This window comes from Saccostrea cucullata, unplaced genomic scaffold (genome assembly GCF_032062105.1).
Source record: "Saccostrea cucullata isolate Sc308-1 unplaced genomic scaffold, CSIRO_AGI_Scuc_v1 ctg1141, whole genome shotgun sequence".
NCBI lineage: Eukaryota > Metazoa > Mollusca > Bivalvia > Ostreida > Ostreidae > Saccostrea > Saccostrea cuccullata.
Window position 1 is genome coordinate 98,299 of NW_026920017.1, and position 67,018 is coordinate 165,316.

A 67,018-nucleotide genomic window follows, 5' to 3' on the forward strand; every position below is an offset into this window, starting at 1 on the left:
GATCTTACTAATCCTGTTAGTCTTTGGAAAGAAAATGTCTTGAGCTTCTTACAACAAATGATTCCATTCTCTCATCTCAACCGTCGACCTTTCAATTAGTTTACATAGCAGATACCCGAGTTTCTTTATCTTGTTTCTATATATCCTTACAACTTTAAGCACTGTGTCACTTTTCCAGGTCAAGGAATACTAAAGTTATCCTTGTACGTACAGTGTATTTGATCTTAATGCTGTGAGAAACTCGAAAATCATTGCACACATCATGACATGCTGGAATAATAACAGTATACGCATGATCCCCTCCTACCCGCAAGATAAAATCGACAAAGTACGGCTCAGCAATACTAAAATTTCATTTATTTATTATAATCCTCTGTAATATCATTATTGTTGAAAAAATTGTTTCAAAAATTGTAAGCTAAATGGGACATCCAGTGGGTAAGCACTTGTCAACACAGTATTATTCCTTAAATCTAAATCCTTACTTCTGTCCCCAGGGTATATTGGTAGTAACTAATTTTATAAAATGCACTTTTATTATCAACATTCTCTAAGTCTACTTACTGAGTTAACACATGGTTCATGATTTGGAAATTGTCCTAGAAGCCAAAAGCAAATTTTCAACTAAAACAAAGATTATCGGACCTGTATTATTTAATCCCATACATGAATCCCTGTGCTATTTTATTAATTTGCTTCAGAGATATGTCCACTAAACATGGCATGATCTAGACCCCACTTAAATTTATACACATTTTCATGAATGAGCATGGTCTCCTCAAAATAAACCCCCTCAAAATTAAATGCATGCTATCTGTTTACCCCAGAATTCCTTTATTAATGATCTACTTTCAACCCAAACTATATACATGCCATACGCCCCCCCCCCCCAGTTCTGTATATATCTATACGGCTGAAATAAATTTGCATAGAAGTCACCATAAAAGTTTAGAATTACCTAAAGGACCTACCGGCCCCAGCAAGTTCAGCTTGCATGTATTTCAGTAACTGATGATTAAATGTGTGAAAAGGGGGGGGGGGCGTATATAGGCATCCTTCCATTTTTATTGTTGTGATTCTTAGACGGTGCACTGTTACTTACCACTATAGTTTACTGTTGATCAAGGCTTCAAAACAGAAGCCCTGTCTAGAACACATGAATCAAACCTTTGCTAAATGAAAGAGTGCATAATTAAATTGTTCTGATCAAAATACAAACATTCTGTATAAATCAAACTGAAGAAAGTGATATGGAAAACAAACAACTCTTCTATAGCATTACATTGTTTACTTCCTAGAAAGTGTTAATTAATTTATTTCTTTACTCCAAATGAAATGGAAAATTGGTGCCAGGAAATGTTGATTTTGACACTGTGCTGTCTCAGTACTTTGATTTTATGTTTTAGTGTTCAATCTTTATCTTAGGTTTGCTTAGCATTTGGCGATCATTACCCAATATTGAAAAATCGCTCACTGGCTGAGTATTAGATATTTGATTTATTTTAGTGTTTATTGCTCAAGCAATCAATATATTTCCCTTCAACGAACGTCTTGTTTACATAATGGCCCAATGTTAATTGAATTTAGTGGTGTCCCGTCCTATGACATATTTTACTTTTACCTGTTGACTGGTTGGAATTTTAGGTCCCCATACCGGCGCTTATTTCCTGTTTCCTTCCGTTGCAGATCGATTCCTTCCCCGGAGCAAACCTGATACTGTGCCTCTCTTCCGACATGTCTTTTTATATATTCTCTCACTCCATTTTGTCCTTATAAGTGACATGCTTATACCGTTTGTTTAAAAATTAAGGTTGTCATTTAAGATAAAGTATAAATACACAACTGAATGTTAGTACCGTCACATATGTTAACCTTTAGAGCATGCTGCATTTTGTCACCAAATAATCTCCGAAAATCCAAAAATTATGAAGCCATCGAAAGCGTTCCAGGTTTCAAATGTCTTCTAAAGCGTTTCATATTACTGATAATTCAAACAAACTCACATTTTGTCCTTTACTTAACCATAATTTTAAACAATTTTAGCTCTGAATTTCTAAACCGTCTGCTGTTTATCGGCATGGTTAGAAAAAGGAAGTGTGGATATTGTAAGATCAGAGTGCAATACGGTTTGTTTATAAAATTCCGGACAAAATTTCCGGATTTCACAACTGACTGATACACAGTTATCCATTATAAATATACCATTCTTTCAAATCAACAACATACACATAATATCATCATCAATATTAGCTTAAAACTATATTATGACAAAGAGAGCTTTGATAACGGCATATATTTACAGACAAGCTGAAATATATGCAAATATTCTGTATGCTTCCTTATCACCCGCCCCGTGGGGATCCGGGTTAGAATAGGTCCTCAGTACCCCTTTGTTTGTCGTAAAAGGCGACTAAATGGGGCGGTCCTTCGGATGAGACCGTATAAACCGAGGCCCCGTGTCACAGCAGGTGTGACACGATAAAGATCCTTCCCTGCTCAAAGGCCTTAAGTGCCGAGCATAGGCCTAAATTTGCAGCCCTTCACCGGCAATGGTGACGTCTCCATATCAGTGAAATATTCTGGAGAGGGACGTTAAATAGTACACAATCAATCAATACTTATCACCCCTCCGTGTATAATTACGCAGTTGTTTCACGTTTAGTTGACTGTATGTGCGAGTCGACTTCTGTAGTTTGTATACGCATTGACTCCTTATTATCAAATAGGTTTTTGTACGAATTAGCTGCAAGTCTGCGTAATATCAGGAATTAAACGTCGTGCCCATCAACAAAATTTCGTTGAAATAACTATTTGGTAACCATGTATATTTTATTTTTGAACATTGAAACTACCTCACTTTCATTATTTTGTCTCTTAATAAATCGCCTCTAGGGTCTCTGCGACTTTACACAGTTTTTCGCCTATAGCCAAGAGCTGCAAAAATAGCCTGTGGCTATAAATAACCACCGTTTAAAGGGTTAATAATACACGTAGAGGTGAGATGAGTATAATGATCGCGATTTTTTTCACAAAGAAACTTAAGAGGATTTTTATTTCGTATATTTCTATGTCCTTCAGCAACCTTTTTGTAAAATTTTCAAATAAAATACAGATAGGATTGACAATTTTTCAAGTTTATCAAATAAACGTAGAAATGATAAATATTAAATTGATAAAAGGTCATCAATGTATCACAATGTTAAACTAAAGGCCCAAACAAGAATAGGTGTGCGGTAAAAGTTAGCTTCATATTAACACAACAGTTTGCCTTACGAAGGTACTTTAATTACACGTAAGAGCTGTCGATGATGCTAATTTAACACGGGTAATTTTTTTCATACTAATTGTTAGTCCATTATTTTTACACTGAATTGACGACGGATTTTTCCGTACTTTCCCGATCATGACAAGGAGCACACGGCCGGTATGACCGGTCGGCAGAGGATGCTCACTCCTCCATGCACCTGATCCCAGTCCTCTGATGTTTTGGATGCCTGTTTTCGCTCTGCTCATGTTTTGTATTGTTTTACAGACTTTTGATCTTAAATACTGTCCGTTATCTCCACATGTTCCATGATGTTAATTACAATTTAACTTTGATTAAATTTGATGATTTTAATTTAGAGTTCCTCGGAATCTTAGGGAAAAAACATCTTTTTTCCAATTTTATAAAGTGCATTCGTAAGTAATCGATTGCTGTCAATATTTATTGAAAAGAGAAACAAGGGGATTATTAAATTATGAGTTAATACCATTATACAACCCTTTTTGTTAGGAATTTCATACAGTTTATAAATTTTGAAACGGGGGTTTAAATTTTATCACATAGGGACCAAAGTTCTGATAATGCGTGAAAAGGATTTATCTTTTCAGAAAAATAAGTCAATATAGTTTTATAGGGGTTATTCAAACCTTTGTCAACTAAAGTTTTGGATATGTACTTTGGTTAATTGCATGTCCTGATCGAAGATATTTATCATTGGTCTTTTTTGTTTTAGTAAATCTTAAATCTGTCATGAAAAGATAAAAAGACAAAGCATATGACAAAACTTTAAAGAACATCAAATGGATAATGATTACTTTGAACTCTGTCCCTATTTTGATCGCACAAATGTTTCTTTTCAACGAATATTGCAATAATAGCTGACTGGGCCCCATGGACGAATATAAGATAATTTTAAGTACATTTTATCAAGCAATATGTTACATTTTTGCGATTGTGCAAAATATTTGCGACGTTGCAAATAGTTAATTTTAAAAATCCAGAATTAGTGCAGACAAAATATGACAATTCAGTGCAAAGAAAATGATAGTTTAAGAGTTTCAAACAAATCATACATGCATCTTTACATAAACTAAACATTAATTCTTTTGATTAAAATAATGATGAATAAGCAAATCTCCATGAATCATTTCAACATTGTGTAGAAGATTGCATACAATATGTACAATTTCCTTTTACCATCCGATTGAAAGAATATCAAGGGTGTAGTACTAGTAATACGTAAGCACCGATTGACAACGAAATGTCATTTTTTTTTCTTCACACATATCCTATGCCTGCTAATTATTAGCTTAGGCAATCCTATAGTCAAGTTGTCTTACAAGAAGACAAAGCACATGATGATATTAACACTGATAAATGTAGGATGAATTAACGGTATATAATATGATAAAATAAAAATGTAACTGCTTCATTTGCCTATCAGAGATATTTTCAAAAAAAATGTTCGTTTTACTATACGATAAAATCAATTATGTTTTTACACTTCAAGAGAGCATTTCGAAATTTTGGAAAGGACACCTTTGCTCATCATTATCATCATTACATGTATCATCGTCATTATCATCATCCATGCGTTTGCCGAAGAGAAGATTATCTTTTTTTCTCGCATTCTCATATTTTTGAAAAACAAACCTAGCCCTAATTCACCAATTTTTGAACTGAATTTTTATTAAATGATTAATAAAGCCCACACATTATCAGAACCTACGGACCAAGGTCTTGCATTGCACACTTATGTTTTTAAAAGGTTAAATGCCATTTTAACTTCAGTATGTCAGGTTCCATGTTAGCACCGTCTTTGAAATTCAAAACTCTTTTCTTTTTTGCCCATACATATTGTTAACATGTATATAAAATTTTAGAGGTCCATAGGCCACATCGCTCACCTGAGTAACTTCGTATATATTTCAATGTTTAAGTGCAAATATTTACATTCGCTGTGTTTTTCTACTAAGCCAACAGTGAAATTGATTTGAAAACCATCTTCGTGTACACTCACGCGTAGAAATATACACGGAGAAACGTGCGTTAACGTGACGTCGCAATAAGGCTACAGCGACGTTAGGAAAAGTATAACAATAGAGGACAGCGAGAATTGATTGATTGTATACTGTTTAACGTCCCTCTCCAGAATATTTCACTGATATGGAGACGTCACCATTGCCGGTGAAGGGCTGCAAATTTAGGCCTATGCTCTGCACTCAGGGCCTTTGAGCAGGGAGGGATCTTTATCGTGCCACACCTGCTGTGACACGGGGCCTTGGTTTATACGGTCTCATCCGAAGGACCGCCCCATTTAGTCGCCTTTTACGACAAGCAAGGGGGTACTGAGGACCTATTCTAACCCGGATCCCCACGGGACGGACAGCGAGAAATTCAAATATTGAGTATACTTTTAGTGCTTTTAGAAATTGAAAATGTAAATATAAGAATTTTTTTTAAGTTTAGTGTGAATTATTGGTGTGTGAATCACACAGACTTGCACATAGGCATATATTTCATGAAGCCCTTAAATACTTATTTTAGCTCCACCCTACCTCCAAAAGTCATGATGTGAACAATTTACATACTACACTACCGCAGGATGGCTTCAGATAAGTTTTGGCTCTTCTACCCTAGTGGTTCTTAATGAATCTAACCAACTTTTGGTCTTTTCTTACTTATCTCACATTTTTAAGGGTTAGCTAAACAGATGTTCAGACAGACGGACAGCGGGAAGCTCACTTGAGTCTCCACTTCAGATGAGCTAAAAATGCTAAATGTGAACAGGACAAAGCACAGACCTTTGGAAAACAGTTTATAGTTTAAAATGGGGGAAATGTGGTACATGAACATCAGAAAAGGATAGGTTTATTAATGTCTCAATTAAAGAATATCCTCAAGAACAAGTAATAGGATTCTACAGACACTGGAAAAAGTTCTGCGAATGCATTAAATCAATAATTTACTCTTGCAAATTCTTAAGCTTGAATGTTATTTATCACACAGAATTTTTTCAATTAATTTGAGTTTATACCTAAAAAAAACATTTTGGATAAATAAAGTTCTATTATGTATAATGAATTTTTTAGATAATGCAATTTCACATTTCTAATCATTTAAGAGTTCAAGTTGTACTTGCAGCAAATCCCTAATCCGAGCTTTCTAGTACCATGCTGATTTTAATTCTAAGAACTGGGACAAATAAACGTGCTAGCCTACTACGTGCTCCTCTTAACGCGTTCTACTCTTTAAACCCTGTTTGTGCACAAGAAACAAAATCAAGTGATATTTTATTTATGCCTTGATCTTTCCCACCACAAGAAAGTACAGAAATTTGCTTTTCATTTACCTACACAAACAATTTTGAAATTTATTTCGCAAAAATTTTACATACATGTAAATACATTGCTACATAGATATTTAAAACATGTCATATAACTATACTCACATCTGAGTTTCGTTTGAAAAAAAAGCACTCAAATCTATAGCTACATTTAATTCAAGTTAATCTCATCTCATGTAGTATACAGTGTATGTGGTTTTTTAAAGAATGTATGCATCCATTACGCCCAAATTCAATTATTGCTCAAACAACATGGTTACTTATTACTGACAAATGATATCTGCACCAATCATAATATTATATGCATTTAATATGTTCATAAGATACCCACCAGACCTCTGAGCAATGCATCGCTCTCAGCATTTCTAAACAGGCAGCTATGCATTCCTGTCGGGGAAATTTTTTGAATATCTATATAGAATTTTAATTCATGAAAATATTTTCTGAGTAAAAAAAAACGGCTTATGTTCCATTATATCAAATTAAACAAAAGTGTAAATATTTCTCATCAGATGAAATCCAGTCCATAATTTTTTGGTCATAATCAGTTCTTAAATAATCGTTGCGTCAATGTGATGTTACAATTTATGAAAATTATTTTATACTGTGAAATCAATTTTCATAGGGTTAAATTTTAGCTATTTTTGAGGCATGATGAGGTACCGTTTCGGATTTATTGTGCTCTGCATATTCAGTGTTTTCAAGAAGCAAAAAAAACTGGGGTTAAATGGATAAAGTAAATGAATGTGGTTTAATATGAAAGAAAATTACATGGAGGACAACCATTTTAGAAAAATGACGTCAATAATGTGGTGCATTTAAGCACTGAATTATCATTTTCAAAAGATATAGTCTCATAACTACAAGGTTGAGTGAAAACGAACTAGGTAAAGTGAGTTTGTGCACTTCGTTGCAATTACGAGAATAAAATATGATTCAATGCTTTTACAAATATCTATATTTTCAAAACTCCTTAACTTCATTGAAAATGTAATTTATATATAAAAATCTCTGTATTATCTGAAAGAACATTAAATGAAGAAAACTTGCAACAGGTTTTGAGCGTGAATTTTTATTTCCGCTTATAACGGCACACTTTCGCGGAATTCAACGTTCAGGACATCATATCAGTATGCATACTTAAACCTTTTGACACCCTGTTCAATGTGAAGTCGCAGTATGTAAATACCGTTCCAAGTCTTACCGTCTGCACTACATTTGATAACAAGAAAAAAATGAAATGTGCTTTTAACCGAGTGAATGAATTTGATGAGTTGAAAAGCTCGAAAATCTTGTGACAAAGACTTCGCTGACATAGGTTCTAACTTAATGAATGCGTACACACCGTTTTACACCGGAAAATTAATGCAAATACACGAAAATGTGTTTTTGTCAATAGGTATATCTCACTGGCCTAATTGATGAGTATTTATTCAGTTGAAATGATGACAGCCTACGTAATTTCCGAATGACTTCGTCTGTTTCCGAAACTGCAACTGCTATGTCATTGTTTAAGCATGACATAGAGGTTTCAGTTTCGATCATGTGGGTAAACATTGATATCATTATCGAAAAGAGCTAGACAGGACAACGAATAGGTAGAATTCGCTGAACAATCAGACATTAAAATCCCTATATCATAAGGTTTGATTGTTTATAAGTATCCAATTTCAACTGAATAAATACTAATCAAAAGTATTTATGTGTAGTCATGGGCATCGGTCTTTAATCTCGAAGTCTCTCGATGTGGCAGGTCATTTCTTTATAAAACATTTTCTCACCTAGATTATTTCTCTCTCCTAACATTTCACAGTAGGTCATTTCTCTTACCTACGTAGATCATTCATCCCATTTTTAACATTCTTTAACTTTTAGATCATGGGCTGTGCTCAAACATTAATTCTTTGCCGAATGTAATTAAAAATGCATGTGTTTTGCACAATTCAAGAGCAATGCACTTTCTTAAACCTGTTTTTCAATACTTGGATTCTCAAATAGGCATTTAATTATAGGAAATGAAAGCACTCAGTCTCTACTTTATATTGATATATGAAATGGGAAAGAAGGTAGTAGTTTATAATTGATATAAGGACAGGACCATTATATGCATAAAGTGAACCTAGCTCTTAAATATTTAATATAACAATAAATTGATGACGTTGTCTAGCTCTTGCCATGTGAAGGCCTCCTCGTTTAGGGTCATAATTTTGAGAGAAAATTGAAACTCATCTCATTTTTACACGCTCTTTATCTGTTACTCTGGAGATCGTAAATTGTAAGTACAAAAAAAAAAAATTCCAACTGTTACACAAACTTGAACTCGCTTGTTGAAAAGACAAAGACTTATGGCTCTCGTGTTAGCTAGATCTTTAGACTATTCAATGCTTCTGTTTTATCATTAGGGATCCATTCATGAGAAGGCTGTTAATTGTATGCACATACACATGTACATATATGCGCAATAAAAATATGCAGAAAAATGTTTATAACATTCAGGACATTTAAAGTTAAAAATACATGCATCAGTACATTGATTGATTTTGTGTTCTAAAAATAAACGTGTGAAAGGGAGAAGGTACACTGTTGATCAAAGAAAGCATGTGTTATAATAAAAAAAAATAAGCTTCAAAAGTAAGTTAAAACTTACATGTACCTGACTGTGACAATGCATGCATTTAAGATTAGGCGTCTTGCCTACAAAATGTGATCGCTACTAGGAAGTATAAAAGTGAAATGTAAATGATATTTTTATTTAATATAATAAAAAGTAGGGGGAGATATTATTTATATAAAGATCTGGTTGAACACATCTTTGAAATAATTGATATTTTCTGTCTAAAATCTAAAGGATATATTGTGGTGTCAATGTGTGAAATCAACAATTTACGGAAAAACATATGTACACAGCATAATGATAAAAAAACATGTTGGGTACCATAAAACAACAAGACAGCAATTACGAATTCTAACAATTATATATTTTTTCCTGATAAGGACCATCAACGAAAGATGACAGGACAATAAACAAATTACTTGAAGTATACTTGATAATGAATTTAATTGTTAAAGAAGGAAAATTAAAATAAACAATAGATATGTTAGCCAATGCTCACTAGTAATACCCTGCTCTGATGTAAATAAGCACTATCATGTTAATACACACAAGTTCAATTACAGGCAGATGCACAGAAAAATATGAAGTTGACTTCAGATTCATATCAAAATTAATCCCATCATGTGGCATGCCTCAACAAAGAGTGTACTAAAATTTCAAGCATCTGCTATGAATAGTTAATGAGAAAACTGCGCCGTAGATTTGTTATATATGAAACGGACAGACGCACAGACAAACAGGAAGTTGATATCTGATTTAAACAAAAATGTATCCCAGAGTATGGCATGCCCGAGAGAAGATTGTCTTAAAATTTCAAGCATCTGCGATGAGTAGTTGCTGAGAAAACTGCGACAAAATTTGTTATGGACAGACACACGGACACACAGACAGACAATTCGGAGCGGGGCTATAAATATTTCTATTATCACATTTAAAGTTCTTTCACTTTCCATTAGTAAGAAAGAAATAAAGCAAGTCTTGGAATGAATAAAATAAGCAAATAAATGATATCTCTCTTCTTTGAGACATTTAAATAGTCTTCTTGAAAAGGTAAAGAAAGGCCAAAATTTTGATTTTTGAAACCAGAATATAGGCTTGAATCAGTGATAACGAATATTGAATTTGATATGTTTTTTTAAACCCCCACGTTTAACTGAAGAAAACGCAGCTAAAACAATTTCCTTTTGTTCGCTTTGCCAATAAAAGAACTGAAGCGTTTAATATAAGTTATTTTCTAACTCACAAAAGGATCCAGTTCTGTATTCCACCATGACCTGGATGTCAAGTATCTGAAACATAATACTACATTGTTCTTCTTTACCCTTTAACTATAGACATGTTGGACATGTTATTAGTCCCCTACCGGTGAAACCGAGTGGGAACTATAGGTTTCCTCTGCGTCTGTCCGTCTGTCTAGCTGTCGGTCTGTCAGTTTGTCCAACTTGGATTTCCGAATTTTTTTCTTAGTGCTTGCAGATATTGAGTTGATATTTGGTATGTGAGCGTATCTTGTTGAGTTACAGATAAATTTGAATTTTCTTTTGCTTCATTTATTTTTATGGGAATTATGACATTTTTAATTTTTTCAAAATATGGGGTTTAAGATCGGGTGTAGACCAATCCTTCAACTGGCGTCGGAATTTCATAAATATTAAGGATTCTTCTGAAGATTACACCAGATTATTTGCCAAATAGTTTAATGTATTTAATGTATCAGATCCATGTTAAAATCGCGTGTTAATAGATTGAGGGGCAATAGGCAATATGAAAACTATCTATCCTTCTGGATTCAATAATCCAGAAGTGAAAAAGAATTAGATAGTTTACATGATCAGTATGTACTGGTCTCTGATGACAAAGCAGATAACAATATTGTTACGGTTTCAAATGGAGTCTGAAAAGGAGGAGGAGACAAATCAATACAAATGTTGTTTAATGGTTCCGACTCTTGAATACCAAAACTATAATACATACTCTTGAACACATTAATTTCATATATGTCTAGAGACTGATACATGTAATAATCAAATAACAATACAGATACGTCTATGTGAAAAGTCAACAGTTAAATTGTAATTTCAATGTAAACAAAAATATTGACTAGACATGTGACTTAATCTTTTGTAATCCTAAGACTTTAACTAGTGAAACTATATTGTCACAATATGACTGACAAAATAATATTGACATCTTACGACACAAAGTATCACAACCACAGAGTAGCTACCTTAAACTTATTATCAACTGAATTACTATTAATAGTTACTGTGATCTGATGCACTGATAAAAATAGCTCTTCAATAACAGTAAGATATCATACAACATAAACTTGACCTATACATTGCTATAATTATACTGATGGTAATGTAAACAATAACATGTGTATGGACGCAGCCATCTTGGAAATACCTGGATGTAGAAAGTGCGGGAATCTTGACATTTCACTTTTACATCAACTACAACCTAACTCAACTTAAAATTATGCTACTAATAATATTACTTATATGACTTCCACAAATCATAAAACTAAGCATGAACTGACATAAATGTACGCATTTTATCTATACACTGTATAACACTTTATCACGTGACCTAAAACACATGGTTTTGCACTGATCGCTTCGAAGACTAAATATGCATGATAAACCTCAAATGAATCAGAAATAAACATGTACGCAATTAGAGAAGCATCTAAAATATCATCCTGTGCAACATCAATCACATCTAACATAAAATAATCTGTTAATTACCTGAAAAGGAGGAGGAGACAGATCAATACCAATGCTGTTTAATGGCTCCGACTCTTGAATACAAAAATTAAGTCGTACCAGGAATCGTCGACAACCATTCAACCGTTCTATATTGTTAAAGTGGTATATATTAAAAATAATTGTACCCCCTTATTATCTACAGTATCACACTCTCCCCTTACAAATTAAATGTCGTCTCGACATTTTACAAATACCAAAAAAAAATACAATTGATAAAAAAATTGATTACAGATCCTGTTTTAGTACATTTCTCAAAAATCCTTACTTTTAATCTTAAATCAAACATCTGATCATCATTAGGAAACTTGAACTATATATTCTAATATATACTTCATACAATACTACAAATATATGCACACTGCAATTATGATCTATATCTGACATATCATAATCATTCATTGACATGGTTCCACTTGTATTAGCATCAAAATCAGAAATTTTAGTTGATAACCATTAGTTGAACACTAATATTTTCTTTAAAATGTGTACATATCAGTTGGCCACATGACATGAATACAGAATAAACATTCTGAAAAATATCAACCCATGAAAAAAAATCATTCTTGCTGACCATAATACAAAATACAAGTTCATGTATCAACTGAAGGTATAATGACCCTAATGGTCCACCATAGTAACCCTACATATACAGTTTTAATTCAATGTTAATATCTCATATGAAGATCACTCTAGACCATTATTTCCTGTCCGCATAAGATAACATTGGTCCAGGGATAGGAGCAGGGTTTTCCCATCTGATCGTACGTCAACCGTGAAGGCGGCCTTGACACTCGCTGTCCCCTCCGTCTACGAGTACCATTACCGTCACTACTGTTATCACTGTTAGCCTCTTCAGTACACCCTACATCTTCCGGTGAATCCTGCGAGTCCTCTTCACCAATTGACTCAGCACTGATAAATTCGAGTCAAGTCCAAGACACGATGTAGGTACGATATCGACACTTTACTTTTTTTTATAGTTTACTATAATATTTCTCTATCCTTGTGTATTTATTACAATACTCTCTGTTTTAAGAAGTCTTCCTTACTGTCAATATCAACGATATCGTGCCGATATCGAATCATGATTGTTCAAAGAATTATGGTTTCCATCTACAATACTACCATTGTATCAACATGTGTTATTTGAAATTTATTTTATCTTTTACAAAACTTTCCTGTAGTGTCGATATCGTCGATATCGACGATATCGCTTCGATATCGAATCATGTTTGCTCATATCTTTGTAAATACTGTCCCCGTTACATTGTATGTGTATTTATGTTTGATAACTTTACTTTTACGAATATTGTACCTGCCATCGATATCGTCGATATCGACGATATCGTATCGATATCGAATCATAACCGTTAAAATATATTACTTAACTAACCTTCACCCTAATACAAAATCTTTATTTTTAACATATCCCATGACAATATGTTCTGTTTCTTCATGCAACACTTATTTACTTTCTGATTAATTAGTTTACCCTACTGTCGATATCGTCGATATCGACGATATCGTATCGATATCGAATCATGTTTGTTAAAACATATTTAACAATTTTCACCCTCACCCAACATCTTACTCTAAACCTAATCTTAAACAATAACAACCACTAACCCTTTCCTTATTATAATTTAATTTCACATTCATGCTAATAATGAATGAATTTGACATCACTTGTGACTTTGTAACATTATGTTATACCTCATTGTGAAAATAAATCCCACAAATAGGATCGATATCGATACGATATCGTCATGTTGTTGTCGATATCGACGACATCGACATAGCACAAAATCTCAAATATGGTAGAAAATGTAGAAAATCAATAGTGCTCACCATGATCGATATCGATACGATATCGACAAAATATTGTCGACATCGTCGATATCGACATAGAATTCGTTCTTGGATGAAGATCTTGATCTACTTGATGCTTCGGAGTCCTGTATAGTAACATGTCCTGGGTCAGTCACGTCCATGATAATTGGTTCAGTGTCTTCATCATTCGTTGACCCTCCAGATGTTGGTGGTGCATCACTAAGTAAACTTGGAATGAATGTCTGTGCATGTGGATTCAATTCACTATTAATGACAATGTACTCACTATTGCTACTCGAATCTGACATCGGATCCTTGTGGTCTTGTGACTGTTTTGTTCTTGACTGTGCAATGTTTTGTGATGGTTTCTTAGACTTTCTGTTCTTCTCTTGCTTCTGCTTGGACTCGGTGATCCTCTTAGCACTCATTATTGAAAGTAAATCATTGCACTGAAGAAGTAGGTTTCTGTGAAGGCGACGAATAGTTCCCCTTCCGTCTTCAGATTGGATTTCGTAAACAGGGGATGTGCTGTTCATCCGACCAATAACTACTTGCACTGTGTCCTCCCAGTAGGATCACAACTTCCCTGGGCCTCCCCTCTCTTTGAAGTTTCTGACAAGGACTCGGTCTCCTGGAGCTAGTGCTGCACTGGTAGCTCTTTTATCATACTGCTGTTTCCCCTTTTGTTCAGCATTCCCAGCCCTCTGACACACAACGTTGTATGTTTTCTCCATTTCTGAAATCCAATTGATGACATACTCTGTATGTGACTTAGCCTTCAGGCTTTGGTTCCCATGTGCTTCCTGAAAAATGACATCAATAGCTAGTCTAGGCTTTTCTCCAAATAACAGTTAGAAAGGCGAGAATCCTGATGAAGTTTATGAGGGAATCCAAACCTCATGATGAAATCCTGAAATATTTTGTCTGCAGCTGTTTTCCCAGATTTGTTACGAGTTGGATATGCCTGAGAAAACCTGGTAAAGTGGTCCATCACAACCAGTATATACTCATAACCCCCTTTGCTTTTCTCCAAATGTAGAAAGTCAATAGAGATAAGTTCAAATGGAAAGGTTGTTGTAATGGACTGCATTGGCGCTAACTTCCGACGAGTAGGTGGTTTATCCTTGATATAAGAGCACACTCTGGTAATGAAATGTTCAATTTCAGCTGCCATACCAGGCCAGGAGAGGCGTTCACGGATTAATGCAGTTACTCTGTCAGTACCTAAATGTCCCATCTTAGAGTGTTACTTCTCTAACACCATTCCATGGAACTGTTCTGGAAGTACAATCTGGAATCTTTGCTCTTATCTGGTCCTCGAACCACTCTCTTTAGTCGAACCACTCTCTTTAGTATACCAGTTGAGTCTATCTGCAGTTTGTTCTTCTCAAGTAGTAGTTTCCTTGACCCTTCTGGAAGACTAGGAATCACTTTCCTTGAGATACTTGTCTTATCCTTTATCAGGTCTATCACTGGGCTGATATCTGTATCTGTGTATCTGTCCTCTGTGCTTTTACCAGTTCATCAAGTGGTATCGACTTAACATCCTCTTCACCTGACTTTATCAGCTGAAACACATCTGCTGTACAAGAGAGTGATGCAACTAATGGCCAGTCCCCATTGCCCTTGAACGTAGCACAATTAACAATGGAGTGGATTGTCCCTGGAGACAGTTCCTCTGTATAGTCCAGGATATGGTCCTCAACTAAAGGCATTCGGCTAAGACAAGCTGCATCGTTGTTATTCTAGCGAATCTCAAACTTATATTCAGCGAGTTCTGATACCCATCGCAGACGAGTAGCGTCGAGCTTTGCTGTGGTCATCACGTACTGTAACGGATTATTGTCACTATACACAGTGAAGAATGGTGCATAAGACAGGTAGTCACGGAACCGCTCTGATACTGCCCACTTCATGGCTAAGAATTCAAGCTTACTAGAATGGTAGTTCTTCTCAGCTGGGGTCAATGTTCTCGATGCATAAGCAAGTCTGTCGTTCTCTTGTTTCTGGTACAGAATTGCTCCAAGGCCCTTTCCTGATGCATAAACATGCAGGGTAAAAGGTTCCGCAAAGTTCGGATATGCCATGACTCTCAATTCCAATAGAATCTCAATGAGACTATCTAAAGTATATTGGTGTTGTCCAGTCCAAGTAATATGTTGACTTGATAGCGCCTGTCCACTCTTCTGGGGTGATTTCTTCTGTTTTCCGCTTGATTGTTTAGACTCTGAACATTGTAGTAAGTCATATAGTGTTTTGGCACGACGTGAGAAGTTATGTACTTCCGGTAGTAGCAAATCAAGCCAAGTATTTGCCGTAATTCACCAATAGTCTTTGGACTTTTGTCTTTCAGCTTCAGTACAGCATTCTTATCCTTAGGATCCATCATGTAACCTTCCTCTGTAACCAAGCACCCAAGGTATCTGACAGACTTACGAAATAACTCGCACTTCTTTGGTTTCAACTTAATACCCTTATCCTTCAGTCTCCTCAAAATTGCTCTGAGATGTTCCAAATGCTGTTTAAAGGTTTGGCTGCAGATAATGATGTCATCTAGATATGGAATACAGAATCTATCACGATAGTCATAAAGGATTTCATTCATGTATCTCTGGAAAGTTCCAGGGGCCCCAGTAAGACCGAACGGTATGCAATTCCATTCATATAATCCCAATGGAGTCACAAAAGCTGTCACTGGCTTGCTTAATTCAGACATGTTTTCTTGGTGATAGGCTTTTCCTTGGTCCAGGACTGTAAACCATCGACTTCCTGCCAGCTGGTTTAACGTATCTTGTATTCTTGGAATTGGTTCTGCCTGTTTCACTGTCTTGTTATTTACCTTCCGATAGTCGATACACAGGCGAAGGCTACCATCACGCTTGCGCACACATACCATTGAACTCGAATATGGTGAATTTGACTTGCGTATGAAATGCATGCCAATAAGATCAGTTAAATAGTCCTTCACTTCCTGGTAAAGTGGGCTTGGGATCGAATTATATGAGGCCTGTACTGGCGTAGTATCTTTCAAGGGAATGTTAAGTTCCAGGTCAGCAGCATGGCCAATGTCGTCGTCTCCCCTAGAGAAGGCATCACATTCCTCCCTAAGCACCTGACGGATCTTGCCTTCTTCTTCTGTGCTAAGGCCTAGTCCTTCTAAGCTAACAGGTTGATCCCAGTTCTCCTGTGACTGGTGTGTAACTTTAGGTACATGGGATGATACCGCAAGTTCCATGATTGAACTAACACTATTTACAGTTCCCACCACTGTTCGCTTCGGTATCGAAAGTTCATTGTTAGTCTCGATATAAAACATTAGCTTTACGCCCTTTTCCATTTTGACAAGACACTCACATAGATGAAGTCCTTCAGGTAAGTTTTCTACAAACGGTTCTAAATGTCCAACGGCTTGATCACTGTTATTACTGGTTCTCACTTGGAAACGCACTTGTTTCCATCTCCTTGCAGGAATTGTCACAATTCTGTTTTTCGTTTTAACAGAAATCCTCTCTCCACTCAGGGTTTGTTTGATGGTCTGTACTAAGGTGACAGATGCTGTAGATGGTAGTGAAGGAAACGCCCTGCGGAGATCAGTATCTACGTTAGAGTCACTATCACGGATGTATTCCTCAATCACATTGTAACCAATAATGGGATAATCCTTTGCCGCAGCTGATGTAACCAAAAACTATTACTTTGTTTTCGAACACAGGGAGTACTCTGGGACTTTTCATCTTGTTTTACTGCCCGTCCCGTTGCAGCAAACCGAGTCCGTTTTCCGAAGTTGGTTGGTCCTGACGACAGGATCTTATCCTATTTAGGCATCCTCTGGAAAAATGTTCACTGCTGCCACAATGCCAACAATGGTTATAGGTAGGGGCATTGTTGTCTGAACATGTCCTACACTTCCTAGCCTGTGACTTTCGTGACATTTGTTGGGGTGACTTGGTGATTGCTTCCCTTAGCTCATGGATCTGTGTTCTCAACTCCTTGACTTCTAATGACAATTTTCCTTCTTTAAAGTCTTTTTTCTTTTGCAGCTCAGGTGTTTCGCTTTCTTGCATGCAGGCGATCTGACACCCTTTTTCATTACCAGTTTGGCAGATCTTTCTTCTTCCTTCATCATAACCTTGCTCATGAACTGGATGAGTTCTTCTTCTTCAAGGTTGTGCATGCCTTCTAAGAATCCAGCCACTTCCTGTCTAATGACTTCATTTGTTAGTCCGGTGTCCAGAGTACGATAAAACACCTTGTCCACTAAGTTTTGTTCATATTTCACTTCAGTCTTTTCTTCCTTTGATGCGAAGAGAATTTTCTGTCTCAAATTCAAGGCACGCAACAAAAAGTCATTCGATGATTCCTGATGATGTTGAGAAAGCTGACACAGTTCTGAAGATAATTCTGTAGCGGATTTTTCTTTATAGTGTGCCCTTAAAGAGGCTGGGGGTGGCAGTCATTTTCAGACTATTTCGATCGCCTTTAAAAGAAGAGCTTCATTTAAAGATAAACAGAAATGATCAAATTTTAAAACTAAAATGTATTAATTTTTTCTATGTCAAATGATATTTGACAGCTGAAGATACCATATCTAAAAAAAATAAGTTAAATCTGGTGGTTAATTTATGGTTTTTTTGTTGACCCCCAGCCTCCTTAAAATCTGTCGCAGCGATGGTAGGGTTAGATCTGACTTGCCCTCCAGGTAGCAACTCATCCCAGTGCCAACAGGAACAGCTCTGATGCCAGCATCTGTTATCTCCACTGTTGAAAAACCCTTCTGTAATCCTGTCTCTATTTGTCGCACTAGAGAAACGAAAGATAGTCCCTTATGTAAATCTATCTGGCCATGAATCTTAAACTTCTTTCTAAAACAAACAAGTAAACATTGATGTAACTATCAATTGTCGCCCGGGAAATATATAAAGTAAGCAATAGAAATGAGTCTTGATCATCAAATCGCTTTGGAATGTGAGAAAAGGCATGCGTCTAATTGATGGCGACGATAGTCGCGAATATTTTGAAAACTTACAGTCGGATAAAAAATCAAGCAAAAATGATACCATTTTAAACTTGATCAATTCCTCATGTAAATGTTGGCTGCATAAAAAATAAATTGAAGTTAGACACATGTATCACCTATATTCAAAAATGTATTAATTTTCAATTTTAGAATATAAAACATGAACTACGCAGAGTGCGTTTTTATGCGAGAAGTAAAATTCGATATTCTAAAAAAAAGGGATCTGTCGTTTTGTCGATAGTATATGATAAGCAACTTTATATATTAAACATGAAAACCATATTTATTTTTACATATTCACTTTATGGAAGTAAATATATTATGTATCTCGTAATTTAGAAAAGGAAAGAAAATTCTGATTAACAATCTTTTCAATGTTTAGAAAACCTTTAATTCTGAATAACTTCTCCCACCCCAATCACCATACACCAACACTTAAACTTATATGTATAGAGCAGCCCGGTCCTCCGGGCTGCAATAACTGCAGACACTGTTGGTTTCACATCTGTTTTCAGAAAAAGATTTGGAATGTCTTTTGGTTCCGATTTTTCCGCTTAAACCGTAATCTTTCCCGATTTTACTTCTTCTGCAAACACTTCCAGAGCCAGAAGGGCAACTTGTCCCTTGGTCTTATCTTTGAACTCCTCTTCTACAGTTCTCCACTGCCTTGATGGCCTTGCTCCTTGTGTCTAGACCTTCCTTCTTAATGCCGACATCTTCACAAAACCGTACGATTGCCTCAAGGGTTGCTAAACACAGCACATACCTCCCCTGCAGCAGACGATCTTCAAACTCTGGTGTCTCCATCCCGGACGAGCCCCCCAAAAGTGTTACCGCTTTCAAATGGAGTCTGAAAAGGAGGAGGAGACAGATCAATACAAATGTTGTTTAATGGTTTCGACTCTTTATATATAATTAGACTATTCAATGCTTCTGTTTTATCATTAGAGAGCCATTCATGAGGCTATTAATTGTATGCACATACACATGTACATATATGCGCAATAAAAATATGCAGAAAAATGTTTATAACAATCAGGACATTTAAAGTTAAGAATACATGCATCAGTACATTGATTTATTTTGTGTTCTAATAATAAATGTGTTAAAGCGAGAAAGTACACTGTTGATCAAAGACAGCATGTGTAATAATAAAAAAAATAAGCTTCAAAAGTAAGTTAAAACTTACATGTACTTGACTGTGACAATGCATGCATTTAAGATTAGGCGTCTTGCCTACAAAATGTGATCGCTACCAGGAGGTATAAAAGTGAAATATAAATGATATTTTTATTAAATATAATAAAAAGTGGGTGGGGGATCTTATTTATATAAAGATCTGGCTGAACACATCTTTGAACTAATTGATATTTTCTGTCTAAAGTCTAAAAGATATATTGTGGTGTCAATGTGTGAAATCGACAATATACGGAAAAAACATATGCACACAGCATAATGATAAAAAAAAACATGTTGGGTACCATAAAACAACAAGACAGCAATTACGAATTCTAACAATTATAAATTTTTTCCTGATAAGGACCATCAACGAAAGATGACAGGACAATAAACAAAGAACTATATGCGGTATATTGCATATGTTTGCCCCCACAAAAGTCAAAGTTTGAAAACTTCCTGAAATGTGCTGAATTCAATAAATTGTACGAGAAATATAAGTTTAACAGAAAATATTATAGTTCCAGAGCAGTGTATTCACAATTTCTGTTTTTATGACGTCACAAACTAGTCCGATTTTATATCCTTTTTCAGAAAGAGGACAAAATGGACAAAATTTCAACAATTTAAGCTTTAAAATTTATAGAGCGCATGTGTGTTCAGGAACAAAATTGACATATTTCATTGATATTATCATTCTACACATTATATCAAAATATTTATCCTGAACACACATGCGCTCGGTGACTTTTATTTAAAATATCGACGAAATATGTACATTTTTCTGCAAAATTCATAAAAAACTGAAATAACGTCATATTTGTGACGTCATTACGTACATATGACGTCATTACTTATGAAATTATTCAGTGCTTTGAAGTCAGCATATACTCCCCTGTTTAAGGACTTAATTAAATATTACTCAATCAAAGTTTGATTTTCGGGGGCAAATGTTGGTTAATACCGCATATAGTTCTTACTTGAAGTATACTTGATAATGAATTTAATTGTTAAAGAAGGAAAATTAAAATAAACAAGAAATCTGTGATCCAATGCTCACTAGTAATATCCCCGCTCTGATGTAAATAAGCACTATCATGTTAATATACACAAGTTCAATTACAGGCAGATGCACAGAAAAATATTAAGTTGACATCAAATTCCATAAATAATCCCATCATGTGGCATGCCTTAACAAAGAGTGAACTAATATTTCAAGCATCTGCTATGAATAGTTAATTAGAAAACTGCGCCGTAGATTTGTTCTATATGAAACGGACAGACGCACGGACAAACAGGAAGTTGACATCTGACTTAAACAAAAATGTGTCCCAGAGTATGGCATGCCCGAGAGAAGATTGTCTTAAAATTTCAAGCATCTGCGATGAGTAGTTGCTGAGATAACTGCGACAAAAATTTGTTATGGACAGACACACTTGCAGAATTAAATCTCGGTTCCTCTAAAATATAATTTAAATAATGAGTCCTACAAACAAAGAAAAGTTATTATTTCAAAACTCCTACGAATAGGAAAAATGATTACAATTCATTTTCAAGATCATAATTTAAATGTAGTTAACATATTCATATCAAACTGTTTGTCCATAGTAACAAATACGAACTAAGATAGAGTCTTAAAAATATAATCATTTTTTCTGTTTCTCGAGTTATTCATATACACGCATCTCCAATTTAATAGGAACCATTTGACAATTTGGTCTATTAGTATGTTTCTGAATACTACAAGTATAAAGCCACTTATCATTCTTTGATATTTACCTTTTGTCGAAGAAATAAAATTGATAGGAATGCTAATAACGCTTCAAACTGTTTCTTACCATAAATGTTGTCAAACTTTTCGAATTCTGTGTACCTTATCTTCGACATCTGTGCCAGTCGCTTAAATGTATATCAGTCTAAAAAACTATCAGCAATTTGTGAAAGAGGTACTTTTTTTAGCATTTCTTTTTTCAAACCATTGATATATTTTAGCATCTTTTCTATTTAGACACATTTATGATTATATCTAAATATGTATCCTACAAAAAACCTGAATTTTCAGATAACAGAGTTAAGAGAGAAACTACAAGTAATTTTATTTTTCCTTTGTTTGGTCCTGACTATACCGAAGCTTTGAGTTTGTGATAGTCCTCTTAACTTCAGTTGTCGATCCCCAAATGAATTTATTGATGCAATAGTATCATTCCATAACAATTATTATGAAGACAGAAGATACGAACTCCATTGTGGTACAGCTCTAAAACATAAGTGAGATGTAAATTGTAATTGGACAGGTAAAAGTCTTTACTTTATTTCGAAGTTAAATTCCTGAAACTAGCTTTCGATACATTTTACAGTAGAAGTGAAATTATTTTTATCCAAGAATACCTTAATAGGTATTTTCATTTAAAACAGTTACAGTAACTACAGAACATTTTCGTGAAAAAAATCAAGTAATTGACTGTGTAGAACATTGAATCATTTTCGTATAACCATAATAAGAAACTGTTAATCAAATCATTATTGAGGTTATCAATCTTTTCCAGATAAGAAACATTATTACAAACAAAACAAAAATAAAATACACAGTATGATAGACATTAAAATTATGAAATTTCTTTATTATGTATCAATATACAATTATCAATAGAATTCATTTATTGTAATTATGTCCCAATGATTTAATTATCAAAATGATTTAACAATCAATTTTGAAGCTGGGACTTTCTCAGGTATCTCCAAGAGTCCCTGTTTTGTTCATTACATTTATTGTTTACAATATTTATGAGACTGATCATTTTCAACTTCATCTTTTCTCGTTTTTGCAACTTTAAGAATACGTCATCGACTTTGATCATGCAGTCCACTACCGGTGTCCAGGTGCATGATACATCAACGGGTATGGCAAGCTACATGCATCACTACAATGCTTATTAAGATAGACGCCATAGTTTTCGTTGTTGCGGCCCTAAAGGTTTAAGTACGTTTAATACCCAGATAATGAATCACACTGAACTAGAAGTAAACACAATTCTTTAATACATTGCAAGTCATATTTTCACACATGATTTGTCTTCCCATACTATTTGCTAGTACGACTGAATAATTGTTCTTTAAGTTTTGTATATTTTTTTTTGTTTTTAACCCTACATTTCCAAACTGGTTAATTGTGTTGTGTCTACAGTTACCCGATATGTTGGTACATTTTACGATTTGTTCTATACATAACCCTTGCTTCTTTATTGCAGATTATCAATACAAACAGTGTCGTTGGACAGGAAAGGTGAATTATTATGACCAACCAGTGGTATATTTTGTACGAAAAGGTTATGTTCTGCATGGAGTCAATAGTATCCATCACAACCATTATGAGTGAGTGTAAACTAATTATGAGTAGGGAATTTCCGCCGAAAGTCCGCCTTTATACACTGCGAAAACCATCAAACCATTCCTTTCCCAGCAATACATCTATCAATCTATTCAATTCCTTAAATGACACCAGCTTCTGAACAAAGTTTATTGAAAGATAGACATAATATGGGCAATGAAAGCGTGGGCTTAGTCCCCAAAACTTTGTAATGGCTTTAGCAGTCCCACTCTTTTTTTTTACCATTTTCTTCCGTCGCTTATGCATGATAATCTATTAGTTTTTTCTGTATGATTTATTAAGAATAGAATGTACCTAAACCATATACATATTTAAGCTGTATTTTATACAGAACGTTTCTTTTCAGGGATCAACGATTCCAGTTTGAGGTTTGTAAATTGGTGAAAAAGTAACACACATCTATAAAAAAAAAATAAAATATAAATTGATAATCATCTCTGGTTTTGTTGTTGTTGTTGTTTATTTGTTTGTTTGTTTTGTTTCTGTTTTTGTTTTGTTGTTGTTGTTGTTGTTTTTTTTTTTTTGGTTGTTTTTGTAAACGTATGAAGTATGCAACTGAACAATTCGAGCCTCTTATTTCGCCAGTTTTGCGCTGATAATTCAGTGTCAATTCCACTTCTAATTAAACTCTGTATTTTAAACAAAGAGAATGTATACAAATCTAGGTTGTCACAGTTTTAAACATTTCTGACATATAATAAAAATAAAGTTGTAAATATTTATGGAAAAAAGAATTAATACTGACTTTAGCTGGTTTAGATAATTAAATATCCACAGTTTCCAATATTCATATTTTTAATCATAAAATTAAATAAGATTTAAAAGATAAGACTTTTCTCTGTTTATTTACATTGAGCCCAATCTCCACTATTGAGCAGACTTAAGTTTGTACAACCCCATTATTCCTACACAGACTTTAATTTTAACAACCAAGACTTATGATAAACGTGATTTTCAATCGTCACTTTAATTAATTATGTAACAAAATACCCTCACAAATACTTCTTATATTATAAATAATTTAATGGAACCTCGATATATGCAGTATTGTTTAATATCATTTTTTGGCAGGTTTTATGTTGATCATTGATCTTATCAGCAAAGAAACACGCTGAATTACTACGAATTTGTGTCCATTTTCCCGATAATGAAATATGAAGTCCTATCTCTTGTCATTCAAACGTTTTGACTACGTTTAAAGTGTTTTGGCACAGAAAGACGGACAGACGAATGTAATTCTGCAAAAGCAGGAGATAATATGAAAGCTAGTGAAAAGTTAAGGTCATCTCATTTACTATGGTTTTGTTGTGAGCTGGCTTTTATAGTCTATGGTCATGGATAAGAAAAGGATATTTCATTCATATTTACTTATACTTACCTTTTTGATGAGAAGCATTATGGGTTTTCGAAAACACGTTTTAAAAAAAATCTAATTCAATATAATTGAACATTTCAAAATGAAAAATAATCATTGAGAAACGGGACGTTATTTCAATATTTTAATTTTTGGTAATAATGTTAATTTGTAGGTTCATTGATCGCAAGCAACCAAACTTTTCATAATTTGGCATTATCTTGGTATTTGTGTGTATAATGTTATGCATAATGTTACATATATGATACATTTTATAAATTATTAAGATATCGAGCAATGAGTATTCTTAAAGGTTAAATAATACAAAAAAAAATAGCAGAACCAAACACAAAACAGATGTGGAAATAGATGTCATATGTTTTTATGAAAGGAAAATATGCATACTATGAATGAAATAACAATTACACTTGTTTTAAAGAAGATATGCTTGCAGTCTAAGTTTCAAAAATTGATATGCATCTACTAGTACTAATGAATTTTACTAGTGTTTATCATTACTGCCAATAAAACTTTTAATAACATGTATACTCAACAAAAAAGAAACGCATATTCAAATCACACATGATAATCTAATTATAAGTTTTCAATTGAAGCTTCATTTTTAAAAGTTATTTTAGATCATGTTGTAATAAAAATCAAACATGCCATATGTTGCGAATTAAAAGTTTAGTTAATGTCATTGTTTTCATCTCTGTCCTAATAATGGATTGACATTGTGCAGACGTCGTGCACGACTACTGCTTCTTTCAGTCTCTTGTAAATTTGTGTACTTTTATTCTGATTTATTCATCAAGCAGTTGTAGAGCATTTTGTACAGCAGTTGTTGATCAATTGTGCAGGAGCTTAAGAGGGATCTGACGGTCCTGTCCGGGTTACCTACGGTCGGCCAGTTCTTGATCAGTCATTCGTTTTCCTAGCTGGTGGAGACGTACGTTTAAGCGCTGCAAAGCCGATTGAAGTATACACCAAATGCAGTTGCAATTTGCTGTTGCGTAGCTCCGGCTAGTATCATCGTATGCCCGGTTGTATTCATCTTTGTTAGGCGTGTCATCGAAGCCTCAACATTGCAATCAAATATTAAATATAGGCTTAATAGGAGATTAATTGTTTCTCCGAAATATCGATGTAGATAGCTATAGACCCCTGATTTACAAGTCTTAGTGTTACACATGCTGAATGTTGTGTACTTTATGTGCATGACGTTTTATACCTGTTCTTAAACTCCTTTAATAATATATAAATGAATTATTTTGTGTGCCGTAGATGTCATGAAAATGATATCACGAAATTATATTGTTTATATGTTCACTTGTATTTATTGTTTACTATACGTTTATATTACATCCCGAATTTCCTCGATTAAACTAACCTGTTCACAAAGGCCCATCCTATAAACAAAGAATACCCTAAAAGTAGACTAACCTAAATGTTACCCAGGCATCTTTCTTTAACTCCATTACAGCATATGATGTATGCAACACCTTATTATTACCTAAGCGCCACTTTTGTTAACTTTGTGTACTGTGTCTAAAAAAACGGCGCCAACCCGTACGGTACCTTTCGTATATGTTGTGCGTGACAAGGATCGCACTTACCGACAAAAACCCATACAAGCTAATTCAGAGAATGTGTATCCCCCGCTTAGGGAAAAGGTAAACCATGCGCAGTTCGGGGGAGGGGGGGTCAGATCCCCAAGACTGAAATTGTAGAATTATTAAATGTATACATGTATACTGAAGTAAATAAAATATGTTAGTATGAATATAACGATTTGACTGCTTATAATAGTTATATAATTATAATATAATGCGGAAACGAAAGTGTTATAACAGACAGAATTTGCGAATTTATGACTTTGACCTTCAACCTTTTGACCTCAAAATCAATAGAGTTCTTCTTTAGTCCATAGGAAGTTGCTATGCAAAATTTCATTGCGAAAGCTGAAGGGTTCTTGAGATATCGTGTGGAAACGAAGCGTTACAGACAGACAGAATGACGGACGGACGGACAGACCCAAATTAATATCCCCCACTTTTCAAGCGAGGGACAATAATAATGGCCCAGATTGAAAATCGTCAGTGGTGTCAGCACTGCTAACGGGTATGGAGCAAGCAGCGCCAAATAGAATGGTAATAATCTCACCTTAATTTGTACATTTTGTGCTTGGGTGAATCTGATGCCATTTTATACCCAGTGTTTTAGGTCCCTCGATTTTCCTTACATTAGGTGAAGTCTACCCATTTTCAGAGTAAAACACCCATTTCCCCAGTTTTTGCCACTTTTGTTGATTTTGCCCAAATTATAGTAAATTCCTGACTTTTTAGCTGTTTTAAGCTGTTGTTATTGATTTTTAATAAATTTGTAGAAAATTACACTTTTTCGTTTTATTGGGTAAATTTCAGAAATAAGAGACCCACATTCAATTTTTGTAACAGGGTAACCCATAAAGTGGTAAAAGAATACACTGTATTCAAAAACCACCACTACACTAAGAAACGTTACACAAGAAAACATGTAAAACACTATTTTCATAAAAATAAAAAAAATCTTTAAATAGGTCACATGTATCCAATAATAAAAAGAGACAGCTGTTCCATATATTTTTTCAAAATTTCTTTAATAAGTAAAACAATATGCATTTCTTTTCTTATTTCTTTTGTTAAGTATGAAAAAATTCTTTCACTCATCAAAAAAATGCATTCTAACTTAGTATTAAATCTGAACCCTAAAAAGGGAATGGTAATCAAGGAATCAAGAGGGCACTTTGTGTCGCGACAGGGCCTCAAGAGGGCACTTTTAAAACAAATGTTTTACATACTTTCACACGTTTAATTATTTTTAGTATCCTTTCATATTGAATCTTTATTTAACAAGTAATTAAAAGATACCGGTAAATTCATAAATCTGTATTCCATTCTTCTTTTTTTAATACCAACACAATTAGCACACGTGGACTGACATGCCAATTATTGAAACAAAAAGAATAAAAAGATGGATTTACATCCAATTTCTTTAGTAAGGTTAGGCACTAGAGAAAGTATTGGTATTAATCTAGTTGAAACATTGTGCAAACATTTTTAAGGTTTCAAGGTATGATTTTTTTTACCTGCTTGGACTATGTTACTAGTGTGCTAGTACAGTCAATATAAACATTAAACAAAAATTATTAAAGTCTCGTTTCTTGGTCCCCATTATGATCGTAAGCTCCGTATTATATATATTCTTTTCATACAGTCATGTTAATATTGAATCTCTGTTCGTATAAGCCATTAAGGGCATTTAAATTTCCATTTCTTTACAGGCATGTACACTGCAATGCTTTATTTTCCGAAGCAATTATCGATTTTTTTCGTACGTAAAGATTTCTTTCTTTTTTACGCTAAGAAAAACAATAAGTGCAGAAACTGACAAACAAACCAAAAATGTAATTAAAGAAGGAACGAGAACATAAAGAATTAAATCCAGGATAAATACAAAATGTTTACAAATTTGTTGCTGAGTTTAATATTTGTTTTCCGGAATGCATAAATAAACCTGTAGTTTAAAAAAAACCTTTGAGTTCAGTCTGAGTTATATGGCAACGCATTTTGAAAAAATAACGCACTTTGAAATTTTATTTTCAAAGTGTGTTGAAATTGGGACAAAATCAACGCACTTGGAAAATTTTTTCCAAGTGCATCAAATTTGGGACAACATTAACGTATTTTGTATTTTTTTTTCAAAGTACGTTAAAAGTGTACATCAACATTTTTTTACCATGGAGGCACTTAACGTACCTGAAAAAAATATATTTCAAATAAAAATTCCAGATTTAGATTTAAATAATAGACAGCATTTCTTCCTTATATTTCTTTCGGAAACCAGATAAATTGATTTATCCTCATCGAGAAAGAGGAAATGACAGATAGAACGACCCTCGACCAATTTCTTTATCATTCTTAACCAAATATATGTATTTATAATTCTCTCCATCAATTTAAATTAACATAAAATTATTGTAAAAAAAATTAATAAGGTTTTCTTTTAAGTAATAATCAAAGCTCACCCTCTTGTTCTATAGACAAGGGGATCAGGCGCTACTAGTATCTCGTTGATTGAAACAACCATAGCCAACTGACTAAACTTTGGCCAAAGTAATAACATATTCTAATACAAATCAAAAATATAAATATGAAATGCATAAACATTTTTTTCATACAACTTAACCTTTATCTATCAGAAAAACTGTAAAATAAAGGCCATCATCTTGCACAAGTATAAAATAAATTTTATACTTCTAAAAACTGACAAGACCGTAATGATTTGATTTTATATTCATAATTCTTTTTCCACAGTCATGTTTAAGATACAAGGTCATTTTAGTGTTAGAGTCTTATTCGCTATTACTTATCAGGACGTGACTGGAAGGTGACAGTTCAATTGCACGTAATAGTTATATAACCTGCCTTCTAATGATAAAATGTAACAGTCTTCCTGTTAATTCAGTATGATTTCCTTTTTCAGAAATTGTTGTTCTCCTAATGCCGTTGGTGCCTCCGTTGACAGTTTGATGGGGACGGAGCCAACTGTTTCTCTCGGGTGTGATCGTTGTGGAGATAAACTTAGAGCAATGTCTGTACTAGTGCACACACCCACGAACCCTGTAACAGAGCTATTCCTAGATGACCATTAAACAGTTGATCATTCAAGGGATAAGAAATTTAAAAAATTTTAAATGTCCCCAGATGAAGAATCTTTTAATATTCAAGATGAAAAAGGTTTATATAAATCAATTTTAAAAACTTTAAAAACTGAAAATAAATGACAACTGTTTGATTTTCATACATGCTTTTCTTTAGTGACATTTAGAGAAAACGATAATTTTCTTCTGTCTTCAATCTCTTATAACAAAACAGAAGTAGTAATAGGATTTCGAAGTCATTTTAATCGTACAGTCTTATTCGAAAAACCTTATCAAGACGATCCGTTACAGGTATTGTTCAATAACGTGGAACACTTAATAATTTGAGACAATGTTAACAGTATGAAGCAAGTCATTCAAAGGCAGTTTTTTTAATTATTGATTTTTTTGTTTCTTTATCACATATGACCATACATTTCTCTCTCTGATTTGCTAAGAAGATTAAACGATTTAGAGCAAAGACTGCAAGTGCAAGAAAGAATTAACGAAGATCAAAAGACAACTATAAAACAATTGATCGTTGAAAATAGGAAGTTTAAAAAGTACAGAATGCCAGAGACTGAACAATCTGTTTATATTAAGATGCAACACGAGAATAGAAAATTAAACAAAACTGACACTGTGGAAAAAATCATATCACCATATAAGGTGCCCTTTTCAAATTCAAATTTTAAAATTAAGCATTTTTAAAAAATCTTAACACCTGAAAATTGTTGCCAGGAAAAATGAAACTCATGTGGAAGAAAAACCTACAAGGTAGTGTAGATTCAAGTTTGTTCAAAATCATATACTAAATTAAATAAGGATTATTAACACAGAGTCTGACATTTCTGTTTCATACTTGGATGTTTTACTTGAAAAATACATTAAAGGTTATCTAACAACCAAGCACTATGATGATTGTGATGACTTTAACTTTTCTATCGTCAATTTCCATTACTTATGCAATAATATACCTTCATCACCTGCATACGGGGTTTATATGTCTCAGTTGATTCGATACGCAAGAGCATGTTCAATGTATGAATAATTTCTAAAACGAAGAAAATTACTGAAAAACATGTCGATGAAACAATCAGCATTCTCGATTTAAGTTTGTTCAAGTTCTATGGTCGATACAATGACCTTGTCAGCAAATACAATTTATCATAGGAATATATGGAAAAATCTTTAAAAACTTCTTCTCATACTACTGTGTTAGTCTATTATTATACATTGAATTGACCACGGATTTTCCCGTTATTTCCTGATAATGACATGGAACACACGGCGGGTGTGACATGTTGGCAGGGGTAGCTCACTCCTCCATGGCACCTGATCCCACTTCTGATGACTAAGAGGTCCTTGTTTACTCTGCTTCTGTTTTGCATAGTTTTATGAACTTTTGGTCTTGGATGCTGTTCGATATCTCCATTTGTTTCATTTATGCAGGCAAATAAGTAAACAAAATTGCGAGCATATCATTCAAAAACAGTTTATTATTATTGATTTTTATTTTTGCTTATGTTTCTTATATATTCATACAGGTGGTGTTGCTTTTTATTCTTATTTGTCACATGATGAAGACAGCCTAGGACACCACCAAACAAGCATATTTGACAACATTATTACAAACGTCGGAGGAAACTACAATCGCCACACGGGAATCTTTTCTTGCCCATTGGACGGAGTGTACACATTTTCCTGGACTTTATTTTGCTCTTCTGATGGATATTTTATTTCCGAAATTGTTGTTAATTCTAATGTCGTCGGAGCTGTGTATTGTAATGCCCAGGGAGCGACAAATTTGAGACACACAACGGGTGTCGTCGTTGTTGAGATCAATCAAGGGGATGCAGTTTATATCCGCACCTATTCTACCCACAGTATTTCCGGAATACTTTTAAGTTCTTCTTACGACCGATCCTCATTTAGCGGATGGAAACTTTTTTAAAGAAATGTAAACATTTTTTGATATATTTCTATATCAATAAATATACTCTGAGTTTAAATCAATCTGAAGAGAATCATCTTACAATATAAAGATATGGTTTTGTTTGTTTCACAATTGTTTGTTAAATGTCTTTCCGAGAATAATTAACTCAAAGTGACCTTCTGTCAAAGGTATTTATGTCTGAGTTGTAACTCAAATTGCATATTTTGCAAACAGGACCTGCGCTCTGTTTTCATATTTACGTTTCACCAGGTGCGTTCAATTTGATAAACAGTAAACACTGCACGCATAAATTAACACAGACTATACTAGTGAGTTAGTTTTGCTTTCTTACAGTTCTACTCTGAATTTTCTTGATTATAGTTTTAATATCTTTCATTGATACACAACAATATTTCACCTTTCCAAAGTATTGTGTATTAAGTTTACTTTTTGAAAGTGCGGGGATGTTTAGTTCAAACGCGTAGCGAAATTCGTACTTAGAAAAGTTACCTGATAAATAAGTTTTTTATTTATTTTTATGTGAAATGCTATGACAATAAAATCTTGACCGATGGATATATTTCTTTAAAACTATACGAAGGTCGTTCAAAAATTACGCGGACTTGTTGCATATAGACAGGCAGAATGTCAAACAAAATTTAAAATAATCTAAACTTATGAGATATAGTGTGATATTGGTGACTCTTGATCACGTTCTTTACAGTACGGATAAAGTTTTTGTTGATAATCTTCTTCCCGTCCTCCGTTATAGCCTTTTTACAGAGGTATAACGGTCTAAAATTTCAATTTGCTATTTCTGGACGAATGTCATGAAAACCTTAGTTTACTAATTGTTTTAAAATGCATATTTTGGGTCTATGTTGGCGATATCTGGAGAATCACATAATTTAACAAAAGTGTTATGCGCCGTCAAATCAGGAGACGTCATTTTCACAGTAATTTTCACGGGAAATCATTATATTTCTGTTAGAACTTAAAATATCACGTCTAGAAACCTTAATACATAGTAATAGAACAATTTAAAGATACGTCTGAGAAAATTGTCGAAAAATATCGTGAATTATAGAAAAAACATAACTACTTCTTCCACTCTGCAATGTGCAGCAAAAAAGGCATATGGATGGATTCCGTTATTAAAACTAAATAGAATATTGAAAAGGTCCCTTGTTTTTTTTCATCAAATTTAGTACTGATCGATTAAAGTTTTTTTCATTTATACTGAAGTGGACGAAATTACTGGTATATGTATATGCAGCCCTCAAGATCATTTAGAGTCTTCCTTTCTCGAATATGCAAAAGAATAAAATTAAGGAGATTATCATTATAATTAATCTAACATGAGCTATTCTGAAATACAAAATATTCTTAAAGATGCTAACTCACTCTACACCAAGTAGCGGAAAATTTGTAGTAAGTAACAAAGGACAAAGTGATAACAAACACCTGTAGCAACTACAGCCATCATAGAGGAATATTTCAATCCCTGACTATAGCATATAAACATTCTCCGGGATATTGATGTAGTGTAGATTCCTTAAAACCTTATTTTTTTCATTTAAGGATATGAAAAATTAAGCGCAGGATGGTTTAATGAATTGAAGCTTTTTTAATTCCAATTGAACAAACTAACGATATTGTATCATTCAAAGAATGCAAGCGATTTTTAACATTTATTTTAATTTACATGTATCTCATACGTGTGACGAATACTGGTCACAAGATAAATTTTTGTCACAGGTATGCTTAATCAAAAGCTTTCCTATTTTGTTTCAAGATATTGATTCCTGGGTTATAATTTCACTGGAAAGCGCATAAATGTTCAGAAAATAATAATCAAGAATCACCATTTTTTGCTGAAATTTCAAATTTTATCAATGTATATCTTGCATGATGTTTAAAATCCAAAAGCTCAATTGGTCCTATTACATGTAGCAACCTTGCATTTCCGAACATCTAAGTTGTTGCTGTAAAATTCATTTGACCATGAAAGAAAGAAAAGTTGCTTAACTCACCTTCAAAATTGCTTTTTCATGTTGATTATATATCACCTTTAGGCTCCACGAGGACATTGAGTAGTATATATTTCTTTATGTAGCGAAGCTTGACGTAGATAATCTCAATTCCCAGAATATACTCCGGTGGGCTTGAGATAAAGGATACCACAGAGTCTGACATATCGTTTTCATATTTGGATATTTTACTTGAAAATGACGTCAATGCTAACAGCAACCAAGCTCTATGGTAAAGTGACATTTTATTTTACAATCGTCAACTGTTCATGCTTATGCAGCAATATAGCTTCATCACCTGCATACGAATTTTCATCTCTGATGTGTTGGAGGTCTTTGTATCCTCTGCTCAAAGTTTGTATTGTTTTATTGATTTTTAAACTTTATACTATATTTCATGTCAAGACTTTGAAAGTAGAGTGTCTTATGAGTACACTAAGGCACCAACCAAAATATATATGGCTGTCAACATGTGGCTATTATTATTAACATGGATTCAGAAAACCCACAAATACTTTTTTGAAAAAATAGACGATATTCTATCAAATATGGCGGGCATATAACATCCTTTTGATCCTCAAGCTCATTGCATAGAATACCTTTCATCATTCAAATTCCGAATGGTACGAAATTTACATACTTTGTCGGAAATGCTTTGACAAGAAAATACAGTTCATGATAATTCAAATTTAGCTGAACAACTTGACTGTACTTTGCTTTTTATATATCTGTGTTTTTATACATCGTGTTTCTTTACGTAACATAACCGTACGGTGACAGGTCAAAAACAATCTAAATGTATTTAATCTGCCGTCTATGCATATTTAGTAAAACGGCACTCTGATTTAAGGAGCATCATTTTCTTATCCAGTCTCTTGTTCTTGGTGTCTTCAGCCGTCAGTATCAATCCATTGGACCATTCAACTGATTCTCTTTCTGATTAAGTAAAGCAATACAATGATTTAGAAAAATGGCTGGAAGTACAAGAAAAGATAATGCTGAGCAAGAAAAAGTCATAGAAATATTGAAAAGTAAAAATAAAAAACAAAACAAAAAGCTGTTGAGAATCTTATTACTGCCAAGGAAAAGAAGCAAAAGAACGATTACAGATTGAACTTTGATCTTGGAAGTAAAACGACCAGGAAAAACAAAACATCAACAGAATTTGGAATGAATTCCTTTAAATGGGATCAAAGCCAATCGATATCTCATCCGCCTTCCAGTCAAATTAATTTTTGTGAAAAACCGTTGTTGAGCTTACAGTACAAAACACATAAGGGAAGATTTGTTACAGTTATGCTTCAAGATGAAAGAACTTCCAAAGATTATTTTGCATGCAAGTATTGTATTTCTTTTTAAGAGAAAGTACTTTATTGATAAACTTTGAGACTACTGTCTTTTTTATTCATGAAGGTGGAGTGCATTCCACTCGTACTTGTCACACAATGAATACAATCCAGGCAGTCTCCAAACCATAACTTATGACAACGTTATTTTAAATATTTGTGGAGAATACATGTATAATCAACACTGGGGATGGAGACTCATTTGTCCAGAGAAAGGGGTTAATACATTTTCATGGTTATTATTTTGCTATCGTGGTGGATATATCTAATCCCAAATTGTTGTGAATTCGAATTCGGACAGATCCTTGTTTTGAAGTGGACAAGGAGCAGACGAGATAAGAGCAACAACGGGCGTGGTTGTTGTAGATATCAACCAGGGAGATGTCGTGTATATCAGAACACTATCCTACTAATTCCATTGTCGGAACACTTTATAGCCAGCCTACTTTCGGATCATAATTCAGTAGATGGATACTGTTTTAAGATAAAATGGAATGTTATCGTGCAATAGGTAAATGTACTGGTATTCTTTACAATGGAAAAAAATCTCCAAGACATAGAAAGAAAAGAAGACAAAAATAATTTCTTTAACTGTACATTGTTGTATCTCTTTTAGTGTTAACATGACGTTAAGCGTTTATGTTTACACATGAATTAAATGTCTTTTTAAAATATTTTGAAGGAAAATGGGTTTGTTAGACATATGTTAGATGCTAAAATTAAGTCATACAAAATATAACTGGGATAACGAGTCGACTACTGAATCAGAGTAATAATTTGAAACGGTTTAGAGTTATTTCCCTTTGGTTAATTGCTGTTATCAGGAAATCATTGTAAATAATGTAATTAATGAGTTATTTGATAAAATGATTTTAATGCAAACAATGTTATATTAAACACAGATCAACTAAAAACAAAAATTTGGTTAAGACGATCAAAGTATGCTCGAAAATTATCAGAAATATATTGTCTGTAAAGCCGTTTAAATTTATTGATGTATAGATTCCATATGACCATTTGGTACTGCGTTTGTGTGACTTAGGTATCCAGTTTGTTAAAAACGAATTACAGAGGTACGTTGGTGCTATTGAGAAGTGTTTGAATAATAGATTAAGGAAGCAATTGCCTAAATCTAGCGAAATCATAAGCAAAAGCACAACATAATAACAAAGTGGCGTCTTATTAGCCGAGTTTATGATATTATGGTTACATCATACACTAGACATTTGTCTCCCTATTTTTATAGATTGCTTTTGATCTCTAGATTCTGCATTAATTTTCATTATTCTCATACAACTTGGACATTTACCAAGCAGGCGCCCATGGAGATTGATCGGGTCCCACACGTTACACAATGTTGGAGAAACCTATAATCAGCAATTTGAAAACTTCATTTGCCAAGCGGATAGGGTGTTCACATTTCCATGTACATAACTTTGCTTTTATGGTGGATTTTTTTCTAGTTGTAATAATCTAGCCATGTCTTGGAATAAGCCTTCACTACAGTTGGAATATATCCCATATACTTGCACTGTACCGAATCGGGGGGGGTGTATCCGTTCCTGGATGATTATAAAATTCAAAAGGGGTTGGACTGAAAATAACAACCAAAATAATCCAAACACACCATTTTGAGATTGTATACCCATTTTATCGCAAGAAATGTCCACAAATACACTAAAAATCAATTTATTTCTCCATAAAATTTACACTCCATGCCTAAATTCGGAACTCTCCAGATTGATCGAAGTAAATGAGTTCGATTTATAGTCTGTGTTTATTTTGCTAAAGTCACAATACACAGGGCAAAAACTGGCTAAGCACACCAATATCAATTTAAACAAGAGGTCCAGGGGCCACATCGCTCACCTGAGCAATTGGATAGGAAAAAGCACATATGAGATTAGAACTGAAATTAAGTTTACTGAAGGGGGGCAGGGGGTTTGAATTTTAACCCCCAGGGGTAATGATTTGAACAAACTAGAATCTACACTACCTGAGGATGATTCCCTATAAATATCACTAAGCTGTCTTTGAAGTACTTGAAAAGAAGATTTTTAAAGGTTTCCCTATATATTACTATGTAAAACTTTAGGCCCCACCCTACCCCCGGGGGTCATGATTTGAACAAACTTGAATCTACACTACCTGAGGAACATTCCACAAGAGTTTCATCTTTCATGTCTCAATGGTTCTTGAGAGGAAGATTTGTCCAATATATTCCTTTGTAAAACTTTGATCTGCCATTGTGGCCCCACCCTACCCCTGGGGGTCATAATTTGTACAAACCTGAATCTACACTACCTGAGGATGATTCCACATGAGTTTCATCTTTCCTGGCCCAGTGGTTCTTGAGAAGAAGATTTTTAAAGATTTTTCCTATATATTCCTATGTAAAACTTTTATCGGCCATTTTGGCCCCACCCTACCCCTGGGGATCATGATTTGAACAAACTTGAATCTACACTACCTGAGGATGATTCCACATGAGCTTCATCTTTTCTGGCCCAGTGGTTCTTGAGAAGAATTTTTTTTAAATTCCATTAATTTTTCTCTAATTCATAATTATCTCCCCTTGGAAAAGGGCGTGGCCCTTCATTTAAACAAACTTGAATCCCATTAACTCAAGGATACTTTGTAGCAAGTTTGGTTGAAATCGGCCCGATGGTTCTTGAGAAGAAGATGAAAATGTGAAAAGTTTACGACAACAACGACAACGACGACAGCGACAGACGACGGACAAATTTTGATCAGAAAAGCTCACTTGAGCCTTCGGCGCAGGTGAGCTAAAAATGGGATGTTTTTCTGTACAGTGTATCTTTTCAAAATTGTCGTGATATCGAATTTATTTGAAGCTTTGTTCTGCACTGGTCAATTGCAAGGAGCGGTGGTGGATTTTCAGGGGAGGGGTTGAGGCACAAATGGTCGAAATGGGAGGGTATGGGAGATGTGTCCCCTTCCCTTTGATGGGGTTTTGGGGTCTCCCCCGAATTTTTTTTTTTTTTTTTGGAAAAATATTGTTAAATCTGACAATTTAAGGATTGTGAGCATTTGCGTTGTCTTCATTATAAATTCACCTTTAATTTGTCGTATGTCAAGCTCTGAATTTTAAGATACAACAGACGTGCAATTTTAAATACTTTGAAAAAATTGGGTTCTTTGTAGAAACCCTTACTACTGCTTTTCAAATTTATGTGTACTAGTTTATCATAAAAACAGTTTGCACACTGCTGATATTAGGACCGACTTCAATGAGTCATATACATTTAGATTTAAGCACTGCGTAAAGGATAGAAACATGGCTTCCTGAATTGGTATGTATTTTTGACCTTGTTTGGTTGTAAACTATGTGCCCAATAAATTTCTAAAATATTAAGAATTTGTCAAATTTTAATGATGTTCAAAACACAATCTTATTGAAATCATCCTTAATAATCTTTTAAAATACATTTTTTGTCAATAAATATCCCATTATTTTTAACCTTCGATTGAAAAATTTTTATTCCTGTGATTAAAATTATTCGTTTTATTCATCGTACAGAAATTAGGATTTTGGATAAAAGTTCCTGTATATCATTTGTCCTTTAGAACTAATCTGCCGATCCAAAAAAAAAAACGCAATTATATTCAGTTATATCAACTTTTTTTTCCAAACGGATGTGTTCACTAAAGATCAGATTTCTATAACAAGCGCAATACCATCTGGACAATCTCCGTTATGAAAAAGCAAAAACACGCGTAACTGTCTATTTCGATGTGAACTTGGATATTCAATTTTCAAATTTTTTTCAACAGTGAAGATAAAAATTCGCAAAGTCACACATAAGAAATAAAAATCTTACTTAAAAACATGAATATCACCATACTTGAATTTCAACTGGCAGTGTCGCTTAAAATGTGATCATAACAACTTTTCTTAAACTCAATATTTTAATATTAAAACAAAGTTGAATAATTCTTTTTGCTTGAAAAAGGGTTTTTAAAGAACCAGTGAAACATTCTTGATCAGAATTTGCTGATGAGATTAAAGCTGTAGTGCTAACATAACTATAGTACATGTAGCTCTTGGACTTGAAACTATTGGTAATGCAACAGAAATAAGAAAAATGTAAAGCTAAAATTATTTGTTTATTGTTTTCTTTATATGTATATCGTTTCGTTTTTTGTTTTTTTTTTTTTCATAAATCTTTTGAACACTACTTTTTTCTTTGCAGTATTAGGGCATCAATTTTGATTTCATAGTAATTTTTGCTGAGACTAGAAATATATTTTTATTCACACAAAAAATGGTTCATTTAAATTGCGACTTTTTTTACTCTGTTACTAATCAATAATGACATCAACAGTTTATGTGTTTATAAAAGCCAGTAATTTCATATAATTTTTACAGAGGACCAGACTAAAGGCTTTCTGCTTTACTTTTCTGTAAGTTATTTCATGTTTTATTTTCATGTTCAATACTTTACTTCAAGATAATTTTAACGTATATTTATACATAAAGCAATAAATATTCAAATAACAAAATGTCTTATCTCCGTCGATTTTCAATTATGATGAATTTCGGACGATATTTTGAACTTTCTAGGCTTTGTCTATTGTTTTTTTTAATCAAACAATTTTAACAATGAATAAAATCCCATATACAGTCATTCCCATATAATTCATACATTTACCAAGTCCATAGTATTGAAAAACGAATTTAAGAGCAATGATATAATTTTGTGTTTGATTGATAAAGTAAACATCCTTTGTTAATAAAATGAAATTTTACACGTTAATCTTTCTTCGTTTAGTTTTTATGGCTATTCCAACTCACCACATGCAAGAACTCCGTAACGGAGGTTATAACTCAGAAAAAGCAGCTGTAAAGTTTTTAAAGTCTTTGTTCATGTTTTAATTTTTATTGAACTTCGAAGCTTTATCAATATACTACTAAATTATGACAGAAGAAATTCTGAACTGCAAACATAAAAAATATTTACTAAATATGTGTAAATACAGATAACGGAATTTTTGGACAATAAAATAAACACTATTTTCCAGTAGGAATATTGCCAAGCAAACAGATTATTACATTACTTGCACCACTTGATTTGAAAAATAAAAGGATATATCTTGAAAATTAAAGAACTTATCTCATTATAAATTGACCACTTTTTAAAGAAAAGTTGATATACAAATTGCTCTAAAATTGTAACGGAGGTTACACAAACTCGTTTTGAAGATTAAGAGATAAAACTACTTTGTAAAACGTGTCAAACACACTTTAAAAGAATGTATTTACACAATTAAAAAAAGAACTAAACAGTTTTCCCCTCTTTTTTAGAGCAATTTACCAAAAAGTGTGTTTCGTTACGGAGGTTATTTTGAATATTTACAAAAAGAGTAAACCGAATTTTAGACTTCCTTTCGGCTTTACAAACTTATGTCGCTCAGCATTACTAAGGGTCAATCAACTTAATCAAATACAATGAAGTGCATTGAAGTGGTAAAATTTTCCGTTCGAATGGAACGTTTTGAGCTATCTTTAGAACATTTATTGTCATCTTATGACACGCCCATATCTTTAGAAATGGATAAAACGGTCAATTTGTTTATTCGAATACCTGTAAAACAGGTTTACCATAAATATAATAGCCAATGAAATTGACGATCTAAATAAATAACGAGTAAACACGTGTTCGACCGAAACATGTGTTGTTGTAACTTCAATAGACATGATAAGTTCTAAAATATGTACATATTCGTTGCAATTTGTGTTTTACAGAAGCGGAGAGTCGCTAACTCTCTTTTCTAATGTTTTTAAAGCTCCATTTCAGTGTAACTCATAATGCTTGTCGCGAAGAATGGGGTGTCCTAAAACATAACGACGAATATTTCTTTCTCGTTTCTAAAAATATGGGCGTGTCATTATGTTGTAATTGACGTTCAAAACATGACTCAGAACGTTTCATCCAAACGGAAAATTTTACCACTTCAATGCGCTTCATTGTATTTATTAATATATTATTGTCTTTTTAACTGCAAATGTGAAATTGAAGATTTAAACTTCTATAACCTCCGTTACAAAATATACAACCTTCGTTTCGAACAACCGGTGTGAATGCTTTTACCTAATTTTAAATTTAAATAAAAATAGTTAGAAAACAATATTTATTTGTAAAAAAAGGATAAAAAATATTTGTATTAACGTTTTTTAGGCAAATACATTTAGATTTTAAAAAACAAAACAAATAATTGTAACCTCCGTTACGAAATACCTTACTGAAACTTGTAATAATGAAGTGATTTATTGAATCATTGTGAAGTGACTGTCACACATCAACATAATTTTTCATGAAAACTTATTCAATATATCATAATATATGAAAAATTCACTTAAAAACACAAAAATCCATTTTTTGCAGAAAAACCCAACCTCCGTAACATCGTTGGTTTTACGTATAAACGAGTACAATTTTCCTGTACACCGCTGATAGTTCACATAAGGGTGACCTTTTTGTGCCCATACACATTACGGAATATTAGACATTTACAAAACGAAAAAAAACACTATCATTTTTATTTGTAATATGCAAAAAACATCTAAATTAAGGCCATTTTTACCATAATATTTTCAAAAATACCTTTATTTTATGCATTAAACGCATTATGATTTTTATATTCCAATTTGTTATCAACTTAAAGAGTAAACTTCCAGCATTATCTGGTAGATTTAAAGACCTGAAATGATGCACACGTCAGATTTTGCTGAATTTACGTTACGTAGGTTAGAGGTTACGGAGGTTAGAACCATTAGTAATTTCTTTATTTCTGAATTGTTGTTTAACTTTCCTTACATTTGTTTTTTGTTTACTAGACATACCCATTGGTGTCAATCAACTGCATTGAAATAGTGCTTCACATAGCCTCTGTTTCTTCACAATCACCGTCACGTAGGTTAGGTTCTTATATGCGACATTATAAAAAATCCATATTTTTAAAAATTTTGAAAAGGGTTTTATTGATTTGCCTAAAAAAAGATTCTGTGCTCAAGTTTTAATATATATTAGACACAAAAACACAGTTTTAGCTGTACTAACGATATATTGTATTATCTTAAAAAATATTCAAACAATGTTACGGTAGGTTAGGTGAAATTTGGCGACAGCGATGATCAAAGGTTTGTTTAAAAATCGTTATTCGTTTATCAATGAAAGTTTCATTTATTTGATTTTGACATGTTTCTTCATTAATTAAAACAATTTTTGTTTGTTTAGAACAAAATGCGACCAGGCAATGCACATTCAAACTGCAAGGTATACTATGGCAACATCGCCTTTTACACAATTCCGGGCTTCCTTTTGTGTAAATACTCGGAGAAAAAATATCAAAAAATATACCAGCTAATGTTTTTTTGTGTGACAAAATATGTCAACATAAAGGGTCAAGGAATAATTTGAATATCAGTAACCATAGCTTTGAAATGTATTGGCGACATAGCGTTTTTTCATTTGTATGAATTATACGGGAATGACTGATATTACCACACAAATCAGCACCCTTATAAGAATTTTTAGTGCAAATTCAAAGCAATGCAATGTCGGTGAAGGGCTGCAAATTTAAACCTATGCTCGGCACTTACGGCCTTTGAACAGGGAGGGATCTTTATCGTGCTACACCTGCTGTGACACGGGGCTTCGGTTTAAACGGTCTCATCCGAAGGACCGCCCCACTTAGTCTCCTTTTACGACAAGCAATTGCAAGGGGGTACAAAGGACCTATTCTAATCCAAATCCCCACGGGACAATTTTACCACTGAAAAGAGCGTCTTATAGAATCAAGTTTATCTTCATGTTGTCTGTTGTCTTATGGGGGAAAAAAATGCATTCTATGGCCCGGTCAGGTTAATTACTTATATCTCATTTAGGCTGTTCAATTCCCTTTGGGAGAATGGTCAAAATCAGACCAAAGTGAGACAAATGCAAAATTAATGCCTCTAGCATTGATACGGCCTGAATTAAATTTAAAAATTTAATTATGTCATCAGCTGAAAGTTTTAGTAGGAAAGGTCCAATAATGTGAAACTTTACTTACAACCGCTTCCGCTTTTGCGTATTATGTCTTTTTTTGTCATACTTTACGTTTATATCATCAAAACATTTCAAAATTGAAATCCTAGATAGACCTCAAATCTTTTTTCATGTTTTTTTTTAAGACATCAGATTTGAAAATGCTCGATAAGTCAAAAAAAGATTCAGATAATTTCTGCGGGTTGATAAATTTAGCTTATTTTAAACGTTCTATAGTACATCACTAAAGTTATCTATTGATAAATTTAAAATATTGTTATTTCAAAAACAAAAACATCTTATTTTGATTTTCTTATTGTAAGTTAAATATTTTTCCAGTATTGGTATTGAATCAAACTCTCGCAAATATTGGTTTTTTTATTGAACGTACTGAAAGTTATCTTACAGATTTTTATTTATCTATATTGTAAAGTTATGGAACTCAGAGACCGCAAAAACAAGTTCCACCAAAGTTATTTAAATACCTTTGAGCAAGTCAAACGTCGAATTCTAAAAACACCCGCTATATAGAATATTGTGTTCTTTCTTTTTCTCTATTTTTTTTTTCTTTCAGAACGACCCAAATTAATTTTTGGAAAACATGGCCTTCCTGAAGCTTTTTATTCTTTTTGTTACAACGATGGTTTTGGTACCTACTAATGGAATTGTTGAGGAACGAACGTCTTCAATCTCCAAATTATTACGCCGAAAAAATGACTTGGAAGAAAGAATGCAAATACAAGAACGTATCAGTAAACTTCCAGCATTATCTGGTAGATTTAAAGACCTGAAATGATGCACACGTCAGATTTTGCTGAATTTACGTTACGTAGGTTAGAGGTTACGGAGGTTAGAACCATTAGTAATTTCTTTATTTCTGAATTGTTGTTTAACTTTCCTTACATTTGTTTTTTGTTTACTAGACATACCCATTGGTGTCAATCAACTGCATTGAAATAGTGCTTCACATAGCCTCTGTTTCTTCACAATCACCGTCACGTAGGTTAGGTTCTTATATGCGACATTATAAAAAATCCATATTTTTAAAAATTTTGAAAAGGGTTTTATTGATTTGCCTAAAAAAAGATTCTGTGCTCAAGTTTTAATATATATTAGACACAAAAACACAGTTTTAGCTGTACTAACGATATATTGTATTATCTTAAAAAATATTCAAACAATGTTACGGTAGGTTAGGTGAAATTTGGCGACAGCGATGATCAAAGGTTTGTTTAAAAATCGTTATTCGTTTATCAATGAAAGTTTCATTTATTTGATTTTGACATGTTTCTTCATTAATTAAAACAATTTTTGTTTGTTTAGAACAAAATGCGACCAGGCAATGCACATTCAAACTGCAAGGTATACTATGGCAACATCGCCTTTTACACAATTCCGGGCTTCCTTTTGTGTAAATACTCGGAGAAAAAATATCAAAAAATATACCAGCTAATGTTTTTTTGTGTGACAAAATATGTCAACATAAAGGGTCAAGGAATAATTTGAATATCAGTAACCATAGCTTTGAAATGTATTGGCGACATAGCGTTTTTTCATTTGTATGAATTATACGGGAATGACTGATATTACCACACAAATCAGCACCCTTATAAGAATTTTTAGTGCAAATTCAAAGCAATGCAATGTCGGTGAAGGGCTGCAAATTTAAACCTATGCTCGGCACTTACGGCCTTTGAACAGGGAGGGATCTTTATCGTGCTACACCTGCTGTGACACGGGGCTTCGGTTTAAACGGTCTCATCCGAAGGACCGCCCCATTTAGTCTCCTTTTACGACAAGCAAGGGGATACAAAGGACCTATTCTAATCCGAATCCCCACGGGACAATTTTACCACTGAAATGAGCATCTTATAGAATCAAGTTTATCTTCATGTTGTCTTTTGGGGGAAAAATGCATTCTATGGCCCGGTCAGGTTAACTACTTATATCTCAGTTAGGCTTTTCTATTCCGTTTGGGAGAATGGTCAAAATCTGATCAAAGTGAGACAAATGCAAAATTAATGCCTCTAGCATTGATACGTTCTGAATTAAATTTAGAAATTTAATTATGTCATCAGCTGAAAATTTTAGTAGGAAAGGTCCAATAATGTCAAATTTTACTTACAACCCTTCCTTATAATTAGCTTCCGCTTTTGCGTATTATGTCTTTTTTCGTCATACTTTGTGTTTATATCATCAAAACATATCAAAATTAAAATCCTAGATAGACCTAAAATCTTTTTTCATGGTTTTTAAGACAACAGATATGAATATGGTCGATAAGTAAAAAAAGATTCAGATAATTTCTGCGGGTTGCTAAATTTGGCTTATTTTAAACGTTCTATAGTACATCACTAAAGTTATCTATTGCTAAATTTAAAATATTGTTATTTCAAAAACAAAAACATCTTATTTTGATTTTTTTTATTGTAAGTTAAATATTTTTCCAGTTTTGCTATTGAATCAAACTCTTGCAAATATTGGTATTCTTTATTGAACGTACTGAAAGTTATCTTACAGATTTTTATTTATCTATCTTGTAAAGTTATGGAACTCAGAGACCGCAAATACAAGTTCCACCAAAGTTATTTATACACCCGCTATATATATAGAATATTGTGTTTTTTCCTATTCTCTATTTTTTTTCTTTCAGAACGACCCAAATTAATTTTTAGAAAACATGGCCTTCTTGAAGTTTTTAATTCTTTTTGTTACAACGATGGTTTTGGTACCTACTAATGGGATTGTTGAGGAACGAACGTCTTCAATCTCCAAATTATTACGCCGAAAAAATGACTTGGAAGAAAGAATGCAAATACAAGAACGTATCAACCAAGAACAGGAACTGCTTATCAAAGCATTAGTTCTCGAGAAGACGAAAGAAGACAACATTTCTATGAAGTGTGAGCAAACGGGAACAAGTAAAATTCAGCAAAGAGCTACATCAGGTCAGTTTCAGCAATGTAAAAATGAAAAAAGGTGCAAACTATGAGTAATGTGTCTTTCAGATATTACGAAGTACCATCATTAAAAATAAAAATGAGCATATATGCATGAAATATAATCCATAGCTTAATTCGCCTCAAAACGTAGGTGGAGTGGCTTTCCAAGCATATATGTCAAAACCCGAATACAATACCTGGCGTCACCAGACAGTTATTTTCGACAAGATTATCACAAACATTGGCGGACATTATAACCACTACACAGGAATCTTCACAGCACCAGGTCACGGGGTATACGTGTTCTTGTGCACTCTGCATTGTAATTCCAATAGTTACAATGCATATTTATACTCACATTTGATGGTTAATTCAAGTAGAAAAGGTGGCGGTCTATGCACATCAGATGGCGATATTGAACACAGTTCAGGTGTCGTCGTGGTTGAGGTCAATCAAGGAGATAAAGTGTACATCCGTACAGGTCAAAAAAAAGGGCTCGATTAAAATTTAAAAAATACAGTTGATTCATGTACATGTAATTGCTTTTTAATTTTATAAAAACAGTAAATTTCAGATTTTAATAATTTAAACAAGGATGAAGAAAACCTTTGTTTAATTATATTTTGTGAAATGAAAAAAAATTATTGAGTGACTATTATTTTCTTTGATAAAGTGCCAGTAATACCCATTCATTAGAAACCTTTCCTATCACTTGACATTTATTTTTCTAACAATTGATCTCGTTAATTAATTTTTGTTATCACTCAACTGTGCTTTTACCAGATCAGCAACTCTGAAGCACCTCTATCTTTTCGTGACGTTCTACCTTTTTTTTTTTTAAGTTTTGTTCAAATTTCACCAGATCAAGGTTTCATCACAGACTTCCTCATCCGGTACAGAATCTCTGTCACTCAAATACCGTATTATGTACCATTTATAAACACAAACACGACTTACTTGTGACATAATCTTTTTATTCTTTAAACATTTTTAGAAGTTTTTTTTTAATTTTACCTTATTATAACACAACATCAAAATAGATATCTCCTGCTCCGTGACGTTCAACAACGTCATAATTTCTGTCAATTTTATTGAGAATTCGCCTACCTATCTTAGCTTCTCAAACTAATTCCTTGTCAAAGAAGCAAATAATTAAGTATAGGATTTATTTCGCTTTTGTTCCATTTTGCAGAGAATATGATAACAGACAATATCATGTTTATTTCGAGTGTTGTTTGTGAATTACTACATAAAGATGGCGTACAAGGCATGGACAATCCCCCGTTCTGAGACAAAATGTTTCTCAATTTTCAAAATTCACAGAAAAATTATATTTTTCTAAAATCGCGTTCTTCAGTTATGTAATCTTCAAAGCATTTTATCATTTTATTTTACTAAAGGGCTTATTATATAATAATCTCTTTCAAAGTTGACAGTTAAGCATGGAAAATGGGTTTACTATAGCTATAAAAAAGGAATTTGAAACAAAAATGGGTCAAGTCTCCATTCTTCGTTAACGCTTGAATGATGGAAACGTAAATTTAAATCTATTTCATTTGTCCAAAATATGGATTCTGAACCCATTCTACATGAAAATCAAAGATTTCTGAAAAAATGTAGGCTTCCAAAAACGCACATTTAAATCATATAATTTGACATAATTTGATGTTGTATATACTTCGCAGCGTAGTGGTTAAAGCGGTCGGTCCTGGACGAAACATTGCGCTATAGAGAGAGCTTGAATCGTACGTAAAGATTTTTTTTTATTTTCACATATCTAAAAACATGAGTGAAAAAAAATATTGATAAATTATTAAAGCAATGATATAAACAATATAATTTTGAAAAATGTAATTTTAAGAATTGAGAAATGTCTTCTTAGAGCGGGGAATTTTCCTCGCCCTGTACGCCTCCATTTTTTTGATTTTTGCAGCCTTTAATTCCAGATAGGATTGAAATAAATCATAATGTATTTTTTTAAATAACACAAAAAATTTGAATTTATTTTTTTTATTTTACTGAATATGGATAGCATATGACGTTAAATGACAAAGATATGACAGTAATCTATGAACCTCTTAAATTATCAAAGGAAATACCGACTTGTGTATTTCTTCCGGTCATAATATTTTATCGATTTATGAAAATATGGTTTTATGTTTGCATATAATGTAGATTTAAGTGAGTTTTGTTTAGAGATACTTGATGAAATAAATTACAAGCATTACGTAAAACTTTTAAAGAAATGATACAAGAGTATTAAAATAAAATCATGGGGAAACAAAGCCATGTTACATCTGTTTGTTAATATTGAGGCTATAAGTACCTGTACTCGTAATTCACAAGGGTTTGTATTATTAACAGGTGAAAACATTTCCTTGGGTAACGTTAATACTTTTCATTCTTAAGTGCAGAATAGAGTCTCATATTTTTATGGTAAAAAATATTTGGAACTTGTTTTCCTTTTAAGTACTAAATGCGTGTGGAATTTTAATAGTTATACAGATATAGGAAACGCCTTGTACAGTGATATTAAAAAGCAAGTCTCTATCAATATGCATCATGTACAGTATATTACTTTGAAATAATTGAAATTATCATTACAGTGTACGGTTTGAGTGATTGACTATTATTGTTTAACGCCGAAACGGCAATATTTCAGCCAATACAATGTGAAGACAGTTGTGTATCTGCAGCTGTTTTATTGTAACAAGTAATACATTTAACAAACAACAGAAAGTAACTTGTACTTTCATATTCATATAAAATATATTAAATTGTTTCTTTTTTTGCAATATTATTTTAGAATAAAAAACTTTGATCTTTGTCAAAGATAAACTCAGAACGCATCTCAGATGACTTTTAAATGTTCAAATATATTTGTTTTTGTGGCTTAAAAACATTACTGCATTTAATTTTAATATTTTTTTAATAAATATTTAATTTCTTTTTTATGAACAGAACCATATAGTCACGATTTTTTTTCATAAATACGAATAAAGCATTTTTACATAAGGAAAAAGTACCTTGAGCAATGGGGTATTTTATATAATAATGAAAGGGTGAATCCTGTAATTAGTTCACAGTTTTTGCCCATATGTTTATCTTAAAGGGTGGTCGCTGTTAAATGGAATTATTATGCTTCAAATGATGTTAACATCCTGTCAAAAAGTGATCGATTTTGGGCAATTGTTTTGTTCATCACTTAGAGTCACCCAATGCTTTGATGTCCATACCGTATTCGCTACATTTCTGGTCACTCCTGTATTAGGAAATATGTCTTCATTTGTCGTGTGTTGATAAATGAAAGTCGTTTCCATTAAAAAAATCTGATGATTATTAACCTCTTGAAAACAATTTCCTCTTAAAGAGAGAAGTATATTTACAGTAAAACACGGTTATAGCGAAGTCCTGGGGACCTGTGAATTTAATTCGCTATATCCGTAATTCGTTAACCATATATCGCGAATTCGCAATATGCATGTTTTCCTTCAAGTGTTACTATCAAAAATGTTAGGGAAACAAATATTACAAAACATACCTTCGATAACTAAGGTTTTATTATGAATTGAATTTTATATACAAATGCTGAGAGAAAATAAAGTCAGTTCAATTAAATCAAATTTTAAAATCTTTGAAAGTTCGGTATAAAAGATGTAAAATCATTATATTTAACCTCAACGGGACTAAGAATCAGTTCGCTATATCCGTAAATTCGTTATATCAGAATTCGTCATAACCGTAAAATTTTACAAAGATTTGTTAATAATTTTGCCGGGGACCCAGAAAAACTTCGTTATATCCGTGAATTCGCTATATCCGTGTTCGTACTAAACGTGTTTTACTGTAAATAGTTATTATTTTCACATATCTTTTTTAAACATTACCCTAGGAACACCATGTAAAGCACCACAAACGATGTTGCATTTTAAAAATATTTTATTAACATTCAATTTTCAAACAAACACAGTAGAAAAAACAAACGGAAATATAGAGTTTGTCAACAGAACATGATGTTACACCCGATTGATACGTAATGCGTTTCTGACATAACTTATCGTTAATTAGGCAACTCATGTTATAAAATATAAACTAAATCTTTTATCCAATCAAATGACGTGCTACAACTTAAAAAAAATTACCGTTGTATGTACTCATTATTTTAGTCATTTATTTTATACTTTCTAAAAATTCAGTAACATTGTAATATGTCATGTGCATAAAAGATTTTTTTAAAAGTTCAAAAAAAAATATGTATATCATTTTTTTATTTGAATGATGTTTTCGCAAATTAAACCAATTTCTGCCTATTACTTTCTTTTATTCTCTTAAAAAGGGTTCTTTGCAAATGGAAAATAAACAGCATGTGTTTTGTTGAGATCATGTTATATATCTGTGTAGGTATTCTAATTTACTCTCATATACCTTTTCCTTTTGATTACATGTAAGTTGTATATTGAATAAAGGTTTTATGCATTAAAGAGAGCGCAATAATGAAGTTCAAAAGAACCTTGATGGACTGCTAATCGGAATCAGAGCAAACTCAGCTGATAGAAATATTACTATTTTGTACTGTTTTTAAGGACTTAAGATCTTGAATACTTGCGTTATTTCCATATGTTTAATGAATAAAACATGTTTCTTTAAATATATAAAGAATTGTTTTCACAAGTAATTGTATCCCTGAAAAAAAGTATCTTTTAGTTAAATTCATGTATTTGATATACCTAGATATTTTATTTAGTTCAATTAAAGTTCAAATTAACGTTATCTAAAAGGTGATTATACATACTGTAGAAGTCTTTAATTTCACGTGCCTAAAATTTCACGGTTTGTTAGAAAGTTACCTTTCACGGTGGTTTTAATTTCACGGAGAATCGTTTTTAAATAATCAGGTACTATGACTGTTTTTTATCAGAAATGACGTAAAATAATAATCACGATGGTTTAAAGTTCGCGGAAAATTCTTAAATCGTGTACATAGTTAAATAAAAAAACACCGTAATGTTTTCAACTTCTACAGTATACAGAGTAACCATAACTGTGCATTTTCCAACATAAAACGAGTGTCCATTAGTATATTCTGTCGACAGAAAATTAAAAGTTGAATATAAAGAATAAAAACATCGAAGTACGCTGAGCGGCTTCAATTTATCGTGTAGGTCAAAAGCACCACTTTTTAGGTACATTTTCAACAATAAATTGCTGTAATTTATTCCTTGTTTGTGGAGGTACCTATTTTTTATGCATTGAATAAAAATCAAAGTACTGAAAGCACTCATGGGAGTTGAACATGGTGTAAATAAAATCTTTGATCGGGAGGTTAAGTGAGTGAACAATATTACATGTATTAATTATTATTATGTTTGTATTTTCAAATATTTTGTACAGACAACTGTTTCACATTTTTTTGAGTTGGAAAAATCTTGATCGAGAAAGACATTCAGAGACATTGAATAGCAAAAAAATGCATGGGTCATAATGCTTGCCTGCCTACATTAGTCCTTTTTTATACCCCTGCTTGAAAAGCGGGAGGGGATTTATTAATCGTGATCTCTGTCCATTTGTTTGTTATACTTTAGGTATACCCATCTCTTATCCGCAACTCCTCTAACACCACTGAACAAAATTTTCATACTAGAATCTTTATTACATATTGCCGTTGTGCTTCTATTACTTTTTCATCCTACTCATATTTTGGGTTTCCCATTGCAAAACATGCACACTGCCATTATATTCATATTAGAGGCGGTTGATCATTTATATCACTACTCACAGTCTTCAAAGTTGTAATATATTTTTCCTTTGCACCTTTACCCATGTGTTATGAAAATTTCAGTTTCGCAGGAATAATATCAATGTTGATAAAATGTGGATTTTAACACAGCATCCTTTTAAGACCTAACAGGTTTTTTGTATAAAACTTCTCTGTGAATAAAAATGTATTTCAATTACACGAAAATTATACATGGAGTAGTCAGAACTTAATCCTTTTTTATTAATAATATTGTGAAGAAAAGAGCAATACAAAGTTAAAAACAAATGTTTCCTAAAGTTTTTATGCATTAACAAATTCAATTAAACCAAGAAAATGTTCATGAAAAGTTTGAATATGACTAAATTTAACGTTTGCCGTCAGTATGTAGAGTTGTCGTTTGTATCTCTTTCAGTGTATGACGCTACACTAAAAATGAGTTCCATTACGAAAAACTTTCATGGTTCTATATAATTTAGTTTAACATGTGTACTTTGAACGAATTCTAATATTCAAAATAAGATTACTTTATCATTACATTTACTTACATTATAGAATTGAGATTAATTCAGGAGAAAATGACATGAACTATTTGCCGCGGATGTTTATGCATGTTTTCTGTTGAATATCATCGGAGTAAATCAGCCGACACAGTAGCCTCGCTTTCGTCTCTATGTAATCAACACAAATTACTGCGCATGTTAAATACGTGATGACCATGGGAGATTGAACATAGTTCAACTCCCAGTTATACTCTGTCACATTGTGAAAGGATATTGTCAAAAATTATATTTATCCTTTCATCGTCTTACATATATCAGAAGTGCGGTAAAACTCTTGAGTGTCCTTCCCATAACTAAGAATGTTGAAAGAATGCTCATTGACCAATTATAAGATACAGAGAGATAAACCGTTCTGACAGAGCTTAACACTGCTTAAGTTCCATCAAGTATGAAATATTGAAATCAATGTTACAAATGGTCACAAAACCCTATCACTTAGCTATGACGTATCAGCCGCTGAACTATTACGTCAGGTAGCATTTGACTGTATAACAAAAACACAGAAAAAAAGGGATTATCAAAGAAAATGTAAGAAACGGAAAATGAAACGTTCTATATTTTAATTTGGATTCCCCCCGCCTTTGAGCTCGATAAACTTATTTTATATTTTAACTCGTGCTTCGCACTCTTTCCATTTTCAGCTTGATAACTGTCTCAATGCTTAATTGTTTTTCTTCTGGAACCTTAGGCAAGATGTGCCTAATTCTCTGGTCGAAATGAACCCATTACCAGGTAATTGTTAGTAAAAAAAAAATTAAAATGTTATAAGGTCAAAAACAGACACAGGACAAATTGTATCCCAGAGGCTCATTTGAGATGACTTAAAATACTTACGAGGTATATACTCCATTACGTCTTCCGAAATAAGGTTGCAGTTCCATTGATGAAAAGGGGCATCTTTTAGACGTACACCTCGAACCTGTGATGACATACTACACATTGGATCAAAATCACTTATGCTCAGTACTAAATTCCTCTCCTTGGTTAATTCAAAGAAGCGATGAATGGTGCTATTGCAGTGAAGGCGGTTTCCTGTAATCAATCTTTCAAGTGGAAAAGCATTAGAAATTGATTGAGTGTTTGTTTATTGTTTAACGTCCCTGTCGCGAATTTTTAACTCATAAAGAGACGCCACCACTTGCCGGTGGAAAGCTGCAAAATTTGTCCTATACTTTGCACTTAGGGCCATTTAGCAGGGATGGATCTTTTTCGTGCCAGCACCTACTGCGTCAAGGAACCTCGGTTTATACGATCTCATCCGAAGGACCGGTCTCTATGTCCCACAATGGGATTCGAATCGGAGACGTAAGGACATTAGAAATTACTTATGGTTATAATAAACTTTGATAAATATCAATCAGAAATAATTTTTATAAAGTGGACACGTTCCTGCCAGGTATGCTTTTGTCACATGTTATTGAATAGCTCGTACTCTAGAAAAATAATTTAGGTATCACTATCTAGTTTGTTGGGTATGACAGGCGAATAAATTTATGCATGGATTATCCTAATGTCATTGATGCCCTTGACATACCTAGTAAACTAGGCAATCATTCCTAACTTTTACATTTCTTCGTGAAATGAAGTTGAATACTTGTATTCTGTCTGTTTTCTCCCAATATGAACCCTCAGAGTACAAGTCCTTTCATAGGAGTATAGACGCAGCTCCTTCTGCTTTGATTGCAATTTATTTTTCACACTCGCATAGTACAAGCTAAACTACACTAGTATTATGCGTTCAGAAGTAAATATATGGAATTTTGTGCAAAAAGATTTTCGGGGGGGGGGGGGGGGGAGTAATTCAAAGTAATAAAAATTAATGATTAATATCTTTAAAAATTTTATTTTGATCAATGTATTAAACGTATAATAAAACGTTTTAAAAATTGAATAGAACTGTCATATTTTTATTTTTTCTTTTCATAAAGTAGAGCGCTCGCTCCGTGATCGGGAGGTCGTGAGTTCGCATCTCGGCCGCGACTGACATAGTCGTTGAAATCGGTAGCAACTGTTCCTTCGCCATGCGCTCGGCACTTTGAAGTGAAGGTTGCGGGTCCTTCGGATGAGACCTTAAAAACCGAGGTCCCGTGTCAGCGGCAGGCGTTAGCACGATAAAGATCCCTCACTGCTCAATGGCCCTGAGTGCCGAGTAAAGGTCAAAATTTGAAGCCCTTCACCGGCATACGGTGAAGTCTCCATATGAGTGAAAAATTCTCGAGAGGGACGTTAGACAATAAACAATCAATCAATCAATCTTTTCATATATTAGCATATATGTTACAAAGAACAACTACTCTTCACACTTGAGTTGTTTTTATTAAGAAAAAGCAAATTTTCTTGAAAGATATATCTATTTCTAGAACAATTTCAGCTTTTTAAAAAAAATAGAACTTAAAAAAATCATAGAAAAACATTCTTCAGTTATTTTCATTAGTAAAGCATTTTCTTTATACATCATATAATTTTAATTTTTTATTGTCCCCCGCTTGAAAAGTGGGGGATATTAATTTGGGTTTGTCCGTCCGTCCGTCCGTCCGTCCGTCTTTCTGTCTGTCTGTAACGCTTTCGTTTCCACACGATATCTCGAGAACCCTTTGAGCTTTTGCAATGAAATTTAGCATAGCAACTCCCTATGGACTAAAGAAGACCCCTATTGATTTTGAGGTCAAAAGGTCAAAGGTCAAGGTCATAAATAAGCAAAGTCTGTCTGTTAAAACACTTTCGTTTCCACACGATATCTCTAGAACCATTTGAGCTATTGCAATGAAATGTGGCCTAATGAAGACCCCTATTGATTTTGAGGACAAAAGGTCAAAGTTCAAGGTCGTAAATTTATACATTCTGTCTGTGTGTAATACTATCATTTCCGGGTGATATTTCAAGAAGATTTTGAGCTTATGCAATGTAATTTTATATCAAAACTCCCTAGGACGTCTCTCGCCCCTCTCAAAGTGCCCCGCCCCGTTTGTTTTATTAGTATTTATAGTATTACATGTCGCTATTTTTAGCGCAGGGACATGAGGAGAGTTGTTGCGTATAAAACAGGTTCTCGGTGGACTTTATGTTCTTATTTCATCTATTAGAACTGTTTAATAAAGGCTAAATAAATCAAACACCATGGATTGTGTAAAATCTTGAGAATACCGAACATGAAAACATGAATATTTACATGTATGTGACTTTAGTTCTGCATATACTTCATATTGCGTAAAGTGACTCCGTGGTCCAGTGGTCATGTCTCTCGCTTCAAATTTGAGAGGTCCCGGGATCGAATCTCGGTCGACCCTTTCTTTTTTTTTACTAAATGATAGTATTCAGCATGTGAAATGAAAAATTTATGAAGTTATAAAATCATTATTATAGTGTGATAAATATTCCATTTAAAAAGAATCTTCTATACACATAATAAAGAATAAGCAATCAAATCTTTATATGCATATTGACATACATGTATTTTATTTGCTTCAGTAAACATGTATACATTTAATAATTCTACAAATTTCATTATTTACAACTTAAGTCAGGGGGATCCGACGCACCCCCACCCCTTCCACGAACTGCGCATATTTTACTTTTTCCCTAAGCGGGGGACACACATTCTCTGAATTAGCTTGTTTTTTTTAAATGGTTTCAATAGCTTAGAACGATGACTTTACAACTGCATCAAAAGAGGACTTAGGAGAATGAAATTACGGCGCAACTTGTATCTAGAAAACTGCGGATAAGAGGCAAATACCTTACAAATTGTTTCAGATTTATTACAGAAAAGGTGTATTAATCGGGTCTTCTGATTTTATGGCCGTGTTTTTCTTCACTGGAGAAGAGTAGCTGTTTCCCTATGTAAGCTAGGATAACACTGAAATTCTTGACAGCGTCAAAGAAATCAAATATAAGTAATAAATAAAGACAATTCAGTGAACATGACATTTATATATAGCAATTGCTCTGCTGTAATATTCTATTATGCGCACTAATGCGCATCATGTGATATGCTATATGCCAGCAAAGCAATTACAATTCTTAATGGCCAAGTTCACTGAATGACATATTTAATTTCTTAAATAAATAATTTTAATAAAAGCTTTCTGATACATTTCCAATACTTGTTGCCTCCCATGCCATTTTAAATAGCCCTCACTTACTTCAGACATAAACACAGTTGCACGCGAAATCAATGTAGAATCAAAATTATTTGAACATTTGAGAACTTGTATATTACATTTTGAGAAAATCGGAGAGAGCATTGCAAACTATTTATCTACAGAATACTTACAAATAAATCAGTCTGTAGTTTGTAATAAACATTTCTCTACTCAACGTTGTTATTCGATTTCCACGTAGATCACTTTTTTAATTGAAAAAAAAACTGTTAACATTCAATTCAATTTACTGTCACTTTTACAAGGAGATAGAAAATTGAAGAAAGATAGAGCACGTGAAGATAGCTGCTCACGAGAAATGATTTATTCTTCTGAACTACATGTTTTCATAACGTTTACACTAATAGACAGAAATAAAGAGCTTGCTAGGTTGCATGTCTGACCCGTTTATCCAAATTGTTTTCCCTTCGATTTTTTTAAATGACATAAAATAAAATTAAAGCTGAGTTTAATTTTTTTTTTGTTACTTTGAGTTGATGTCACATTGATTTAAATGATACTTACAGTTCAACTAATTCATATAATTGGGAAAAGGATTTGGTATCTATTCTATCTATCCAGTTATTTCTTAGAGACCTGAGAAATATATCAAAATGTTTTATTTTAACGAAAATGCCCCTCATTCCTAAAGGATGATTTTACTTTTCCTCAATATTTACTTACAATGATTCCAAGCTAGTTAAGTCATAAAATACTCGATCACTTATGTAGGTTAGGATGTTTGTATTCAAATATCTACAAAACAATTCTATAAGTGAATACTACAACTCAAAAAAAAAAACATTGGTTATTTGATGCTTATATTATTTTTTTTTAGTGATTTCTAGTAAGCTTATTGAAGATATTTAACTCTTTGTTTACACATAATACATGTACCTATTTGAACTTACAAAGTTTTGAGACTTTCTAGCCGACGAAAAACATGACTTTCAATCAATCTCACTGGATTCCCACCAAGACTTCTGAGAGAGAAGATTTTAAAAAGATATTTGTAAACTTATATCTATTCGTGAATTACATGAGTATCTTTTTTTAACATAATTATTCAGATCACCACCAACATGAATAAAAACTTACAAAAACTGTAATTTTTTCAGCCCAGTGAATGAAGTATCGTATGTCGTATTAATTATGTTATAAGCAAGGTCACTGAAAGCAAAATATCTTTCTTTAAGTGCGTGATCAAACACAAAGCAAATTATTTTATGAGACTTGCAATGTTTATTATGTTTTACTTGATTGAGAAATATAATTTTTGTGTCCTGAGAAACAGGAAAATATAAGATATATCTACAAAGAAGACATATAACTACGTACAAAAAAATTACATGATATTTTGAAAATCGCCGAGAAAAATTTCTCTATTAAAGAAATCATAAATTCAAAACAAGACTTTGAAAATTTCAAAGACAGAAAATCATTTTGGCGAGGAACCTGAATTGCATATATTTGATTTTACAGATTACGTTTTCTAATGAAGCAGTTTTAATAACTTTATGATGATAAATAAAATTACACACACATTTATCATAACACATTTTAACAGCAAAATAAAATATTCAAAAATGCAACACATATAGATTTAAATAATACAGTTTTTTTTATCTTGTTTAATATTTGCTGAAGGCCTAGACAATTTTCTGTAAACGTATTACATTTGGCTGTGTATTCTTTTTAGCAGCTTTGGCGGAACGCATCAACCGCTAAATCAAGTACAACGCTAAATGTCTCGCATATAAACAAATACATAAGAATATAAAGAAATGCGCTAAATCAAATCTACGCTAACTTATTCAAAAGTCATTTTCCGCCAAATATCGTACACGCTATATATAATACATTTACATTATATCGTACATAGAGGGTATCCATATTATGTGATTTGATATTGGCTTTATCCAACGAGTTGAAATGGTGTATATATTCGTGAGACTTGCTTTTATAACGATATTATTGTTCTTTATCATTCATTTTATAAGAGCAATAATTTTCACAAATAAAAGTTTCAATAAAATAAAATTTTGAAGCGATGCATCGTGTCAAAACTGGAAGTGCTATTGATAAAGCAGCTACCCGAGGATAAAGCAGAAGTTTATCAAATGGGCTGTATCCCCAACACGTATGAGAAAAATTATAAAAGAAGCAGATAATAGATAAATTTAAATAATAATTATCATTCGTATTGATATGATTTTTTTAAAAATCTAGTTAAGTTGCCAATGAAAAAAGATATAATGTCTGGTTCTTTTATGTGATAGATTTTGACATAAAGGGGGATATCAAGAAAAACTGACTGCTGAATAAACAATAAATTACAATCAGAAAAACTCGGGGTTGGGGAGTTGGGTTGTCCCTGCATACCACATACATAACTGCATTTTCCCCAAATATTTTTCCTTACTTTATTTTCCTATGAGTAAAAGTCGGAATTAAGATAAATATTTTTCCAATACTATTTATAGCAATTTGAAATTTTCCGATCTATTTTTATATAAATGTAGAAAGAATATTTTTTGCAATCGCCTGGAAGCCGCTTACAAGTAAATATATTTTTTCTTTCGTTTTCAAATTTTCGTATTTATTGTAGAGTCTCAACCAATTACAAATAGAAATTATTAATTCAAATAATAATATAAAATTATTGCTGTTTTGGGTGAATAAGATAAATAAGTAGAATGGGTACAATATCCACAGAGCCCAAGGGATTGTGGTCAGCATTTGAATTAATAGATTCATAGTGTGAGTGTGAATGAAAACTAAAAATTTGCGTTCAGGAAAAAAATGGAAAAAGGAGCCCTGCCCCCTCTCCCCACTTAGACAAACATAACTACTCTAACCCAAATACTATTTTCCGTAATATTATTTTCGCCTCGATTGATATCTGTAGCAAGTTAAATATTTTTCTAAAACTATATTGATTTGGAATTTCCTGATGTATTTTTAAATCACAACAGAGAAAATAAATCTTTATATTTATCTGTAAGTTCACGTGCAGGTAAATATAACGTAGTATTTTTATACAATGTTGGATCTCAGTCAATCACAGAGACAGGAATTTTTCAATCATTATTCAGATAAAAAAATATTAACAAAACGTAATTGTCTTTGCGTAAAACCTTGATTTTATTTATTTTGAACGGATATGTATGTCAATGTATGTATTATATATTGATTTACACATTGTATTAGAAATCTAAATGGGTGATTTAAAAACCTCGTTTACTGATTAAGAAAAATAGAAAGGAAAATCTGTAGTGAATGTGAATAATCTTACTTTGCATTAATAAGACATTAAAGCTATAAACGCATACATGTAATACGATAGAATAGTTTAAATAGCTCCGTTAGCGATTTGATTTGCATTAATATGTGTGAATTTCATTAAGATATATAACTTTTACAAGATATTGTTTTGCTATTTGAAGCTTGATTCGTTATCCTAAGAAAAAAGCAATGAATTTACAGATACAAAAATCTTGAATTGTCTGTAAACATTCCTTTACCTAACACAGTTATCCGAAAGCGTCCTACAGTACCGACCTAACACAACCATCAGAGACAAGGCCAACAAAACAACTAGTGTAGTATTCCTGACAGATGCCCTATCTGTATTGCAAGCCATTAACAACGGTAAACTCCCAGAACTTGAACAAGATGTACACAACATCGAAAGCCTTCAAACAGCATTACAATGGATACCATCTCACTGCAGAATCAAGGGAAACGATAATGCTGATCTGCTAGCAAAGGAGGGAGCCAAAAAAAAGCAATATGAAAACCAAGTAGGCTTCTCAGAGATGAAAACCATCATCACATCTCTACACACAACCCCTCAACAACAAGACAGCTATCACCAACTTGCTAGACCTGAGCAGACGACCATCTTCAGACTTAGGACAGGACACAATAGACTCAACCAACATCTGCATAGAGTCATGAAAGTCATACCATCACCGATGTGTCCATGTGGAGAAGCTGATCAGAATACAGAACACCTCCTACAACACTGCAGAATACACCAGGCACTGAGAAACAACACATGGCCAACACCAACAACGCTACAAGAGAAGCTTTATGGACTAGTGGAAGCCCTACAAAAGACCACCAGATTTGTAGAGGAGACTGGGACTCAAGTGTGATTAGGCGAACAAAAAGAAGAAAGAAGAAGACACAACCTAACAGAAAGCGAACTCAGAGCGGATCCATGGTTCGCTCTCAGGGTCCGCTTCGGGCATGCTCGGGTCTGCTAGGGCTGACCCCGAGCGAACCCGTAGCGGACCCGGAGTGAACCCGAAGCGGACCCAGAGAGTGGATCCCAAATTCGGTAGCGGTCCCAGAAAGCGAACACGCGTTTGGCATTTCTTTACAGAGCTCTCAATCAGGATTAGCGATTAATCAATCAGCGCGTCGACCAATCAAATTTGCATATCAATCCGTCGATTGGAATAAAAGATCGAATGTTTGATATTATTTGATATAAATCCAAACATTGTACATACAAGCAAACCGTGTGAATGTACAGTGTAAACCTATAATTACAATTTTTTATTTTCCGAAATGTACAGTATATTTTTTTATTCATTTTTTGATTGCTTTATCGATAAAAGTAAATAGAGAAAACGTTATGTAAGAGAAGGTGAAACTCAAAGGTTTAAAGGTTAAATTTAGAGGTACCCTAAGAAAGGTATTGTCACAAGGACTGCACAAATGAAATATGAAAGCAATAGCTCCACTAAATCAATGGTTGAAATTTTTAAGGACAAACAGACAGACGGACGAACACGACAAAAACTATTGATTCAACTCGTTTATTAAGAAATGATTATTCGAAATTTTATCATAAGACATCATGAATTATAAGTATAAAATTTTATTTAATATACAACTAAGATGTATTATTGCATTGTCTTTTCATTTAATATTTTGACCGTTAAAATCTTAAAATAAGCTGAATTCAAAACAAAATTTTTCTTCACAAATATTAATCTTGTATGAGAATATTTATATTTTCTCCCATATTGATATTATTTGATAATGGAATTTTATGAAGAGACTTACTTTTACAATTGACGACTGACTTTTACAATTTAAACATAGACAAACTCCAATCACTAAAATGTAAAAGTCAGCTGTCAAATGTAAAAGTAAGTCTCTTCATAAAACTCCAGTATCTGTACTTACAGTTTAACTAAATTGTTCAGATGGGAAAACGCGTTGGTATATATTCTACTTATCCGGTTATGTTGTAGATACCTGAGAAACAGATTAAAAAAGCTGAGAAAATTATCGAATTAAAACATTTGAACAAAAGACTACATGATAATATCGAATTTATGAACAAAAGACTACATGATAATAACGAATTTATTCTAGAATGTTTCTCAAAAGAATAACTTACAGAGAATCTAGGCTAGTTAATCCAAGAAAGGAATCGTCTTTAATAAAGGTTAAGATGTTGCCATCCAAATATCTATAAAACGATATTCTATCAAAAAAGGCTTAATAATAAAGCAGTTTTCTTTGTTTGCAGATAGAATTGTTATGTTTCTGATCTGATTCTTATAAACAAATAAACCATTATTTTATTGAGCACATTTATATATTTCTAAAAAACTTATTTAGACTCACAATGTTTTGAGACTTTGCAGCTCATGAAAAGCACAACTTTCAAGCAAAGTAATTGTATTCCCACTGAGTGTTCTGAGAGAGAAAAGGTACGAATTAAAGTCATATTTTGACGATAACTTATCCCTGACATTATTGAGTACTTGTTTTCTTTGACAAAGGAATAGAATTTAAGAGATGTATTGATACTTACAAGTCACGTAATCCATGCAGCCCAGTGAGTGACGTTTTGTTTATCACACTTATGTTATTTTCTGATAAATCACTAAAAGCAAAAGAGGCTGAATACTAGTAATCAAAAATAAGATGAATTATAAGAATTTTTAAAAGATTCAAGTTCAACTTGTTAAATAGTTCTCTTTATTATATTCTATAAATAACATACAAAAAATGGATGCCTGGATTGGTATATATATTTTTTGGCCTAATTTTATTGTAAATGATGCAAATAATAAATTTCTAAATTATTAAGAATCTATAAACCTTCTGTGACGTTCAAAGGATGTCTTTCCGAAACCATCCTTATAAATTTATACAAATATTTTTCACTTCAATTTGGTTTAACTTTGAATAAAAAATTAAAAACTACGTGGTGAATCTTATTCATTTTACGCATTTAAACTTTCCCAAGTTGTTTTTTTTTTTCAATTTTTGAATCACACCAAAGTACTTACCATTCTATCAAGCAGATAAACTTTTTTTTTGTTCTAATAATTTGATAATAAAAAAGATATGGAGCTCTTGGATCATTCGATTATGTACGTTAATGGTTTCTTGAGGAATAAAAAGCACCCATCTTCATGAGTTTTATGTAGGTGGTTTGCAATACGGTGGTTTCCCCAATTGCTACATCCTACACCCTGAATATGATCAGTTGTTGCTTAGGGACAGATGATACAAACATGAAAATGGATGTCAGGATTAATGTTTGTCATTGGTATATTTTATACAATAATTACAAATAAATAGTGGACATTCAGATACCCGGACGTATATTTTATACAATAATTACAAATAAATAGTGGATATTCAGATACCCGGACGCCAAAGATACGGACGCTTCTATTTTTCATCGGAACAGAGATTTTCAAAAATTATTTTGTTTTATCTAACTGGTAGGTATCCGGACTCTTCACACATCCGGACAAATTGACTAGGAACCAAAGTGTGGATAAATGAGTCTTCATTGTGAATAAATTTATGCAAATATCAAACTCTTTAAGATATATAAATTGTTCAGTTTATTTAATGTTAAAATTTCAGCAGTGTACCTTTCTGCAAACCTTCTCTCCAAATCTCTACACAGAATTTCTTTAATATTTTTGTTATACTCTCAATACAAAAATTAAAACATACGCACTTAAAATCATCCGTTCTCTTCAGGTTTAATTACTGTGATATTGATTATAGAGTTTAAATTGTTTGTATCATCTGTCATTAACCGCGACACTGATAAAATAAATCAAGGACATACTGGAAATCTGGAGAAATCGCGGAAAAATTTCAACACTCGCAAACATTGCATACTACGGTTTAAATCAATAATTTCATAAATCATATACATGTAATTTGAATTTAGTTGTAAAGCGTCATTTAATGGATAGAAAATTTATCTAAATTGTATAACCTGGGTTGCCAAAGTCACCTTGACTCTCGTCAAAACGCTTGCTGTTACGTTTAAGATTTGAACAATATGAAAACGTTTTAAGGGACCAACAGGGGGTTTCCATTGCGCAATACGTCGCGCTTCATACATGTAGTAAACTACAGCGTATTTACACATATTTTAAAGCAACTTTTTTCTCACATATCAGCGGCAAGGCCATGTCCTTTTACATTTTCCCCGTACATTTAGAGTAATAAAAATACTGTTTCCAATCATGTGATCCTTACTCGTATTTCAAAAAGAATGAATGTATTCCTTTTTGCATAAAAAGATACTAATATATAGGGTCTATAACAAGATATTACCAAACAGACCTAAATAATTAAACTAAAATAGATATTAGCTGATCCGAATTTTCTCTTCTTTTCTCAAATTTTTAGAATATACAAGTTATATTTAAATTTTTCTCAATTTCGAATATAGTAAGGTTTAGTATAGTAATTAAGATACAAAATGATGCAAACACAAAAAGTTTTTATCTTTTACTTAGAAAAAAAAATAACACTTCTATGGATTATTGGCTCAAATCCATGATTAGATTTGACGCATTTAAAAGCCGACATAGTTTAAGATTGTTTGAAAAATCTTATTTATTTGATACATTTTGAAAATTTAGTCTGTTATTATTAATTTAACTTAAATTTGAAAATTTCTTCAAGTCCTTGATTGTGTAAATATTAAAACTAAATTCATTGTTTTATATTAATTTTGAGAGGCAGAAAAGATATTTTCATACACCACCATTCCGCCAAAAATATAGTCCCTGCTATTTTTAAACGCAGTTTACCATTTCTATTTAAAGTTGTACAATTGTGACGAGGAAAGAGAAGTATAGTCTTTTAAATCTCCTACACCTAAATAAATAAGACATATAAGCTTATATATTTGACTATTCATCTAGTCAGAAACCAAAGAAAAATCCTACCTTTATTAACAAATTTAACAGAAGTAAAAATTTACAGGTTGAAAAATTTAATTACAATTCTATAACTGATTTTTAAAAACGATTTCTCAACTGATAGGTAGATTGATCTGTGTTTTTGACTTTCTGCTTAATTGAATCTCTAAAAGAAGGGAGAATGAAATGTTATAAAAGAAAGAGTATTTGACATATTCTCTGTAATTCAAAACATAGCAATTTGAGAATCTCCTGATCATTTTTTATTATTCTTAGTACATATTCCTTGTATCTATCATATTTTGTAATACCCCATACAAAAACATTGATTGATTGTATATTGTTTAACGTCCCTCTTGGGAATTTTTCACTCATATGGAGACGTCACCGTATGCCGGTGAAGGGTTTCAAATTTTGACTTTTACTCAGCACTCAAGACAGTGAGGGATCTTTATCGTGCCAACGCCTGCCGCACGGGAGCTCGGTTTTTAAGGTCTCATCCGAAGGACCCGCAACTTACATGTACATTTCCAAATGCTAAGCGCATGGCGAAGGTACAGTTGCTTCCCATTTTAAAGACTAGGTCAGTCGCGGCCGAGATACGAACTCACGACCACCCGATCACAGAGCGAGCGCTCTACCGACTGAGCTACCGTGAACGGTTCATACAAATAGAAAAATCGTTATTTTTTAGCATTTTTAAAAAATGCCCAATATGCAAACCAGACGGTAGAATTTTGTGTTTCGTACATATGATTTACAATATTGTGTTACTCATCATATGTAATAATAAGAGCAAAAAGTCTTTTGCATTATTTTTTGATAATTTGCTTTAAATTGCAAAAATTGACACTTTTCGATTTAATCGTATAGTAAATATACCGGTATTTTGAGACGGTCCCATAAAATACGTAGACGGTAGATTTTTCTTCAAACTTGGCATGTGCCATATGTTTTGAAAATAAAGATTTTCACTATTTTAGTTTTCGGTTAATAAAACTCCAGTCGGCCCACTTAAATGAGACATTGTCTTGTTCTATCCTTCAAAATTGAAAAATAAACTATAATAAATAAATTGAATATCAAGATTTACTGTTATAGCCTGGACTGGAGTAGTGAACGCATTTTTATAAATGAAGAAACTGCCCCAACCCTGGTTATACAACTTGAGTTCCTATTTGAGTCATTCCTTAAATAATATATAACAATATATGATATATCCCGGTGAGCTTGACATAAAACATTTCACGGTGTCTGACACATACTCTTCATATTTGGATATTTTACTTGAAAAAGACGTTAATCGTAATCTAACAACCCAGTTCTGTGATAAACGTGATGATTTTACTTTTCAATTGTCAACCTCTTTTACTTATGCAGCAATATACCTTTATCCCTACGTAATATATGTGTCTCAATAAATTCGATACGCAAAAGCATGATCAACGTGTGTACAATTTTTAAAACGAGGTAAAATATTGAAAAACAAGTTGATGATACAAGAATACCATTACAAGCTATCTCGTTTAAAGTAATCTTTTCATTAGTTTTATTGTCGATACAATGACCTTTTCAGCAAATACAATGTATCATTCAGTCAAATGCTGACAGACATTTTTTTATACTTTTTGTTAGTTCAATATTTACAAACTGAATGATGACGAAGAATTTTTCCCGTTATATCCTGAAAATGACAAGGAGCACACGTCGGGCGTGACAAATCACGCTTTTAATTATCTTGAATACTTTTACACTAAAGGTTTCTAATAAAGATTTATTAAGATAGCGAACAGAATTCAAGCTCAAAAGTTCATTAAACAAAATAGAAGCAGAGCAAACAAGGACCCACGAAACATCAGGGATGGGATCAGGTGCCATTGAGGAGTGAGCATCTTAGACTAAAACCATTTTAAAGAACAATTCATTACGATTCTATGAACATGATTAATAAGGGTTTTATTTAAGGTGGGATAAGGTGCTTAAAAGGAATAAGCATCCCCTTTTGACCGGTTCACTCGTCGTGGGCCCTATGTATTGATCAAGTAGACAGCTAGAATAAATTATAACTTATTTACAAGTTATTATTTGTTGACATCTGAATTTAAATACAATGTAAGAAAGGGGATATTTGACATCAATTCAGTTGAGTTTATTCTCACTAAACCATAAAGAATAGTTTATGAGGTACATTGAAATATAAAACATATACATATAGTACAATATTCTAACATGAGAATACTCACAGATATTGCAGTTTAGAGTTGTTACTGAAAATGTGTTCTGGTAAGACAGCAATCCTATTACCTTTTAGATTGCTGTTTTGGAAGAAAGCAAAATTATACATGTTATGTTACATACAATTTTCAAACGCTGTACATGTATGTATATTTTATAAATCTCAAACGAGATCAAAAATAAAACAAGATATGATGATCAATTTACTAAAAATCATTTTTTTAACCCCAGGCAGCGGTAGTCACTACCGCATTTTCTATGGGAGGAGCTTATCTAGATAACACAGAGCAGCTGGATATATTTAGCAACACTTTTCCTTATCAGCTGATAAGCACATGGCTTATCTGATAATCTGCTGACCATTGCTTC

At 32.9% G+C, this 67,018-nt stretch overlaps 1 protein-coding gene across 1 annotated transcript; it reads left to right on the plus strand.

The window, feature by feature from the left end:
* Positions 1-39,111: 39,111 nt before the first annotated feature.
* Positions 39,112-60,364, plus strand: LOC134241701 (uncharacterized). The gene is made up of 5 exons (XM_062723725.1): positions 39,112-39,179; positions 45,459-45,753; positions 45,899-46,228; positions 46,940-47,007; positions 59,738-60,364. The coding sequence occupies exons 2-5, from the start codon at positions 45,486-45,488 to the stop codon at positions 60,362-60,364; spliced, it is 1,293 nt and encodes a 430-aa protein (XP_062579709.1). The 5' UTR covers positions 39,112-39,179; positions 45,459-45,485.
* The last annotated feature ends 6,654 nt before the right edge of the window (positions 60,365-67,018 follow it).

Excerpts from the sequence above, each read along its gene's own strand:
- LOC134241701 (XM_062723725.1), top strand. The coding sequence starts at position 45,486 with ATGGCCTTCTTGAAGTTTTTAATTCTTTTTGTTACAACGATGGTTTTG. Across the intron at positions 45,754-45,898 it reads TCAGCAAAGAGCTACATCAG|GTGGAGTGGCTTTCCAAGCA; the intron begins GTCAGTTTCAGC and ends CTCAAAACGTAG. Across the intron at positions 46,229-46,939 it reads TAAAGTGTACATCCGTACAG|AGAATATGATAACAGACAAT; the intron begins GTCAAAAAAAAG and ends TCCATTTTGCAG.